At 32.6% G+C, this 71,925-nt stretch overlaps 6 protein-coding genes across 8 annotated transcripts; 4 read left to right on the top strand and 2 right to left on the bottom strand.

Moving 5' to 3' along the window:
* Window positions 1-3,210: 3,210 nt before the first annotated feature.
* LOC108323428 (soyasaponin III rhamnosyltransferase) lies at window positions 3,211-4,974 on the top strand. The gene has a single exon (XM_017555884.2). The coding sequence runs from the start codon at window positions 3,336-3,338 to the stop codon at window positions 4,770-4,772; it is 1,437 nt and encodes a 478-aa protein (XP_017411373.1). The 5' UTR covers window positions 3,211-3,335; the 3' UTR covers window positions 4,773-4,974.
* Window positions 4,975-6,724: 1,750 nt separating this feature from the next.
* Window positions 6,725-10,854, bottom strand: LOC108323436 (beta-xylosidase/alpha-L-arabinofuranosidase 1). The gene is made up of 7 exons (XM_017555895.2): window positions 10,104-10,854; window positions 9,042-9,329; window positions 8,774-8,943; window positions 8,579-8,676; window positions 8,125-8,475; window positions 7,565-7,975; window positions 6,725-7,472 (listed from the first exon to the last, which is right to left on the bottom strand). The coding sequence occupies exons 1-7, from the start codon at window positions 10,539-10,541 to the stop codon at window positions 6,901-6,903; spliced, it is 2,328 nt and encodes a 775-aa protein (XP_017411384.1). The 5' UTR covers window positions 10,542-10,854; the 3' UTR covers window positions 6,725-6,900.
* A 14,188-nt stretch (window positions 10,855-25,042) lies between these two features.
* LOC108323434 (BRASSINOSTEROID INSENSITIVE 1-associated receptor kinase 1-like) lies at window positions 25,043-35,043 on the top strand. 3 transcript variants are annotated; one of them, XM_017555893.2, is made up of 9 exons: window positions 25,043-25,529; window positions 26,216-26,348; window positions 26,428-26,499; window positions 27,450-27,593; window positions 28,847-28,918; window positions 29,034-29,105; window positions 29,192-29,271; window positions 34,655-34,714; window positions 34,813-35,043. In XM_017555893.2, the coding sequence occupies exons 1-8, from the start codon at window positions 25,436-25,438 to the stop codon at window positions 34,693-34,695; spliced, it is 708 nt and encodes a 235-aa protein (XP_017411382.1). In that variant the 5' UTR covers window positions 25,043-25,435; the 3' UTR covers window positions 34,696-34,714; window positions 34,813-35,043. The 3 variants fall into 3 exon arrangements, with proteins under 3 accessions (XP_017411382.1, XP_017411383.1, XP_017411381.1); XM_017555892.2 differs by having other exon boundaries at window positions 25,049-25,529; window positions 34,674-34,714; XM_017555894.2 differs by lacking the exons at window positions 34,655-34,714; window positions 34,813-35,043 and adding an exon at window positions 30,773-31,041 and having other exon boundaries at window positions 25,045-25,529.
* Window positions 35,044-37,725: 2,682 nt separating this feature from the next.
* On the top strand, window positions 37,726-50,746 carry LOC108323433 (BRASSINOSTEROID INSENSITIVE 1-associated receptor kinase 1-like). The gene is made up of 11 exons (XM_017555891.2): window positions 37,726-38,179; window positions 38,870-39,002; window positions 39,082-39,153; window positions 45,288-45,431; window positions 47,291-47,362; window positions 47,480-47,551; window positions 47,638-47,717; window positions 48,436-48,564; window positions 48,663-49,004; window positions 49,303-49,697; window positions 50,106-50,746. The coding sequence occupies exons 1-11, from the start codon at window positions 38,086-38,088 to the stop codon at window positions 50,424-50,426; spliced, it is 1,854 nt and encodes a 617-aa protein (XP_017411380.1). The 5' UTR covers window positions 37,726-38,085; the 3' UTR covers window positions 50,427-50,746.
* A 1,425-nt stretch (window positions 50,747-52,171) lies between these two features.
* On the bottom strand, window positions 52,172-61,748 carry LOC108323437 (protein RAE1). The gene is made up of 11 exons (XM_017555896.2): window positions 61,551-61,748; window positions 61,381-61,467; window positions 61,230-61,307; window positions 60,335-60,528; window positions 59,781-59,922; window positions 58,232-58,312; window positions 57,738-57,866; window positions 53,683-53,760; window positions 53,503-53,574; window positions 52,561-52,641; window positions 52,172-52,474 (listed from the first exon to the last, which is right to left on the bottom strand). The coding sequence occupies exons 1-11, from the start codon at window positions 61,599-61,601 to the stop codon at window positions 52,424-52,426; spliced, it is 1,044 nt and encodes a 347-aa protein (XP_017411385.1). The 5' UTR covers window positions 61,602-61,748; the 3' UTR covers window positions 52,172-52,423.
* Window positions 61,749-67,675: 5,927 nt separating this feature from the next.
* On the top strand, window positions 67,676-71,256 carry LOC108323432 (probable LL-diaminopimelate aminotransferase, chloroplastic). Its single transcript, XM_052879305.1, has 9 exons — window positions 67,676-67,763; window positions 67,877-67,914; window positions 67,987-68,054; window positions 68,823-68,939; window positions 69,180-69,242; window positions 69,835-69,939; window positions 70,035-70,085; window positions 70,343-70,549; window positions 70,713-71,256. Exons 1-9 carry the CDS (start codon window positions 67,717-67,719, stop codon window positions 71,016-71,018), a joined length of 1,002 nt encoding a protein of 333 aa, XP_052735265.1. The 5' UTR covers window positions 67,676-67,716; the 3' UTR covers window positions 71,019-71,256.
* The last annotated feature ends 669 nt before the right edge of the window (window positions 71,257-71,925 follow it).

The following is a 71,925-nucleotide window of genomic DNA, read 5'->3' as shown; positions in this document are numbered from 1 at the left end:
GAAGATGAAGAAGAGATGAAGGCTAATGAGATTTCCACACAATCATATGTGTGGAAGTCAAATTTATGTCTTTCGGAGATGACTCCAAGGTGGCTGTGAAAGGGCGTGAAACAATTCGACATATGCAAAAGAATGGACAAGTTGGAGATATTAGGGATGTTTACTATGTTTCGGAGCTGAAGAGCAATATTTTAAGCACGAGTTAGATAATTGAAAAAGGTAATTCAGTTTTTATGAGAAATCAGGTATTGTATTTAAAGGATAAGCATGGTCGTTTAACAGCAAAGAAGAATCGGTTGTATCAACTCGAACTGAAAATCTTGGAGAGAAAATGTTTGAAACAAGATATGACTAGTAAGAGCTTGGATAACTCCAACTCAAATCTGATTGAAAGAAACAAACCCAGTCTGGGATGATGCACATGGAAAGCCGAATGAAGGAAGGAAAAATTTAAGTTTATGAGGAAGTTTGTTCGGATAAACTTAAATTTTAGGGTTTTATTAATAATTTTGTTTAAATATTATTTTATTTGTTTTTTAGGTCTAGTAATATTTAGTTTGATTCGATAGAGATAAACTAGGGATACATAGTTATGATTTTCGATTTATCTAAGTACAATATTATTTTATAATAGATTAAGCAAATTTTATTTTTAGGATAGTTGATATTTTATTTTCAGATTGATTTTATTTGTAAGTATCACGACTATTTAAAGCCCTTCAATTATCAATGAATAACAAACTCACTTTCAGGGAAATATCAGTGTGTGTAACGTGAGATTTTCTTAATAGTATGATTGTACGATCATACACATTTTTTGGATTGTACAATTTTGCTTGATCAACCGAACGATTACTTCAATATAAGATTAACACAAATAATCATTAACTTATAACAAAACAGGATTACAAGCAATTGGGTCAAGATTAAACTCTTGTTAATCAAAAGTTCATTCCAAAAATTATAAATATAGATTTGAAATAATAAGGTAGATGATTTACATTTATTATGTATTGATTGTTGTAACTGCATAGGAGTATCTTCTGCCGATAGCGTCTTATCTTGACCCAGAGTAAAGAAGATAAAGATAAATGTTTGAACTCACAAGATTTAAATGACAAAGAACTTTGACCTCGAAACAAAAAAATTTATAAAGTTTTGAATTACAAATTGCATAAAAAAAATTAAAATTTTTCAAACACATTTTTCTAATTAAATAAAAATAAATAGTTGATATCAAAGTTTTTGAATAAATGTTGAGGTTAAATTGCAAATATGTGTGCCTATAATACTTCTAATAAACATTGATCACATAAATTATCTTTGTAATAAAACATAGTTGCAAATGAATGGTTTGGACTAGCCTATCATTTCTACTATTATCATTAGAAGTAAAAATATTGATAACAAAATATGTACATTGAAAATAATTGATTTGATTTAGAATTGTCTTGTAAATTTCAAAGAAAAAAACCCTTCATATATTTATGTTAAAAATAAAAATTAAAGTAAATCATTTTCTAAAATTAGACTTATATTCATAATCTTGTATGCAGTATAGTCACTTTCTAATTGATGTAGCAAAACTAATTTCCTTAAGCAAGAGAATTTAAAATTATAAATATCAATAACAATTTCAAAAAGTGTATACATCATCTATTATAGTCTTGTATGCACATGTAGCCACCTATGTATAATTGTTTATATAATAAAACCAAAAAAAAGATTCAAATTATTTTAAGTAGTTCTAATAACTAATTCCTTAAGTGAGAGAACTTTAAATTATAAATGTTAATATTAATTTCAAAAAGTGTATATATAATCTATTTAATAACAATTTAAATTGATCCTTTTCTGTTTCTATAAAAAAATAATTAAATTTATTCAATTATTATAATTATTTATTTATATATAAAAAACGTAATCACTATTATAAACAATACTCTTTAACACACATATACTTATTATAAACTCAACATATTATTTTACACTAAATCATTATAGACAAAAATATTTAAAAACAATTTATATTGTTATAAACAAACTTATCATATTTTTTTATTTTTTATTATTTTAATTATTATTATCATTATTCTAATAATTGTCACATAAATTTTATTAATTTAATATAGGAATATAGAATTAATATATTTTTAGTAAAAAAATTAAATCTTTTAAAATTAAAGAATTAAATTGAATCAAAATTAAAAAAAATACTAATTCTAATTTTCATTAAAATTTTAAAAAAAATATATTTAACCCTAAAATATATTCATATAAATATTCTATAAATTTTTATTTCAATAAACTTGCACGGGTTAAATAAAATAAGAGACGCGAGGACCTCGTTCCACAGCTGTCTTTTATAATGGTATTTAAATAATTTGACACATGTGATTTATAGCTACGGTGCGGATTGTCTGCTCGTTACAAAATTTTATCCTTTCCATACTATTCAAAGTAAAACAAACTTTTATTCAAGTAATTTAAGAAAGATTTTTTTTTTTCAATGGAGAAGAAAGTTGTAATAAAAGTCAGTCATAATATTTCACAGTTGCTTCTTACCATAAAATTCTCATATTACATAACATTATGTATAACATTCCAAACATTTAATTTTATTTTTACTTGTTTATTTATCTTTTCTGTTTTTATTTCTCTGATATAGAATAAAATCAATAATATTAATAAATCATTTTTTTTCAATTACTTTTTTAGTATATGTAATTTCTTTTTAACTAATTTTTTTAATATAAAAAAATCACCTATAACAAAACTGTAAACGTTATAATTACTTTCTATAAAATAATTTTATACTTAATAATATTTATGTTGTAGTAATTATCATAATAAAATTATGTTGTTAATATAAGAAGAAAATAGACAAACATGTGCCTTGTATTTGATTAATGGAAATAAAATAACAGCCTCGAGGACCTCGTAACATGCTTTTCTTTGGTTTTACAAATAGCTTATGGACATGGATGGTCTGCTCTGCAGTTTTACAACTAAAGTGCAACCTAGTGCACTTTGATCCAACGGCCTTAACAGATTGAATCAAAATTATTCATTGTTTTTTTATAAATAATATTTGCTGTTTAAAGGTTACGATTGCTGCAGCTTAAAAGTTGAACTGCAGAGGACGTGAACCCATAATAATATTATATTACAGGCAGGTGGTCCAAGACATGTTTACTTTTCTATGATCTCAGATGAAAACAAACTGAAGACTTAATATAACTGGTTGGTTTCTCTGTGTAAAACACAAAGATATCATCCTCTCCCTTGGCAACTGATTACTTGTAACAAAGATATCATACACACTTTACTTGCTGATGGATTCTGCTGGTACAGTTTCAGCTCATGCAAATGGCAATGGCAATGGCAAAATCGAGAAGCCTCTTCACATAGCCATGCTCCCGTGGCTGGCCATGGGTCATATATATCCTTACTTTGAGGTGGCCAAGATTCTTGCTCAGAAGGGTCATCATGTAACCTTCATAAACAGTCCCAAAAACATTGATCGCATGCCCAAAGCTCCCAAAAACTTACAACCATTCATTACATTGGTGAGACTATCATTGCCACAAGTAGAGCATCTTCCAGAAGGTGTTGAGAGCACCATGGAACTTCCCCCAGGAAAGAACTGTTTCCTCAAGAAGGCTTATGAGGGTCTCCAAGTTGCTGAGGTGCTCAAAACTTCCAAGCCTGATTGGCTATTCTACGACTTTGCAGCTGCTTGGGTAATCCCAATAGCTAAAAGCCTCAACATTTCCTGTGCGCATTACAACATAACTCCAGCTTACAACAAAGTCTTCTTTGATCCACCAAAGGACAAAATGAAGGATTTCTCCATTGAAACCATATGTGGCCCTCCCACTTGGCTTCCTTTCCCCACAACACTTCGTCTCAGGCCTTATGAGTTCCTCAGAGCATTGAAACGTAACAAAGACGAGGAGACAGGGGAAAAGGCTAACTTTGATCTCAACAAAGCATATTCCAGCTGTGACTTGTTTCTTCTCAGAACCTCCAGAGAGCTTGAGGGAGAGTGGTTAGATTATCTTGCCGATAACTACAAGGTCCCTGTGGTTCCAGTGGGGTTGCTTCCACCATCGATGCAGATAAGAGATGTTGAAGAGGAAGATAAAAACCCTGACTGGGTCACAATCAAGGACTGGGTGGACGGAAAAGAGTCCTCTTCAGTGGTGTACATTGGATTTGGGAGCGAGTTGAAGCTGAGTCAGGAAGACCTCACTGAGTTGGCCAATGGCATTGAGCTTTCTGGGTTGCCTTTCTTTTGGGCTCTGAAGAACCTGAAAGAGGGGGTGCTCGAGTTGCCAGAAGGGTTTGAGGAGAGAACGAAGGATCGTGGGATTGTTTGGAAGGGTTGGGCACCCCAGCTTAAGATCTTGGCTCATGGAGCAATTGGGGGATGCATGAGTCACTGTGGTTCTGGTTCTGTGATTGAAAAACTTCATTTTGGGCATGTGCTTGTGACCTTACCTTATTTGCTTGACCAAGCCCTGTTTTCAAGGGTGCTAGAGGAAAAGAAGGTGGCCATTGAGGTGCCAAGGAGCGAGAAAGATGGGTCCTTTACTGGGGACTCTGTGGCCAAGACATTGAGGTTTGCAATCGTGGATGAAGAGGGAAGTAGTTTAAGGAAGAATGCAAAGGAGATGGGGAAGGTTTTCAGTTCTGCAGAACTTCACAATCAATACATTGAAGGTCTCATTGCTGCACTTTACAAGTATAGGATTCCTTCCACCAGTTAAGCAGTGTTTATGCCTTCTATTTTCTCAATTTTCTCTTCTTTTATGTGCTTCTTCCTCTTGTAATAAAGGAATACCGCTTGAACAAGGCTTTTCAGAAGTGGTTAGTAGCCCTAATTTTTGTTGTAGTGTCAGGTTTATTTATCTGTGTATGCTTATTCCAATGTGAAATTAATAATGCTGCTGCTGCTATCTTATTTAGATATTTCGAATGCCTATAATTTCCTTTTAACTTTTTTCAAGACCTAGCTAATGTATAGTGTTCGCCTTCTAAATAATAATTATAATAGTCAAGTGACTCATTTTAAAGAGACAGTTCTAATAAAGATCACAGGAATAAAAACTAAATTCAGGGTGACCTGCATTTTGCATAATGCAGGGGTGTATTATGGATACACATTATCAGATATAATTATTCTTTAATGAACAATCTAATTTATTTAGCATACGTTTGTTTTCTCCTTCAACCCCCATTTCTCTTCACAAGTTTAAGATATTGGTTATTCCTATGAGTTTAATGTGTTTCTTACAAAAATAGTTCTTAGATATTTAGTGAAGATTGCCAAATATCTTACTGCACAGAATACTAAACTTTACTTTTTTAAATTACTATATTTTACCCTTAAAAGTGGTTGCATTGAATGTAAAACAAGAACATTTCCCTTCCACTTCGGCTTATGAATGAATTGAAACCAAACTCACCTATGTAATTATGCTATGTTTATACTATTCTTGAGCGAACTTCCTTGCTAATGATGGGCCTTGAACAAGCCCAAGTATGCGTTGGCCCCATGATTAAATAGGTCCTTGATTAATGTAATTTTCCCATTAGAGTCATCTTTGTCTAATCTTAACTTATTAATGATTAAGCGAATGTGGTATGCGCATGAAAACTTTAACTATCGGAGTTGAGGGTTACTCCCTCCACCATCACACTCCTGCACCTCTCCATTCCTATTTTGTTCTGCAACTCCATTCTCTCACTTTTCTGTTGAAATTTCTTTTATTTTTTAACAATTTTTTATATATAAAAAATATTACAAAAATTATTAAATTATGTAAAATCTATATAAATAAACATTTATAATGTTCAGAAATTAAAATCTACAAAAAATATTAATAAAACTAAAAACAAAAAAGAATTAAAAAAAGAGTTGAAACGCGAAGGCCTGAAATCAGTTCAACCTTCAACCGATATCGACATCCGTGGACGGATCTCAAGATCCGTTGAAGGCTGAACGGATTTCCCACATTCGTTCAAGCCTTCGTATTTCTCTTTTTCCTCTTACACAGTACACCACATACATCTGTTTACCGAGCACATATACAAAAAGAACAAAAAGAAGAAAGTTTTAACCACAAAAAAGTGTAAGAGAAAAATAAACGAAGAGAAAGAGGGAGGAGGTGGGGGTGGGGGCTCTCTGTGTGCAAAGAAAAGAGGAAGAGAAAAAGTAAGGGGGTGGAGACTCTTTGTGTGAAGAAGAGAGGAAGAGAGAAAGTGAGGGATAAGGTTTCTCTGTAATTAGAGAAAAAGAAAAGTGAGGAGGTGGAGGTGACAGATGCTGCAAAATTAAAGTTTTAAAAAAGATAAATAAAATTAAAAGATAAAAGTTAAAAAAGTTTAACCTAGGATATTTTTGGAATAAAAAAAAAAAAAATCTAAAGAGTCGTAGAAAGCAGTTAGGGTGGTAACTCTCATCACACTTTACGAAATTGTCAACTTGGGCCTCCTCTTAGTCCAAGACTTTTTCGGTGCCGAGAGGATCCAAGCTGCATTGAATAATAACTTTTACGAGAATGAGTTAATGAGAGTATAAAAATGATAATCGGCTTTACAAATGTATTTGATAATTTAAAATTAAAAACATGTATATAATACGTGATCTGCATGGGTAAAAGAACTAATTATAAGACAAAACTAAGTTTTGCATGATTAAATCATATAACGAGGACTCTAATGAAAACTTGATTTTGGTTTTTTTTCAATTTGTGATTTGAATATGACAATACAAATCTGAGAATTTTGTTACAGTTACGTATGACTTATTTCTGATCCCCTCGAAGAAATCTTTTCAAGGAAACCAACGAGGAAAAGGGAAAAAAAACAGTGGAGAGGATTTGAAGACTTGTTTCAAACCCTCACAATAAATGGATGCTTCAAGTTTCCCACATGAAGCAGATGTTGTCCCAGTGGAACTTTCCTGTTGCCAAGCTCATCAACCACACTCAAATCCTTGCAAACATCTACCTTGAACCTAACCTGTGCTTCTGATTTTCCTGGTAAGTGTACTTTCTCAAAACCCAACAAGTGTTTCTGAGGAGCATTATGCACATCAGGAGGAGTAAAGAACAATAAAACTACATGGTTACTGCTTCTTTGCCCCATGTTCTTCACCCCAAGGTGGATATCAAAGGCCAAGTTTTGGCAATGTTCATCAGCAACATCAAGTGACATGCATTCTGATGAACGACATTCATGATCCTCTGCTAGAGGAACAGACACCAACTGTGGTGCCTTAACTATGTTGTGATCAATATTTGAGAAACTTATTCCATCTCCAAAGGAGAAAACAGTTTCCCCTTTGTAAAATCTATATGTTCTACCAGGGTAACCTGTTGCAGGATCTGCCCTCATGTTCATGTTTGTCATTGGTACCTTGTTTACATATGATTGAGGATACCATGTCATGGGAAGCCTTCCACCTGCATCAGGAAATCATACTCCGGGGTCAAAGTTGCAACATCATAGGATTGAATTTTTTTTATTCAAGAGAGAACTTTGAATAACGACTTACTTGGATTATAAAACCCAAAAATCACGTCTGCTATGGCAGCTCCACCAGCTTCGCCAGGGTAGCCAACCCATAGGATGCTTGTGATTTTATCATTAGATTTAGCAAAAGACACATCCATTCCCCCACCAGACATGATGACAAGAATCACAGGTCCCTTGGATGCATTTGCAACTTGACTCACTAGAAGTTGTTGCTGTCCTGGAAGAAGAATGTTGATTCTGTCAAGACTCTCGGCCTCTATAGCCAGACTTGCACCCACTATGATCACAGTTGCATCTGCAGATGCTGCTATTTGTGTGGCATCATCCAACTCCGCATTCGCACATTGCACGTTTGCACATCCAGGAGCATAGCTCGTAGGAACTAACGCTGTCAGGGCTTGCAAGGGTGATATATAGCTACAAGGAATGCCTGCAAAATTTCAGTAACTCATCAAATCCCATGTTAAGCACGAGGTAAAGATAAAAAAGTGTTCAACTCTCAGTCAATAGGTTTGCCAAATTTGGCAGTTACCAACTTTATATCCATGAGGGTATCATAAGGGATTGAATTTTGTATACCTTCATAGTTTCCAATCATGACTCTAGTAGCATTAGCATTAGGCCCTATCACTCCCAATGATTTAATGGCTTTGGCATTGAGAGGCAAAGAACCTGCACTATTTTTAAGCAACACAATTCCTTGCCTTGCAGCTTCACGGGCCAGCTCCCGGTTCTCTGAAGTGCATACATCCTTCGGACCAAGGTTTCCATAAGGTTGCTTGCTTGGATCACCATCAAAGAAACCAAGACGCATCAATGTGGCGAAGTTGTTGGAGACAGCATTGTTAATGGCCGCTTCATCCACAAGCCCTTGGTTCACTGCACCTTCTGTATATTTGCCAAGATAATCTCCACAGTTCAAATCCAACCCTGTGAAATCAAAATTAACATAAGCAAACAGGTATCTTGCATAATTTCTGCAAATGGCTATCACGATTTATTGATGCTCCAGAGTCTTTTCATGTTTTCTGACCTGCAAGAATAGTTTGGGCTGCAGCTTCTTCAGGAGTTTTGGTGTAGTGCTGGTCTTTGAAAAGAACTTCTACGGAATCACAGTCCGATACTATATATCTGAACATACCACATACTCATATCACATTAAAAACCACATTAACAAACATAATCAATTTACCTTACGTAAATTACAAGATTAAGGAATTAAAGATACCCGTTTAATTTCCATTTGCCCCGGATAATCCCCTTGAGAAGGTCAGGGTCTGCGCAGGTTGGTTTTCCATTAACCTGGTTGTAGGAACACATGACACTGGCAACATTCCCGTCTATCACACAGCTCTTAAACGGTGGTTGGAAAGTGTCATCCAAATCTTGTTGTGTCACCTAACAAATTCAACATAAAAGAAGGGGTGACAAAATGATTGTTCTGGATTTAAATCACATGAACGTTGAGTTTTGAATCAATGTATGCAGTAGATTACCACAGCATTGAAGGTGTAACGCTGAACACCTTTCCAGTTATCCAAATCATAGGCTGTATAGTGTTTGCAACAAGCAGCAACCTTGAGCTTGTTGGAGTCTCCATCATCGGTTTGTTGAAGACCTTTCACGTATCCTGATGCATATTTACTACTTAGCAAAGGGTCTTCCCCCGGTGTCTCCTGTCCTCTTCCCCATCTCGGATCTCTGAATATGTTTATGTTTGGCGACCAATAAGTCAAACCGGCTAGCCCCACATTGTACATTGCTCTGGCTTCAGTTGAAACTACCTGGAATGAGAACAGTTAATCTTAAACATCACTGATAAGTCACAACAAATAACCTTGCATCCAAATATAGCTTATGATACATTTTGATTATTTAAAGCAATTTAATCCTTTCCCATTTAAATGGGCTATCACAATTGAAAATAGAGGGAGTGATCAATGTTTAAACTATATCCTTGGCAAACAATCAACATCAAACCCTCTCTGTCATTCACATTAGTTTTTCAACACGCGAGCTAGAAAAAGGGGACACATAAATATCTACAGTTTCACCATAAATTTCTGCTTCATTCATTATTGTATCGGTTAATCAGATGTTAATACCTAAAAGTCGTGACTGAAAAAAAAACAATGTAACCACTACTACCCATCCATCTACTTCTCCTGATCAATTAAGGATAGCTTCAACCTTTCTGCTACAAACAACTCTAAATAACTGCATATTAACAAAAAACAAAAAAATTAAGAACAGCTGAATCACTTACGTACAGTGTACAGCATTATGAAAGCAATAGAGAAGTCCCCACAATGCCACAATTTTAAAGACTCTGAACCCATACAATGACATTCAAAACCTCACCAAACTCCCTCAAATTCTGTGATAACAACCAACTTGGAGATTAAAGTTAAAGACTTTTGATGTCCTCATTCAGTAAAAAAGGAAAGAAACCACCCTTTCCCATTTTTTGAGGGACCGTTGTGAATTGTGATCCACCCAACAAAGGAAAAACCTGACCACAAAGCATGACAGAGAGAAAGAGTTCAAATCGCACTCACTCTTCCGATGGCTTCAAACAGAGAAGAGTTGAAAGAAGCTGCAGTGAGAATGGGCATGGGAAAACTGGTGGCACCGGGCACGACACTGGAAAAGCGAGTCCCAGGTCCAATGTTGGACACTCCATGAAGCGCCTCAGACCACCATTCGTACTTGGGAATCCCAAGCCTACTCACGTTAACAGCAGAATTCACCAAGTTTCCGATTTTATCTCGCAATGTCAACCTCTTCACCAAGTCCGCGACCCTGTCCTCCACCGAGAGTGACTTGTCACAGAATCCGTAACCAGCCAAAGCCGGGTTCTTGGCAACATCGCAGGCAAAAACAGCAGACGTTTGCCCCGAAACCCGTTCACAACTAAACAAAACCGCGACCACGTACACAAATGAGAAACAGAGGAAAACAGAAACCTTCGGCTGTCTGTTTTCGGTGCAGGCCATGTTGCGACCTCGGAAACTCAAAATAAAAACGCTAAAGGGTGTGTGTGAGAGTTTGCTGTTTAGGAATAAGAGGTATCTATGGTGTATGGTGATGTATAACTTTTGAGAGTGAAGAATGAAGACACATTGTTTTTTAGCAACCCGTGAAGGTGGATACAGAGGGAGGGAAGGGATGGTGGAAGCCTCCCTCTGGAGGAAGCAGATGTTGTTGTTTGTTTTGGCAGAGAATCTAGGAAACAAGGAAAAGAAAAATGTATATACAAAATTCTCAATAACCTCACTGAGTTATTGAGATTTGTTTGGAAGCACAACTTGGGTGGTGTATATACCTGTATAAATATACCAGTCTACTGTATAATGGGCACATACAAATTCTCTTTTTTTTTCTACATAAATTAAATAATGTCATCAGCAGCAGGATTGCCTGTTACGGTGAATCACGTGGAAGGTGGATAGACTTTGTAGGGCATTTTGTTAAGAGTGAAACCAAAGGAAAGGCATTTTAAGCTTACATCAAATTCACTTCCCATGCATTCTTCTTTTGATCTTGTATAATTGTGGATTACTATTTTGGATTGCATGTAAATGTTGATTATGATCTAATCTAGTGGATTAAGATTTTTAAGTTTAGCTCAAACACTTGTATGCGAATTAATTGCAAAGGAGGGAAGTGAATATTGTGGGATCTTGTTTCCATGTGCCTCCAACCTGCCGGAAGTACTATCTGTGTTGTCATTTTCATGGGCAAAGCCAGTTGCAGTGAATGTATGATAAAGGAAGCAAATAATTATACAGGGTATGAGATTAGCGGTTAATCCTTGTGTCCTCTTTTGTGTTATGTGATTAGTCATAATGATGTTCTGTCTTTATTCATGTTTCGTGAGAGTGTTTCATGTATCTCAGAATCAAACTATTTTGATAAATTGCTAATTTCATTTCTAAATAAATTTCAGAACCAGTTCAAATTCAAATCTTAATACATTATTGATAACTTTAATTATGAATGTAGAATGTTTTAGCCATTCATATATACTTTTAGTTATTAAATGGTTTTTAAGGAAATAATATCGATTGAAATATTTTATATATAAGAGGTGGGAGGAAAATAAATAATTGGTTTGGCACATCTGATGAATGTTGTACTTTTGAATCAGCATAAATCTTCGCAATGTTCTTCTGCCTTCAAATAACAATGTATTATTATTTTTATTAATTTTTTCCATTTTTTGAACTACTCTCACAATGTATTTAAATATTTAACACATAATTTTACATTATTTTAAAATTACTATTTTGATATAATATTTTTATTTCTATTAATTAGTTTCATAAATTAAACATTTGTAATTAAATTTATTTCTAGTAAGCCTAATAATAAATAAAAATAAACCTACTTTATCATTACTGTTTATTTTATTAATGATTTATTAAATTAATATTTTTATTTTTAGATGGAGTGAAAAATTAGGTTAGAATTCGTTTCTCCAAACTGAATTTTAACTTGTTTTTTATATCTTAAAATAATGTCAGAATTCAGTTTTTTTGAAAAGTTTATATCGATAAATAAAGTGATTTTAAATTTAATTGGTTAATTTTAAAAAGGATATTATTTGAGAAAGAAAATTGGGAACTAAGGAATGGTGATGAAAATAAAAATGCGATGTGAGGTTAGGATCGATGGGATTATTCTACTCTGCGGTGGACCCGAGCACAGGTGAACCACTCCGAGTGTCGACTCATAAAAGCGTGACGTTAAAGTTTGGAGGAGTGGGACCCATTATCATGCAGAACAGTCTTGACGGAGGAGAGTGTGTGGGGTCCAATTTGACTCATTACCCATCCTTACTGTAAACCACCAACTTTCACACACTAACAACTTGCAACAAATTTATATTTCCACCTCGTAAAAGAAATACCAATAATATTAATATTTTTCACCAAGGTTATTAATTAATATTAATAAGGAAATTGCTTTCTGCAACCCTCGGATATAGACCTGCACCCCTATGAAATGTGTGAGGTTTTGAAATTAAATTTTAATTATTTTTCTCTCTTTCCCCTTCACCTCGTGTCTTGTATGTCTTTCTCCTTTCTCCCTCCGTTTTTATTCACATGGATTATGTTTCGGTTATGGAATCAAGTCACTTAAATCTTACATAATGTTTTTTAGTCTTTGTTTAGTTGTTGTTCCAATTTCTTGTTTACCGTTTAGAGGTGTACCTGTCAAAGATTTTTCGATGATGTCAAAGTCAGTGATGACCCGTACGGTAATTTGAGTGCAATAATAAATGTGTAATAAATACGAACACTTACCTCTTATTTTTGACCGATATTTATAATTTTCAGCATAAATTTGAGATTAACAAAGCTTTATTTGTGACCTAATCTAAACTCAATACCTCTAATTATCATTTACCTTAATCCTTGTAATAAAATTTGTCTTCTAACTATGATTGTACATTTTTACCTTTTTCCGGCTTTATCGTTTAGTTAAGTGACGTCATATGGATAAACCATTTCCTAATTTTCAGTCCGTCCTACAATCGTATTAGCCATCCGACCATACGGTACATATTCCATTGTCCTTTATCCCTCTTTTGTTGCCTTGGTTGCGATAGCGCCGCCGTATTTGGAGCACCCGAGGCAGGATTTGAGGCGGAGCATCGTGGTTACGAGGTAAGAAAATTTTCTCACTCTACTGAATGGGTAATCATATTCTCGGAGTAAGTTTACGAAAAAGATGGAATCGTGGTAGAAATTGAATATTTTGACTCCAAACATGCATGAGAAGGTCGACCGGCCTAATCAAAATATTACAGTTACAGATTGTTAGCTAAACCATAAAGGGCAAATAAAGGGATTTTAAAATGAAAAATGTCAAAGTCAACACACCTTTCTGGTCATCAATATTTAGTTTCCTGTAAGTGTCAGAAGAATTCATCTTTCATAGGTGTAATTGACCCATGCCATACAAGCTGTAATCGTACAAATTTACATACCAGAAACTGAAGAATAAAAGGAATACGTGATTGATACGACCATAACCTTTCCGGATAGAGGACTCCGGAATGCAAGACAACCTCAGGAATAACCTCGGGAACATACAATCATATTCCGGAAACAAATTCAACATGATATTAATAATTGTGAGGCCTTTTGTAAAGTGCAAAGCTGAGATCTTGAAGTATTTATTCTTTTTATTTTCTAAGATATTTTTTAAAAATAAAATTGTGATAGAATTTTATGTTTCAAAATAAACAATATTTTTAATGTATGGTAACCGAGGTTGAAAATCGAATTAAATTTAAAATCTACTAAATGAATGTAAACATTATCGATTTTGTGATTATAATTCATTTTTTTTTTTCTCATGCTTAAAGCAGAGTCCATTAATCTATGTGTTTGGTATTTTTTTAAGTAGGATGAAAGTCAATGTAATTACTTTACTTTACTAGACAAAATCAAGTTGCTTAGACAACACTCCTAAGTTGGTATGTCTGTTTATATAAACCTTATTTTTATATGGAAAAAGAAGATGAAGGGTGATGTATATGAAGTTGTTAATTATTAAAGTTTCCGAGTTAAATATATGATTAGAACTTAGGAAAATGGAATGACCTCTACTCTACACTACACCTATGAGTGTGAATTGATTGGTTTTATACAGCTGTTGTGTGTGGGTTTCTCTTCTCTCTCATCTATGAATGGTACAGAAGTCAAATGTGCTAAACCAAATCAAAGACTAATAAGGTTTTTTTGGGGAAATGTATCCAATATTGTTCTGTCTGGTTAACAACAAGAAGCAAGAAGCAAGAAAAGTTTTGAGAGTATTTATTATGTTTAGATGAAAGGCTTGAACCTATGGAAACTGTGTTGCAGGGGATTGGCATTAAATCACATTCACGTAAATTAGTGAAACCAGGAATATATAAATGTCTCTATACCCTACCCATGCCATTCCCAATCAATTCAAACTTCTATCACCTACTTCAACTCAAACTATCCAATCTACTCATAGGCTAATCTTCCACTTCACACTCATTTATGTCTCTCCTTTTTAATCTCATTAACATGCTTCAAATCATTTTATAAATCCATTTATCTCAATAACATACAAGGTATACTACTAACGAAGAACATATACACGAGAAAGATCTACATTTATTACACTAATACTTGTTTTTGTTATCTGTCGCTGAAATTATCTTTCAGCAATTTCAAAACTTTAATTTTTTTAATTTAATTACAAATGATTTTTGAATTATTGATAATAAATAGTTAAAATATTGATAATTAAGTTAAAAATCAATTTAGATTCTATGTTAAAAATCAATTAAATATTTTATTAATAATATAAACCATTTTATATATCAATCATTTTTAAATTTTTAAAATAGTACATAACTTAATTAATTATTTCGTCTTTCAGCCATTTAAAAACTTCAATCCCATTGATATTTTATAATAAAAGTTTATTATAGTTAAAAAGAGTGGGTAGGTTAGAGATCATGCCTTAAATTAAAACTATTAAAGTTTATGTTTAAATTTGTTGAATGTTCCTTCCATTTCTTTCTCTTTGTATTATTTGGAATATGATTACTGCACATATGGGATGTAGGTGGAAAGTAAAAAAAGCAGAAAGACAAAAGAAAAAAAAATGTTTGACTTGGAGTGATGTAAGAAGAAAAAAAAGATAAAGGTGAAGAAAGTGAAAATATTGTGTATATTATTATAATTATCTTTTCCCTAAAACATTCATGCGATGCACTTGACTGTGAAGTTATTGTTTCTTTCATCAACTGCCAAAAGTTTAACTGTTTAGTGAACGTGCCAAATTACCATTCGAAAATGAAAATTTTGTACAAAGAGACATTTAGAACGTGTTCACTTAGGTGAAAAAAATTGAAGAGAACGAGGAAATAGATTTAAGGAGATTTAATAATAAAATAAGTTACTTTAACATAATTTTTATTAAATTTAAAATATATTAAACCAAAGCTGTTTTACATTAATACGATTTTAGTTTAAAGCACACTAATAACGTGTCATTCTAATTTCAAAAGATGACACAACTTATCTATATTTTAATTTCTTTTTTCAAATTTACGTATTTCGATTTTTTTTTAAATATTGCACCAGAATGCTAATTTTGCATGCCCTTCCTCGAAAACAGCAATATTAATATAATTGTGGGTGGTATGTCGTTTTTTTTAGTATTATAGAAGGGTGAAGCATCTTAAGTTGGTATGAAGTATATATTTTTTACTATTATAGGAGGGTGAAGCATCTTAAGTTGGTATGAGGTTAGATTTATTATATCTGCATATTATTTAACATTTTTCCAATTATGTTGTATAAAAATGTTATGAGTATATAAATCTAAGTTTTACATAAAATAAAAATGAAAAGAATTAAACACTATAAAGATAAAACTCGTCAAATTTTTTATTTTAAAATTTTGAATAATTAAAGATAATATCAATATTTTATATGAGTTGAATTCAGGTTCCATTTCTTTTATTTCTTCTTATTTTAAGATAAACGAAAATACTTTTAATAAGAAACTCATACATTTAATAATATATTGTCGTGGTTTGAATTTTAAGATTGAAAACAATTACACGTTTGTCACTGATGTTTCACTGCACAATAATAGTTATTACTGCTGACTCAACTCTGTTCTTAATTGCCGAGAAAAAAATTCTTTACATTACCCTTTTAAGTCTTATTTTTCATTTTTGGTATTAATTTTAACGTTATATAGACAACATTTTTTGAAATATTGTCAATAGTAAAAGATCGTATCTTTTTAATTGTTATATATATATATATATATATATATATATATATATATATATATATATATATATATATATATATATATATATATATATATATATTAGAAAACACTGTTATAATGTGATAAAAAAAATATTACACACCATAACACTTTTGGCAACATTTTAAATTGGTTTGAAATATAAATGTATATTTACATCAATAGTTTTAAAATTATAAATATTCATTTATACAATTCTTATATATTTTTTATCTGTTCTTGATCTATGTTGCATATTAATTATAACTTCAAAATGTCACTATATATATCTTTTCATATCACAAATATAACTATTACAAATAATTGAATAAATATTACATGCATTAAAACTAGGAGTTAAAAGTGACGCAGGTAAGCCGCATAAAACTTTTAAGCTTTTATAATATATTAAAATTTTGAAAAATCGTCTTTCAATTACATTTGATTTTCAGCTTGGTTACGTATAGCTTTGTATGTTGACAGATAGGATCGATCTAAAATAGAAAAAGAAAATACTAAATGAAAAAACAAGACAAACCCGAACAAAGCAAAAGTAGAAAAACAAAACATTAGTCATGAGTTAATCAAAGTCATTGTTCTATTACACTATATTTCAAAATAAACAAAACATTGTTGACGAAGTTCCCTTTTAACAGCCATGAATATGACCCTTTACCTTATCGGAAACGACAATAGACAAGCCAGAAAAGCATCTATGCTCTAGAGTGTTTCACACGATCATGATCACTGTTTAACAAACACTAAATCAGTGTCTTTAATGCAGAAATAGACTTACATATGCTACCCACAATTTCATCCTATCATATCTTTGGCAACTGGAATGGCAGTGTTTGGTTCATAGTTTTCAATAATGAGATGGAAACAACTTATTTAAGAAACTTTTAGCAGAAGCAGCTATCCTATTTTGTAGCTTCTCATTGGTCAGAAAAGTTGGACTGATCTTATTTTGATGTGGATTCCATCATAAGGGGATTTGCATGGGCATGTCCCACAATAGCATAACGTGAAGGGGAATCAAACATGATTGTGGCTCTTTTGGTTTAAGCAACAAGCTAAGGAAGTACTGCATGTGATTATTCCAATCACTCATACTTATTGAAAGGAGAAGCATGATTGATGATGAGAGAAGGCATTAATTTGGTCTATCACCATGACCACTAAAATGGTATATGTTACTATAATATGAGAACTGAACGATAAGGTATTATTACGACTAAAGTCATATGAATCGATCGGTCGGAGTACGCAAGAGAATTACACAGCAGCACGATAACAGTTGAACAAAGTTAAAGTGTAATTAATACGATAACGATTAATGATGGGTGATTAATGTTGACACTAATGATCATTAAAAAATAAATTAATAATTTTGATTCTTTTAAATTCTATAAGTATATTTAATTTCGATATAACAAACATTTTTTTTATAATTGAATTACTTTAGACTTTTAGAGAAAAATTTCAATTTAAGAATCGAAGCATTTTGGATAAGTCGTGACATTGAAAGTAAATATTCATCCAGACATGTTGCGCACCGATCATTATAGTCCAATTCAAGATAAAGAGTATCTAACTCACTTTAATTGTCATTTAAGCCTGGACGGTAGAGTTTCATAAATATCAGTGGTTGTGGTGCTTTTTGCATGAATATACACTCTTTCAAAACTTAGGTACTTATTAGGCCAATTACATTTTATTTTCATACGTTTTAGTGCATTTCAATGCAGTTGTAGGATAAGGAGCAATCATTCAATTAATTGTTCCTTCTTTTTGTGGCCCAATGCGACAGGGAATAAGAGATATTTTATATTTTCTATGCAAGGCATCAATCCTTTTTGTCATACAAGGTCAAGTACAACAAAATTTCGCAAAATTGGAAATGTTTCACTTTTACTACAATACCATCACTTCAGAGGCTGTCAATGGTTCGATAGAAAACTGAAATTCCTTCTTTTTTTACCAAAACAAGATACCTGTCAATACACTGTTTAAAGAAATATTTAATTACTCATTTGGTTTTGTTTTTGTTTAAAATTGTCAAGTTAATTTTTCAGTTTTTTTAATCTCAGTTTCATCTAGATTTGTAAAAATTAATACAATTTGGTCTTATTTATAAACAATTGATACAATTTGATTTTTTTGTTAAATTTTTTAACATAAGTAAAAGATTTTCCATCAAAATTAAAGTAGTTAACAAGAAGGGTTTGTTTTAGTGATATAATTAACATAATCTTAATGTTAATTTTGAAAAAAAAAATCTTAGATTCATTTTAAATTTTTTTAATAAAAATGACTAAATTACATTAGTTTTTTTAAAAAAGTGAAAAGTGAACAGAAAGAATTTAGATATTGTTTTATAAAAACGAAACTAAAAATTAGGATTCAGCGTTAATTTTATTTTATGATCACTTTATCAGGAAGAATGAACTGTGACTTAATATAAAATGTTAATTTAATATTTTACTTATTTAATTATCTTTTATATAACAAACTGATAGGAAAGCATTTGTATGTGACAAGATGTCTGCATGTTTCCCTTTCACCTAATTATTCTCAAACCCAACTCATCCAAACAAAGAAACAACACCACCTAATTGGCCACTCATATATACAAATTCCATCCCAAACTCTGCACATATAACTGCAAAAATAATTACTAATTATTCCTTTTCTTATAATTATTTTTCATCCATAATATACCTTTCAACAACATTATTGATGAGACTGATTATTAATGAAAATAACTAGTACTATGAAAAAGGATACCCTTTAAAAAATAATTAAGACACTCTTGTTAGATATTATACATTGAGTTTGTTATTCAATTAATACAAAGTGGTGTTAGTTTAACAAAGGCTTAGTAGTAAGATTAAAATAGAACATTTTAACTAAATATATAAAATAAGACTTGGGTTTATGATTATATAAATTTATTTATTTTTATTAAAAATACATGTTTTCATCTAACATTCAAATAAAATATTTAAAAAGAATGTGAATGGTTAAAACCTCTTTTTGTTAGAATAAAAGTTATAAAACAATCTTAAAAATAACGTGACACAATAAAATTAAAAAAAATAAATAAAACATCACAAGATGACAAAATAAAAAATGCTTGTATTGAATTTAAATATCATGTATGTGGTTCTATTAATTATTGAAAAATATTGTTGATGGGCTGAAAATTATTACTTATCGTAAAAAGAAATATACGTGATTTGAAAAAAAAAATGTAGCTGAAATTATGATTTATGAACATTTTATTATTTTAAAAATAAAAAATATTTTAAAATAAATCGATATTCACACAATATCCAAAAAGGTATAATCTTTTTAATTTGTGGAGGATTCGGCCTTCTCAGTTAAGTTATAGTGTCGGTGCTTCGGGTCATCCACTCTCAGGATTTAGTCTCTTTATGTCTTCTAGTCTTTGTCGTATATCAAAATAATATTCATAAAATATCAGATGCTTTGGAAAAAAATTAAAGGCATCTTAAAAATGTTATAAAAATAGCATATTTTTCTGCAATCCAATAAAAAATCTCTTAATTCCTGCATCGGTATTTTAGGGACACTAATTAACAAAATCTCTTTTAATTCAGTGTAAAATAAAGAGAGAATAAGTTACAAAATTGTAATCTAAAAAGTAAAAAGATTAAAAAAGCAAAAGCATTGGATAAGACAGTATCGAGCATTGAAAGTTGAAAGACATGTATGAAAACATAATGGACTGGACCACAGAGAATAATAATGCAGTGAGCTAAAATGGGATATTTTTAATTTTTCTTATTCCAAACAAAGCATGGTGTACGTATTCCTCTAATTTCGTGTACAAATGTGAAAAAGAAAAAAAGGAAAGTGCCACTTACTACCATTTTTATCTTTTATTTCCACGATATTCAAATAACGCTAAAATTCTGAAACGACAATGAGCAATAATTAGTTTGATAAGTTTCTAATGCAGAGGGCTCAGACAGAGAAACCTTGGTATGCTAACTGAAGAAGACAACATAACATTCGACGATGAAAAGAGAGAGTAAAAGTTACTAAGAATTTGTCACTTTTGGGTTGGAAGATAAGACGAGACTCTATGCTTATCTTGTTTGCGATCCAGTACTCAACCTTTTTTCTAGAAAAAAAAAAGCATAATCTATGAATATAGTAATAAAAATAGCCCGAGAGTATACTAATAAAAATAAATGAAAATTAAAGTAAAACAGTCAAAATCCGACTTAACCTAACTCAATCTACCACGGATTTTGATCACTTAATAAATTAATCTAATTCGATTTATTTATTAAAGAGTTGAAAAAATTCAAACTTATTATACCACAGGTTGATAAATAGATTAGTTCATTAACTCACTTAATAACAATTTTTTTTAATTCAAAAAAAATTAATTGAAATTTAGATAAATTTCAATAAAAATAATGTTAAATTCTAAAAAAAGTTCAAAATAAAAAATATAATATAATTCTAATTTAATCAAAAATCATCTTAAATTTCAAATATAATCAAAAAACAAGTGGATTGATGAACCAATCCTATCCACCATGGATTCAACCTGAGTAAGTCAAATTCTTATTGGACCAGATTCAAAATTGACCCGTATCAAAATTTAAAGGGTGTTGCTCCCTCCACCGCCTCAAGTGCTTCTGCATATTCCCACTATTTTTTTTTATTCCTAAAATACTCTACATCTCCTCACTATTTTCTTTTATTCAAAAAATACCCTACACCTCCCCACTATCCTCAACAATCTTTCTCTTTCTCTCTCTGCATTAATGAAGCATTCATATGGCTTAGATTTAAACTTGTGATATATTGCAAAATATAAAATTCAGAGGAAACTTCAATATTAGTGCTTCTACCACTTCCATTTTATAAACTTAAAAGTTAGATACAAATATAAAATAATAAACATAATAATATTAATAGTAAATAATATATTATTATTATTATTATATAATAACTTTATAATGACGAAAGAACTAAATAAATTCCAAATTTTTAACAAATAACTTTTTTTTTATATTTTAAGTATTTAATAATATTTTTATATTATTAATCTAATAAATTAAATACGTTATTCAAGTTATTTGAGTTAAACATGTCAGTAAGTTAAAACATAATATAATGTTAAAAATTATAGATATTAAATGTAAAACAAAAACACATATATATAAACATTTTTCTAGAAATTTAGAACAAAATTTTACCATTTATTAAGTAATTTGAAGAAAAAAAATATATTGAACAGTGAAAATAAGATTAAATCAAACTTATTTAAGGGTAAACGTAAATAAAATTTTGCAATATATCACAAGTTTAAATCTAAGCCATCTGAATGCTCCATTAATGTGGAGAGAGAGAAAAAAAATTGTTGAATATAGTGGGGAGATGTAGGGTATTTTTGAAATAGTGGAAAAGTGAAGGGTATTTTTGGAATAAAATAAAATAGTGGGGAAATGCAGGAAGGATTACTTAGGGTGGTGGAGGGAGCTAACACTCAAATTTAAATTCCTTTCTTCAATATAATTAAGCTAGAATCCGTGGTGAACCGAGTTGACTCATGAGTTTCAACCCTTTTTTATAGCACTAGAAAATATAAAATTATTTTTAATTTAAGGAATTTTGGAAAGAAATAAGGAACAAAGGTAAATAAATGAAAAAAAATCTATAAATTCAATGCATAAGTTAATTTAATATTATGCAAGATTTTCGTTCGTTTTATCTTTGTTTTTTCTTATATAATATTTATGGAGTAATTTGTGTAAATAACATTGATATAGGTATTCATGACGGGAAGACTTTGAATGAAACAAGTTAATAATTAGAATTAACATTTCCTGGCTTTAAAATTTATAGAAGATGTTGACTGTTCAAAATGAAAATGATGGTTTATTATGGGTTCCAACAGAAGCCTTTTTGTCTAACAGAACAGAGAGGCCTCTCTCTCATGATTTGAGGCCCATGGACATGACAAGATAGACAATGCACCCTGCAATTCCAAAATTACTATCGGCACCCCATACTTGTTGTAATTTGTGATCCAGGTAACTTAGGGTTCTGTTTTTCTAGTTTGGGACACGTTGAAGCAGACATATGTAGGGCTGGCAACGGGTCGCGTCGGGCACGGATAGTGCCTACCCGCAACCCGATCCGCCAGATAAAATCGTATCTGCTACCTGACTCGCTACTCGCCAGATATCCGTTTAAAAAATACCCGTGAATATTTTAAAGCCCGTGGATACCCGCAAAAAATTAAAAAAATATATTTAATGCATTTTAAAAATAAAATTTAAATAAAAATACAAAGATATATGTATATATATAATATAAATTAAATTAAATGTAAATTAAAATTTAATTTTAATTAAATTTAAACTAATAAAATATTATTTTATTTTTATTTTTAATTAAATTTAATTAAAAAATATATAAATTATTTATTTTTTAATTTTTTGTGGGTAACGGGTACCCGCGTGGCGGGTAGTATACTACACGTACCCGACCCGTTTAGAAGCGGGTATTAAAATACCCGCTACTCGTTACCCGCGGGTAGTAAATATCCGCGGATAGTTACTACCTGCCGCGGATTTTATTCGCGGATACCCGTGCCCGTGAGTAAAATTGTCATCCCTAGACATACGGGAATGCAGGAAAGAAAAAAAGGCGCTTCTACAATCTCTGCAGAGACAATTTAAGTTTCTGTTAATTCTATGCGTATGTGTGATGAAGACATTATGTACATTTTGCAAAGTTTATTCTAGAAATCTTATTCCAAAATTTATTTGATGTGTTTTTTAAAAATTTATTCTAGAAATTTTGTTATGGAAATCTTTTTTTAAAAATTCTAACATGCAATCCAAAGTCACTTGTACAGAGGGTAAAATTGTCACTTCAAAACTTGTAAGGGTGTGTGAAAAATATTTCCAGGTGAAAAAAGGAAAAGCCCAATGCAAAAACAAGAAATCTGAATTGAGTGTTTCATCCTACACCTCCAACATCTCGTCTGCATCTCCAAAAATTTCATTTTTAACCTTCTAACATTTCATTCTTATCCTACACCTCCAACTTTTTTAAAAATTTCATTTTTAACTTTAAAAAATATCTTTTCATTTTCTTCTTTTTCTTATTAAAAACACTCTACACCACCTTAATAATAATTAAATTTAAAATTCAAATATTATTTAATATAATTTTATATTTTAATAATTATTAAAATATGATTTATATTATAATATTAATTATATTAAAAATATAAAAATAAAATAATTAAAATAAAAATAATAACAATAAATAAAAAATTATATTAAATAAAATATTTAATATATTTAAATATATTAAATTATATTAAAATACTAAAATAAATTAAATAATTATTAAAATTTAAATAAAAGACAAAATTTTAAAAATAATTATTTATTTAAAATCAAATAAAATATTTAAATACATTTAAATTATATTAAAATATTAAATTAAATTAAATAATTATTAAAATTTAAATAAAAAATAAATTTATAAAAACAATTGTTCATCGGATATGGATATCCGTAACATTACTTATCGGATATCTATATCTGATTAACAAATCTTTTCAAAATTTGTTTTTTTTAACTTTAATAATTATTGAATTTAATTTAATATTTTAATATAATTTAATATATTTAAGTACACGATTATAAATATTTATTTTTATTATTATTAATTTTATTTTTATTATTTTATTTATAAGTTTTTAATACAATTGTTATTATAATATAAATCATATTTTAATAAATATTAAAATATAAATTATATTAAATAATATTTAAATTTTAAATTAAATAAATTATTATTAGGGTGGTGAATAAGAAAGAAAAGAAAATGAAAAAATATTCATTAAAATTGAAAATGAAAATTTTTAAAAAGTTGAAGGTGTAGGATGAGATGTTAGAAGGTTAAAAATATAATTTTTGGAGGTGCAGGATGATATCTTGGAGGTGTAAAATGAAACACTCATCTGAATTTTATGAAAGGGTCAAGATACACGCAAACCACGCAACTTCTTCTTGCACCACCAAAAAATAATTTTCAGATTGCATAAATTTGAGAGCCAAAAATGCCCTCTTCATTATATAATTAAAAAATGAAATGATTTTCCAATTAAGTAATTAAAAAAAATTATTTAGATTTTTGTTTTCAATTGTAAAATTTTAGAAATATTTTTAACTTTATGTAATCTGAAAGTCTTTTTTTTTCGAATTGAACAATCCATCAAGAATAAACTGCCCACAATCTAACTTTTCGACAAAAAAATAAAAAATCATCTGAAGCCCATATTCCCTATTTTAGATAGTTTATTGTGCTAACCACTCTGTTTGAGATATGGGAAAAACTAGAGGTTTCTGATTAATTTTTGCGGAACATAATCAAATTTTTATTCAAGTTATAATTAATAAATTATTCACATAATTTTAAAAACTAAAATGAATTTAAGATTAAAATTAGTTTTTTTTTTTATATCTACCTCGTACAGATGTAAGCTGATGCTAAGTAATTATCGTACGTATACGAAGCTATTAACCTGTTAATTTCAATGAGATGGTTTTGGGCATGGAAGTCTAAACAAAAAAGAAGAATGATTGCATGACATAAATGGATGGAGTATTTATTTCTGTCGGTCAACAAAACGACTTGGTCAGTCTAACAAACTATTCAAAATAACGACTTGGTCAGCAATTTCTCAACAAAGGATGCAACATTCGTTGACTTGAGCTTTCTCTTTTCCTCGACCCTTCTCTCTCAAAGCCGTTCTGTGCATTTTCTGCTAAACCTGCGCACACCCAATTGGGATTTTAGCTCCAGATTCCAAGGCAAGAGTAGAAAGTGGAGAAAGAAGAGGACTTGAAGCTGCCCACAGTACGATTTTGGGTTGGCCAACAAGGTTAAGATGTTTCTGAGCTTGATGGGTGTCATGTAGATCAAGAGGGGCGTGCGGTTTAGGGAAGCAATTGTTTATGAAGGCTTGGTTATTATCACAAAGGTCAATTGTTTATGAAGTTGAAGAGGCATGGAGAGAGTAAATTCATCTTTTATGACTTCCTTTTTTGTTTGGGCAATTTTGGTGCTTGATTTGGTACTTAAGGCTTCTGGCAATCAGGAAGGTGGGTGCTTACCTAACTCTGAGGTTTTAATTGTTTCATAAATGTCTCTTCTCATTAAACAGCTGCTTCATAAAGGACTAGGATTAGGAAAATTCACTCTATTGTGTTATTATTATTTTTGCCCCCTTTTGATCTGGTATATGTTGTCCTTCAACTTGATTATTACTGCTGCATGTGTTATTTACTTGACAAATTGAACTAGAGAGGTTAATGTTAGACTTGGAGTATATTTCAGTTTCAGTGCTTCTCTAGATGTAATCTTAGAAAGCAGAATATAATCATATAGTTGAAAGGTTTGGACGATGTCCATAGCGTCGTTTCTTAGTTGGGAAGTGGGAATTGTTAAGCTCAGGGAATTAATCATAATTCGTATTGGAATAGTTTGTGATGAATGGCCTGGGTGAGACAGTTTATTGACTTCATTATCTCAGAGTGGCTTGTCAAAGTGGTTTTATTCTTGCAAAAAGATGTTTCTTTCCATTTGCTTTCCATTTTCAGTTGTTGGCAAGTTGTTAGGGGGAGTATTCTAAGGCTTACTAATTGTAGTTGGGTTTCATGTTTGTGATTCCTGAATCTTACAATTTCACATTGCACCCTGATATAGCAACACATTTGATCTCCTACTCCATTCAATTTAATCTTGGGAACGATTGTACCTGAATATTGCTTCTTTCTTCCCATCACAGGCGATGCCCTGAATGCATTGAAGAGCAGCTTGCTTGATCCTAACAATGTTCTTCAAAGCTGGGATGCTACTCTTGTCAATCCCTGCACTTGGTCTCATGTTACGTGCAATAGTTATAACAGTGTGATCCGTGTGTAAGTTAATATTTCATTTTTCCCTGTTGTTTTACCACTGTTTGACTACATGGTGAATTATTTATTTGTGTTTGGTCAGTGATCTTGGAAATGCAGAGCTTTCTGGTCAACTGGTTTCACAACTTGGTCAGCTCACTGATTTACAGTACTTGTAAGTTATGAATCTGATATGATATTGTTGAGCAACTTGATTCTTTCCTGCAGCTCATGCTTAGACTTATTTCTTGATTGATTCTCTTGTATTTCCTTTCTTCTTGCTTTCTTTGAAGGATCGCATATGCAGTAGCTCTACATTGGGTGGCATGGCATCTCACTATTTTTTTATTCTCTTTCGCACCCCTACATGTGCATGCACACCCATCCTCTTTCCCCTAACCCTCAAAATATATAGTATATAAGTTGCATCTCTTTTAGACCATGCTCACTGCACACTTTCCGCATTCCCTATACCCCTTAAGGCAGTTGGTAGTTATTTTAATTTTAGACTGAGCTCTTGTTCATTCATGCAAAAGATTTGAGCTGTTCTTCAATGACCATTGAATAGGAAAAGGGTTAAAGGATCTGAGAAAGGTAATTAGATAATCTTTTGTTTGTTTTATTTCTCAACCACAAAATATAGCCACTGTATACCTTCTTAAAATTGTGGTAATTAACCCCTCATTTGGAAGACCAGATGGACATGACAGAAAATAATTTGAATCAGAGGGACATGTGCTTAATCTGTAAATCAAGTTATAAGAGAAAGAAACCGATAAATCAGGGAAGCACTCGTATGGTTTAGCGACAACTACTCACAATCACAATGAAGTGTGCTTTTGTTTGCCTTCTCATATTCTGTATAAAAATTGTAAAGGCCTTAACCACCTGTTTTCTACTGTTGAAACAGAAACTTCTGGCATTTTCCAATGACTTACTTAATATCAGTTGGGTTTTACAGATAGTTGTATGAGTTGCTAAAGCCAAAGAAAAGTTGTATTGTACATAACCATCAATATCTGTTTGTCTGTTTCCACTCTCAATTGTGAATATTTTCTGTCACCCTTTAAATATTTGTTGGATGATTTTACCCACACAAATCTGAGTGTTGTTTTTCAATGACAGGGAACTTTATAGTAATAATATATCTGGAAAAATTCCAGAGGAGCTTGGGAACTTGACAAACTTGGTGAGCTTGGATCTGTACTTGAACAATTTAACTGGTTCTATACCAACTACGCTGGGCAACCTTGCAAAACTACGTTTCCTGTATGGCATACTATCTTTATTCTCATGTCTTTGCTGTGCAAAATTATTTAATTAAGTTCCGTTTTGTTTCTCCCTTTAGCACTTCATTCTTCTTTTTCACTTTTTCATGCAAAAGTGATAAATTTCGCAGCCTACGACATACCCATTTAGGTTTTAATAATGCCTTTGATATACATGCGGAGATGGGACAAGTATCATTCCTATTTTTACTATTGCCGCTATTGCTATTGTTATTATTACTTGATGCATTAGTGTGACCAGGTGAGCAAACACAATCTAGTGAGATACATGAGGTCAATGCTGTTAAAAGTAGTCTTAATTGCACCTTTGGCCCCTCTATCTTTGATTGTGTGTGATTTTGAACTCTGAAGTCTGGTTTAGCCAGTTAAGTTACTTTGTTATCCAAATATCTGATGGGGTTTTTAATGAAATTGGGATGGGAAATAAATTTTTAAGTTTAGCAGTAAGAAACTGAGGAAACTTGATAAAAGTTTAAGGATATTATATTATTTTAGATTAAGGTTTGAAGAAGGAAAAATTTGAGAGTTTTTAATGACATTTGATGTTTTGGTTGGTGAATTTTGAGCAAGAGATAATTCAATTTAAAAATATTTTGAATTAAAATTTGTGAATAAAAGGGTTTTAGGTGGAAGAAATTTGATGGGGATCAAGTTTATTTGATTATAAAAATAAAGGAATTTAATTAACTAAAAAACTCTTGTGGACCAAAGTCTTTCATCTTCCAAACAAGAGGGGACAAATGCAATTTGACCTGCTTATCAGAGTTCAACCATGAGTTTTAGTGACAATTTCTTTTTTGGGGTTTGCTAATCCAACTTTTCCATTTTAATCTGGTGAAAGCAGTATAAAGTGTTTTTCACATGTTTACACTGATCAATTCATTCTGTGTCAAAGATGCAACAAATTTAATGCAATAATTGTTCATTTACTTCCACATTGACGGAGGGGTTGTTGGATGGTGATGTTCAAGAAATGGACCATTATCAACCTTATCATTTAAGTCATTCATGTACTTGTATAGGAGTTAAATTATGATGTATCAGTGCCGTCTGTTTCCGGAGTTAGAGACACTTCTCATTTTTTACCAAATCACTTTACAAACTAGAAATGTTCTTCTCTCTTTGCGCCAAAAAATATTTATTCTATTCAAATATTTGAAAATTGTTTCCTGTTATGTCTTATCACACTACTCTATCAGTATCTTATTTTGCTCATTTTTCTATCTGAAATAGGCGTCTCAACAATAATACCTTGACGGGAAGCATACCCATGTCTTTGACAAAAGTTTATTCTCTGCAAGTTCTGTGAGTGTCACTCCTATATTTACATTTTCCTTGAGTTACTGCTAAAGTACATTCCCATTTATACTAGTTTCATATATTATATGTAACCTGAATGAACTGTAATTTTGGAATACAGTGATCTCTCGAACAACCATCTAACAGGGAATATCCCAGTGAATGGTTCATTTTCATTCTTTACCCCCATCAGGTTGGTACAAATAATTAAGTTATTTTCTATGGTTATTGTTGAGGGACAACCTGATAATTTTTCTAATCCCATGTTCCATTTCACAGTTATAAAAATAATCCTGGCTTGATACAGCCAAAAAACGCTCCATCTCCAGTTTCTCCAACTCCACCACCAGCTTCTTCAGGTTTGTTGAGGCTTGTTTATCATTCCCAATGATTTAAACTGATCAATAATAACTTGAGGTTGCAACTTCAATTTAAAATATAACTATAGCATGTTCACAGCCATCTTGAATTAAAACTGAACTCAATCTTTGTTCTGAAATTTTGATTATAAAACCTGGCTCTGATGACACTGAACTCCACTCTATTAGGTCTACTAGACTTGAAACAATGTCAAATAACAATGACGACTAGACCTAAAAGTTTAAGCTGCTAAGCAAACACCAATGATGGTTTTTTAAACAAGTCTATTAATGCTATGGGAATTTTCTTGTCTTACCTTTTCTTCTTTTATATGCTGTCTCAAACTTTTCTCTTGATACCCTTTCCCCCTAACACTTTGTTTATTTAAATGGATTTGGGGGAGAGTGATTGAATGGATTTGAAGGTAAATTTTTTGTTGATTATTTGAGTGGATTTGGAGGTAAGTGAGAATAGATTTGGAAGTAAATTTTTTTAATCTGTCACATCAATCAAATCCTACACTAATTCTTACAAACTTTAGTTTCAAATCCATTCTCACTTATTTCTAAATCCACTCAAATAAACAAAAAATTCATCTTCAAATCCATTTAATCACTTTCCTCAAATTCATTCAAGTGAACAAAATCTAAATTACGAGGAGAAATGTAAGAGATGATAATTGATAGGCACAGTCTATGTAGCTTTTTTCTAGATATTTATTATGTAGTTATATGGAAAAGGGTGAATATTTTTCAACAGCAGTATCCTTCTGAAGACCAACATAACTTAATGTCAGCTTCTCTAACTCAGTTGCATGTTAACTAAATACATAAAATAAGACTTGGGTTTATGATTATATAAAATTATTAGTTTTTATTAAAAATACATATTTTCATCTAACATTCAAATAAAATATTTAAAAAGAATGTGAATGGTTAAAACCTCTTTTTGTTAGAATAGAAGTTATAAAAAAACCTTAAAAATAACGTGACACAATAAAATTAAACATTACTAAATGACAAAATAAAAAATGCTTGTATTAAATTTAAATACCATGTATGTAGTTCTATTAATTATTGAAAAATATTGTTGATGGACTGAAAATTGTTATTTATTGTTGAAAGAAATATACGTGATTTGAAATTTTTTTTATCTGAAATTATGATTTATGTACATTTTATTATTTTAAAAATAAAAGATATTTAAAAAAAACGATATTCACACAATATAAAAACGGTATAATCTTCTATTTTGTGGAAGATTCGTCCTTCTCAGTTAAGTTATAGTGTCGGTGCTTCAGGTCATCCACTCTTAGGATTTAGTCTCTTTATGTCTTCTAGTCTTTGTCGTATTTCAAAATAATATTCATAAAATATCAGATGCTTTGGAAAAAAATTAAAGGCATCTTTAAAATGTTATAAACTCCAATTAAAAAATCTCTTAATTCCTGCATCGGTATTTTAGGGACACTAATTGACAAAATCTCTTTTAATTTTTCAGGGTAAAATAAAGAGAGAATAAGTTAAAAAATGGAAAATAAAAAGTAAAAAGATTAAAAAAGCAAAAGCGCTGGATAAGACAGTATCGAGCATTGAAAGTTGAAAGACATGTATGAAAACATAATGGACTGGACCACAGAGAATAATAATGCAGTGAGCTAAATGGGCTATTTTTATTTTTCCTTGTTCCAAACAAAGCATGGTGTACGTATTCCTCTAATTTCGTGTACAAATGTGAAAAAGAAAAAAAGGAAAGTGCCACTTACTACCATTTTTATCTTTTATTTCCACGATATTCAAATAAGGCTAAAATTCTGAAACGACAACGAGCAATAATTAGTTTGATAAGTTTCTAATGCAGAAGACTCAGACAGAGAAACCTTGGTATACTAACGGAAGAAGACAACATAACATTCGACGATGAAAAGAGAGAGTAAAAGTTACTAAGAATTTGTCACTTTTGGGTTGGAAGATAAGATGAGACTCTATGCTTATCTTGTTTGCGATCCAGTATTCAACCTTTTTTCCTAGAAAAAAAATTATAATACATAAATATAGTAATAAAAACAGCCCAAGAGTAGGCTAATAAAATAAATGAAAATTAAAGCGGTTAAAACAGATCATCCAAATTAATATGAGGATGCTTTAGTCAACTTAATCCGACTCACTTAGTAGAGAGTTGAAAAAACTCAAACTCAAAAGTGTCTTTCCATAGGTTGATGAATTAAAAGGATTGACTTACTAATTCATTTTACGCGTTTTTTTAATTTAAAAAGAAAATATAATTTAATTTAATCTAAAATGATGTTAAATTTTAAAGAAGATTCAAAATAAAAATAATATAATTTTAATATAATATAAAATCATCTTAAACTTTAAATATAATAAAAAACAAACACAAGAAAACAATATTAACTGTGTTGGCGAGTCAATCTGGTCTACCACAGGTTCAACGAGTTAATAAGATTTTTATTGGATCAAATTCATAATTGATCCGTATCAAAATTTTAATTTTTTTTCAATCCAACCTAGTTCAAACATGTGGTGAACTAAGTTGATTCATGAGTTTCAACTCATTTTGACCATATTAGCAAAAATAAAATTATTTTTAATTTAAGGAAAATTGGAAAGAAATAAGGAACAAGGGTGATTAAATGAAGAAAAAAATCTATAAATTTAATGGATAAGTTAATTTCATATTATGCAAGATCGTAGTTCGTTTTATATATTAATTTAAAATATAATATAATAAAAAACTAAAAACTTTAAAAAGAAAAAAATTGGTTTAATACCCAATTTTGTCCCCACTTTGGTTCGGAAATCTCAAGTTAGTCTCTTTTTAGAAATGTAAGTGCAATGGATCCTTACTTGTAATTATTTGAGTCTAATGAGTCCCTTCCGTTAAATAGAAGGAAACGGAGTTAGTGGGCTGATGATGTGACATCCCTTTGGCTTCCATTTATATTTCTGATAGTCTTTATCAGGTCTTCCATTTTGGATACAACTAAACTGTTCATCGATCAGATTGCAAGACCCCGGTGCATAGAGAGGATAAGAATCATCTTTAATCCATTCCCCATCAAAAAAATCACACTTGATCAAAGCCTCAATCTTTTCATCCTCCACCCCAGAATCCATTTCCTTGTTCCCATTCTTCTTTTTCTTCACCAGGGAAGCCGTGTAATTACTATGCACAACTCCCTCTCCTTTCACGGGAGAACTCAAATTCTCACGGGGACTTCCCCCTGAAACCTTGGGCGCAGAAGCAACACCATTCGAAGAATGATTTGACTTGTTTAAAGCTTTATCCTCATAAGAAGTTCCAGAAACTCGGGTATGATTGGAAGCACTTGATGGCTCTTTATTCACAACACGATCACGCGGCACGGGCACGCCGCCTTCCTCCACCAGCGTCGCCCTCGCCTCCGGCACTGACACCAGCACCTTCATGATCCCCGCCTTCACCGCCCTAAGCTTGTTCTCCTTCACCGTGCACAGCGAGTATAGCGCCGTCGACGCGTCCTTCTTCGCGCGGTGGCCTCCTTGTTCTCGTCGTAGAGCGAGAGATTCAAAATCGCGGTTTGATTCCTGGAGCTGGAGGTCCGGCGAAGAAATGAGTGAAATCAACGGGGACAGTCGGCGTCCTCGTCGCGACAGCGAAGGTCGAAGCAGGCGCCACAGATCTGGCCGCGGTTGAAGAGGGCTTCGCTGAGTGCAGCGGTGGCCATAAACGCAGAAATTTCAGCCATAAGCGCTGCAGACCACGTAAGCACGCAAACAATTACGTCTTGACACCTCACAAAGACAACTGCCACATCATCAGCCCACTAACTCCGTTTCCTTCTATTTAACGGAAGGGACTCATTAGACTCAAATAATTACAAGTAAGGATCCATTGCACTTACATTTCTAAAAAGGGACTAACTTGAGATTTCCGAACCAAAGTGGGGACAAAATTGGGTATTAAACCAAAAATTTTTTACGGATGTTACCACATCCTTATCCATTTTAATAAAATTTTAAAAGTATTTTAATTATTATTTAAAATAATAATATATAAATTAAATTATAATAATTATTTTATTAAATAAAATAAAATTAATTTATAAATAGTTAAGTAATAATTTTAAAAAAAATTAAATAATATTTATATATTAATTTAAAAACTTAAAAAATCTAAAAATTTAAAAAAAAAAAAACTAAACGGATGTGCGGATGTCCCACATCCGTTGAAGAATTTTTTCTTCAACGGATGTCGACGTCCGTTCAAGGAAAAAGGTGGGGTGTAGGAGATTTTAAGATATAAAGGATAATTTTGGAATTTAAAAAAAGTGTGGTGGTACAAGAAGCAATGTGTGGTGGTGTAGGGAGTAATACCCTAACATTCGACGATGAAAAGAGAGAGTAAAAGTTACTAAGAATTTGTCACTTTTGGGTTGGAAGATAAGATGAGACTCTATGCTTATCTTGTTTGCGATCCAGTTATTCAACCTTCTTTCTAGAAAAAAAATTATAATACATAAATATAGTAATAAAAACAGCCCGCTAATAAAATAAATGAAAATTAAAGCGGTTAAAACAGATCATCCGACTTAATCTGAGGATACTTAAGTCAATTTAATCTGACTCACTTAGTAGAGAGTTGAAAAAACTCAAACCTAAACTGTCATTCCATAGGTTGATGAATTAAATGGATTGACTTACTAATTTATTTTACACGTTTTTTTAATTTAAAAAGAAAATATAATTTAAATTAAAATAAATGTCAATCTAAAATGATGTTAAATTCTAAAGACGATTCAAAATAAAAAATAATATAATTTTAATATAACATAAAATCATCTTAAACTTTAAATATAATAAAAAACAAGCACAAGAAAATAATATTAACTGTGTTGGCGAGCCAATCTGGTCCATCACAGATTCAACCTGAGTTAATAAGATTCTTATTGCATCATATTCATAATTGATCCGTATCAAACTTTTAAATTTTTTTTTCAATCTAACCTAGTTCAAATATGTGGTGGACCGGGTTGATTCACGAGTTTCAACTCATTTTGACTGTATTAGCAAAAATAAATTTATTTTTAATTTAAGGAAAATTGGAAAGCAATAAGGAACAAGGGAGATTAAATGAAGAAAAAAATTTAATGGATAAGTTAATTTCATATTATGCAAGATCGTAGTTCGTTTTATCTTTGTATTTTCTTGTATAAATATTTATGGAGTAATTTGTGTAAATAATATTGATATAGATATTCATGACTGGAAGATTTTAATGGAATAAGTTAATAATTAGAACTAAAATTTCCTGGCTTTAAAATTTATAGAAGATGTTGACTGTTCAAAATGAAATTGATGGTTTATTATGGGTTTTAAACAGAAGCCTTTTTGTGTAACAGAACAGAGGCCTCTCTCTCATGATTCGAGGCCCATGGACATGGTAAGATAGACAAACACCCTGTAATTCCAAAATTACTAACGGCACCCCATACTTGTTGTAATTTGTGATCCAACTAACTTAGGGCTCTGTTTTTCTAGTTTGGGACACGTTGAAACAGACATACGGGAATGCAGGAAAGACAAAAAAGGTGACTACAATCTCTGCAGAGACAATTTAAGCTTCTGTTAATGACAGACCAGGAAACAATTGCAGAATATTTTAACAAGATTCAATATCTTGTTAATTCTATGATTGTGTGTGATGAAGACATTATATACATTTTGCAAAGTTTATTCTAGAAATCTTATTCTAGAAAGCGTATTCCAAAATACATTTGATGTGTTTTTTAAAAAATAATTCTTGAAATTTTGTTATGAAAATCTTATTTAAAAAATTCTAACATGGAATCCAAAGCCACTTGTACAGAGGGTAAAATTGTCACTTCAAAACTTCTAAGGGTGTGTGAAAAATATTTGGGGGTGGAAGAAGTAAAAGCCCAATGCAAAAGAGCAAATCTGAATTTTATGAAAGGGTCAAGGTACACAAACCACGCAACTTCTTCTTGCACCTCCAAAAAGTAATTTTCAGATTGCACAAATTTGAGAGCCAAAAATGCCCTCTTCATTGTATACTTAAAAAATCAGACGATTTTCCAATTATGTAATTCGAAAATATTTTCAATTGTACAATTTGAGAAATATTTTTTACTTTATGTAATCTGAAAGTCAATTTTTTATTTTTCGAATTGAACAATCCATCAAAGAATAAACTGCCCATAATCTAACTTTTCGACAAAAAAGAAAAAAATCATCTGAAGCCCATATTCCCTATTTTAGATAGTTTATTGTGCTAACCAATCTGTTTGAGGTGTGGGAAAAACTGGAGGTTTCTGATTAATTTTTGTGGAACATAATCAAATTTTTATTCAAGTTATAATTAATAAATTATTCACATAATTTTAAAAATTAAAATGAATTTAAGATTAAAATTAGTTTTTTTTTTTATATCTACCTCGTACAAATGTAAGCTGATGCTGAGTAATTATCGTACGTATACGAAGCTATTAACCTGTTAATTTCAATGAGATGATTTTGGGCATGAAAGTCTAAACAAAAAAAAGAAGAAGAATGGATTATAAAACACTGCATGACATAAATGGATGGAGTAGTTGTTCCTGTCGGTCAACAAAACGACTTGGTCAGTCTAACAAACCATTCAAAATAACTTTAATCTTCCTTTTTTATTGTGTGCTATGACCCTTTGCTTTATTTTACTCCTTTAGATATTGTAGTGATTCTGTTTATCTTAATGAAAGTATAGTGAATTAAGTTTTATTGCTTTAATGATAAATAAAATTTCTATCTACTTTAATGAAAGTTTTAATGTGTATTGATAGATAAGATTCTAACCGACCTTAATCAAAGCCCTATCAATCAAAATTAATTTGAAACATTAAGATAATAAATGGGAATATAAATGTGCTGTATAAATACAAAAATATTTGTCACAAAATAAATTTGTAATATGAAACAAATATACTGAATAATATAATAACTTTTATTACGAGTAAGTACCATCAAATAAAGGTAAACAATTCTGTTTTAGTAAGTGTTAAAAAAAAAGGAAAAAATGGGAAAAATTCTCATGCTTAATATTAGAGCTTACGGGTCACAATCCGCGGACTAATAAGGCTCACCACGGGTTCGAGTTGAGTTTAAAAAAATTATATTTTGTTATGCGGGTTAGATTTCAATTCGGTTCATACGGGTTAAACTCGTGGTGGGCCGGGTTAGTCCACCAACCCACCTACCTAATTATATTTTTATTTTAAAAAAATTATTATTATATTTGTTTTGCTTGAAAAAATTATTTAAATTCCTTATTTTTAAAATTAATTAAACACTTGGGAGTGAAATTTGTTTAGATTTGAATTATAAAAAGTTTTTAATTTTTTTTATTTTAAAAAAATTGTATTTAAGTGAGTCAATGAGCCAATCTGGTTTACCCACCAACCCGTGGTGGGTCGAGCCAAGTTCAAAATTTTCTGACTCGTTAATAAATGAGCAGGGTTATGTTGACTCACTAAATGACCAATCCGTAGTGGATCGGACAGAGTGGCTCATTTTGACCGTTCTACTTAAAATAACATATACACTATAACAACTATATTAGAATGATTATGCACTTAATATGATTTTCTCCTAAACTATGCGGTTCCATACTGATTAATAGTAGAATGGTATTGACACTAAAATCCGCAAATGCATAACATTATGCTAAGAGGAATAATGTTGGTATCCTATGCTATTTCATAGATTTATACAATCAAAAGATGTAAGATATGAGTATCAAAATATACAAGAAAATGGAAATGTACAAGAGAGTTACTAATAAAAGAAATAGACAGAAAAGAAATACGAGGAGAGAAAAAGATAAAAAGAAAAAGTGAACAACAACGTGCTTGTAGCATGGTGATGAATATTTTTCAAAAGTTGAAACAGCTAAGCTATGTATGTAATGTAACACGCAGAACGTGAAACAAGTAAAAAATTGAAAACAGAGCAAGTTAAAATAGCAACAATTATTTGACTAAAAAGTGATTAACCACGATTTTAGGACTACAATGTAAATTTTTTACGAGATAAATTATTGTGTAATAATTGTGTTTATTATTTATTCAATAACTTTTGTAAACTATAGTAATTGTAGTAAAATAATTAATGATTTTTTACAAAAACGTGTTTTTGTGTGTTCTATGTTTGAATTGAAGTTTGAACATTGAAAGCTTCTTGGGGCACTGTGTGGGGACAGTCACAGGCGTGCAAGCGTGCGTGTTTGACCCAACTTTCTTATTTATTACCGTTCCAAATACCAAACTCTCTCTCTCTCTCTTCTTAGCATTTTTCAGCTGAATTTTACTTTCTAATCACAGTTCATACTTCATAATTCATATTCATGTAAATAAAACAAAGAAAAACCGTAATAGTATAATTTTTAAAATTAAAAAAGAAGAAAAGAATAATTAGAATAGAAGCAGCAATTTCTCAACAAAGGATGCAACATTCGTTGACTTGAGCTTTCTCTTTTCCTCGACCCTTCTCTCTCAAAGCCGTTCTGTGCATTTTCTGCTAAACCTGCGCACACCCAATTGGGATTTTAGCTCCAGATTCCAAGGCAAGAGTAGAAAGTGGAGAAAGAAGAGGACTTGAAGCTGCCCACAGTACGATTTTGGGTTGGCCAACAAGGTTAAGATGTTTCTGAGCTTGATGGGTGTCATGTAGATCAAGAGGGGCGTGCGGTTTAGGGAAGCAATTGTTTATGAAGGCTTGGTTATTATCACAAAGGTCAATTGTTTATGAAGTTGAAGAGGCATGGAGAGAGTAAATTCATCTTTTATGACTTCCTTTTTTGTTTGGGCAATTTTGGTGCTTGATTTGGTACTTAAGGCTTCTGGCAATCAGGAAGGTGGGTGCTTACCTAACTCTTTGAGGTTTTAATTGTTTCATAAATGTCTCTTCTCATTAAACAGCTGCTTTATAAAGGACTAGGATTAGGAAAATTCACTGTATTGTGTTATTATTATTTTTGCCCCCTTTTGATCTGGTATATGTTGTCCTTCAACTTGATTATTACTGCTGCATGTGTTATTTACTTGACAAATTGAACTAGAGAGGTTAATGTTAGACTTGGAGTATATTTCAGTTTCAGTGCTTCTCTAGATGTAATCTTAGTAAGCAGAATATAATCATATATAGTTGAAAGGTTTGGACGATGTCCATAGCGTCGTTTCTTAGTTGGGAAGTGGGAATTGTTAAGCTCAGGGAATTAACCATAATTCGTATTGGAATAGTTTGTGATGAATGGCCTCGGTGAGACAGTTTATTGACTTCATTATCTCAGAGTGGCTTGTCAAAGTGGTTTTATTCTTGCAAAAAGATGTTTCTTTCCATTTGCTTTCCATTTTCAGTTGTTGGCAAGTAGTTAGGGGGAGTATTCTAAGCCTTACTAATTGTAGTTGGGTTTCATGTTTGTGATTCCTGAATCTTACAATTTCACATTGCACCCTGATATAGCAACACATTTGATCTCCTACTCCATTCAATTTAATCTTGGGAACGATTGTACCTGAATATTGCTTCTTTCTTCCCATCACAGGCGATGCCCTGAATGCATTGAAGAGCAGCTTGCTTGATCCTAACAATGTTCTTCAAAGCTGGGATGCTACTCTTGTCAATCCCTGCACTTGGTTTCATGTTACGTGCAATAGTGATAACAGTGTGACCCGTGTGTAAGTTAATATTTGATTTTTCCCTGTTGTTTTACCACTGTTTGACTACATGATGAATTATTTATTTGTGTTTGGTCAGTGATCTTGGAAATGCAGACCTTTCTGGTCAACTGGTTTCACAACTTGGTCAGCTCACTAATTTACAGTACTTGTAAGTTATGAATCTGATATGATATTGTTGAGCAACTTGATTCTTTCCTGCAGCTCATGCTTAGACTTATTTCTTGATTGATTCTCTCGTATTTCCTTTCTTCTTACTTTCTTTGAAGGATCTCATATGCAGTAGCTCTACATTGGGTGGCATGGCATCTCCCTAATTTTTTATTCTCTTTGGCACCCCTACATGTGCATGCACACCCATCCTCTTTCCCCTAACCCTCAAAATATATAGTATATAAGTTGCATCTCTTTTAGACAATGCTCACTGCACACTTTCCGCATTCCCTATACCACTTAAGGCAGTTGGTAGTTATTTTAATTTTAGACTGAGCTCTTGTTCATTCATGCAAAAGATTTGAGCTGTTCTTCAATGACCATTGAATAGGAAAAGGGTTAAAGGATCTGAGAAAGGTAATTAGATAATCTTTTGTTTGTTTTATTTCTCAACCACAAAATATAGCCACTGTATACCTTCTTAAAATTGTGGTAATTAACCCCTCATTTGGAAGACCAGATGGACATGACAGAAAATAATTTGAATCAGAGGGACATGTGCTTAATCTGTAAATCAAGTTATAAGAGAAAGAAACTGATAAATCAGGGAAGCACTCATATGGTTTAGCGACAACTACTCACAATCACAATGAAGTGTGCTTTTGTTTGCCTTCTCATATTCTGTATAAAAATTCGAAAGGCCTTAACCACCTGTTTTCTACTGTTGAAACAGAAACTTCTGGCATTTTCCAATGGCTTTGATAGGTTCTTGGGATCAAGAACCTATGGAAAAACACTCGAATACACACAAAGGCAATTTATCTGAATTATACAGCCTCCTTTTATTGAAAAGAATGAAACGAATCAACACGAATGGTGATACAACGTAACCCGAGAGCTTAACCTCCCTCCAAAGAACTACAAGAGTTCCCGCCAAACAATAACACTCCAAAGACTCCCCAACCAACCACTAATCCCCCCTTTTTATATCACTTACTAACAGCATTAACAGAAACTATTCCTAACTGCCTTGGCAGTTAGGCTCTGTGACTTTACCCCTCCTCCTATATACAATTAACTCCCTAACATTACTCCCCTCTCCTCTAACAACCTTGTCCCCAAGGTTGAACTCCGGATATTGCTCTTGTATAGTCACCTCATCTTCCCATGTGGCACTCTCTTGTCCCCCTTCTTGCCATTCTATCAAAACTTGGGGTATGTCCTCTGCTCCCAGTTGTCGAGTTCTCCTGTCCAGCACCTTGGCTGGTCTAAACATTGGTCCATCTGCTTGTAACTCAGCTGGAAGCTCTTTTTCCACTTTCTTCTCCCCCACAGCTTTCTTCAGTTGGGAAACGTGGAATATGGGATGGATTCTGGCTGCCTCTGGTAATTGCAACCTAAACGCAACTTTCCCTATCTGCTGTAATACCTCAAATGGTCCATAATACCTTGCCGATAGCTTCAGATGTAAGCGAGTTGGCATGGATGATTGTCTATGGGGTCTAATCTTTAAATAGACCCAATCGCCTATCTTAATGTCTGATTCTTTCCTTTTTTTATTTGCCTGATTACTCATCACCTCTTGTGCGTGCCGTAAATGCATTTTAAGCTGTTTCAAAGCTTCATCCCTTGTCATCAAATCTTGAACAACCGACTCCACCGCTGTCTCCCCAGGAATAAACCGACTCAAAGCCGGAGGGGCTCTGCCATAAACTATTTCAAAAGGGGAACACCTGGCTGCACTTTGATAACTAGTATTATACCAGTACTCAGCCCAAGGAAGCATCAACTTCCAACTCCTTGGCTGCTCTGAGCAAAAACACCTCAAATATCCCTCCAAAATTCTGTTCACCACTTCAGTCTGGCCATCCGACTCAGGATGATATGCGGTGCTCATACTGAGCTGAGTACCCTGCATCCTAAAGAGCTCTTTCCAAAATACACTTAAAAACAGGGGGTCCCGATCACTGACTACTGACATAGGGATCCCATGTAACCTTACTATTTCTTGAACGAACTTCTCTGCCACCGTGCGAGCCGAATAAGGATGTTTCAAAGCAATAAAGTGGCTATACTTACTCAGCCTGTCAACTACCACCAGTATTGCGTCAAACCCGTGTGACTTGGGTAGCTTAACAATGAAATCAAGGCTTATTTCTTCCCAAATAGCTTGTGGAATTGGTAATGGCTGCAAAAGACCCTGAGGAGAAGCAGCTAAGTACTTATGCTGCTGACAAATCACACAACCCGCGACGAACTCTGTCACTGTTTTCTTCATCCCTGGCCAATATAACGATTGTGCAATTTTTCGGTAGGTACGAAACACTCCAGAATGGCCCCCGGTACTCGTCACATGAAACTCTGCTAGAAGCTTTGGAATCCAATTTGATTTAGCAGATAAAACCAACCTTCCTTTATAGTGAAGGCGGTCATTCTCCAACGTATATGCGTCGTGGCTAGTTGGATCCCCCTTAAGGTCCTCCATTATCTTCCAAAGCGCAACATCTTCTTCCACTTCTTTCAAAACCTCTTGGAAATCATGCCAATAAGGCCTGGAGATGGCTCGTAGTTCTCCCTCCTCCATACCACCTTCTTCTCGTCGGGATAAAGCATCTGCTACCTTGTTCGAGCTTCCCAACTTATAAACTATCTCAAAATCATACCCCATCAACTTGGCTATCCAATTTTGTTGACTGTGTGTTGTTATTCTCTGTTCCAGCAAATATTTGAGGCTGCGCTGATCAGTAAAAACCACAAACCTCCTCCCCAGAAGATAGGGTCTCCAATGTTGGATGGCCATGACCAACGCCATCAGCTCCTTCTCGTATATGGATTTAGTACGCGACCCCTCAGACAGCGCCCTGCTAAAGAAAGCAATGGGCTTCTTATTTTGCATTAACACAGCTCCCACACCACTCCCTGATGCATCACACTCCACGTGAAATTCTTGTGTAAAATCGGGCAACGTCAGTACCGGTGCAGACGTCATCGCAGCTTTCAGAGTTTCCATGGCTGTCCTGGCTCTCTCCGACCACTCAAACTTCCCCTTTTTCAACAATTCCGTGAGGGGTCTCGCTAACTCCCCATATCCTTGCACAAACCTCCTATAATACCCCGTTAAGCCCAGAAATCCCCTCAATGCTTTCAGATTTCGGGGTTCTTCCCATTCCAGCACTGCTTTCACCTTATCTCGGTCCATCTCTACTCCTTGCTCCGAGATTTGATGTCCCAAGTATTGAATTCTCCGTTTCCCAAACTCACATTTTTTTGGATTGGCCACCCAAATATGCTGTTCCAGTAGCTGCAGCACCAAATTTAAATGGTGGAGATGTTCTTCCCACGAGGAGCTGTATATCAAGATGTCATCAAAAAAAACGAGCACCCATTTCCTCAAGTAGGGCGCCATTAATCTGTTCATGGCACTTTGGAATGTTGCTGGTGCATTCATTAACCCGAACGGCATCACCAAAAATTCAAACAAGCCCTGGTGAGTTCTGAAAGCCGTCTTGTGGATATCCTCTTCCCCCATCCGTATCTGATGATACCCCGCCTTTAGGTCCAACTTAGAGAAGAACCTGGCACCCTTAAGCTCATCCAATAGTTCTTCAATTACCGGAATAGGGAACTTATCCGGTACAGTGGCTTTGTTCAATGCCCGGTAGTCTACACAGAATCTCCAGCTTCCATCTTTTTTTTTCACCAAAATTACCGGGCTGGAAAACGGACTCTGACTCGGCCGAATGATGCCCGCTCGCAGCATATCTGCTACCTGTTTCTCCAGCTCTTCTTTCATGAAAAAAGGATACCTATAAGGTCTTACGTTTATAGGATTTGTGCCCTCCTTAAGCACTATTCGGTGCTGCGCATCACGTGAAGGCGGTAATCCACCTTCCTCCTGAAACACCTTGTAATGGGCATGCAGAACTGCTCTGATTTCTGCCTGCTGCTGCCCCGTCAAATCAGCCATCCCGTCACCGTCTACCCTGGGTTCCACTATGCACATTTCCCAAACCAAGAACCATGACTCAGCATCCGTGATCTTTGCTAGTGCGCCTGGCTCTACCAGCTGTCGAGCCAGGGCTGGATCGCCGATAATCGTCATCTTCTCGCCATCCACTACATATTGCATGGACATCTCCCTCCAGTTAACAACCACTTCCCCCAATTTTGCCAACCACGCAATACCCAATATCAAATCGACTCCTCCTAGTTCAAACACATGCATGGCTTCCTCCACCGTCACCTCTCCCAGCTTCAATTCCACCTTCTCACACCTTCCGCTCGTCCATCTCTTACACCCGTCACCCAGACTCACGGCGTAGGAGGGTGTTTCTACCATCGGAAGTCCCAGTTCCTCCACCAGTTTTCTGCTAATGAAGTTATGGCTGGCTCCGCTGTCAATCAAGACTACCACGCGTCTTCCTCCTATCAGCCCGGTCAACTTCATGGTCTTGGGAGGTGTCAGACCCTCCGCCGAACATGCTGAGAGCTCCATGGGTTTCACCTCCAGGTTAGCGCTTTCCTCCAACTCCCCTTCCTCATCTTCTGCGAGTAACAGTACTCGTAACCCCCTTTCCGCACATCGGTGACCCGGTGCAAACGGACCTCCGCATCGGAAACATCTCCCTTCTTCCCGCCTCTTTAGAAACTCTGGGTAGGGCAAGTTTCTAACCATCCGATTCTTGTTTTCTCCTCCGGTCGTGTTATTACCCTTCGCGTTGGTGCTATTCGCCACTGCCGAACCGTCTCTTCTGGCCGGGCCCACTCCGTTTGTCCCGCCGATCCTTGTCGCAAAACTGCGATCTCCCTCAGCCCTTAAGATTGACGCCGAGGTTCGAGTACCCGCTTGAGTCACCTTGATCCCATTCCACGCTCCTCCGCCTCCACGGTTTATGGCGCTCTCCACGTCTCTCGCCACCCTAATCGCAACCATCAAATCTGGGGGACCCTGGATTCTGACTTGGCCCTTAATGTCTTCCCGCAACCCCGCCAAGAAGAAACCCAGAATCAACTCCTCTGACAGGCCCTGGGTCTGACCCAGTAACATCTCGAAACTCCTTACAAACTCTTCAAGCGTTCCCTCCTGTCTCATAGTGGCCATTTGTTCGTAGACCGTCCCCCTGGACCCACCCCCGAAGCGATTAATCAACCTCGTCTTCAAACCCATCCATGTCCGGTTCTTGGCTTTCTCCCGCCAATACTTGAACCAATAACTCGCGCTCCCCTCCATGCTAATGTAAGCGAGTTCCACTTTGTCCTCCTCAGCCACTTTCTGGATTTCGAAAAATCTTTCGGCTCGATTGATCCAGATGTATGGGTCTCCGCCTTCAAAGGATGGCAATTCCACTTTCTTCCTCCAGTTGTGCGATATTCCCCCAGTATCGCCTCTCCCCTGATTATCATTCACTGAACTGCTGCTTCCCTCAGAACCACCCCCTTGATGGTTTGTACCCCCACTCATCAACCTCATCATTTGTTGCAAATCGCGTCTGATTGCCGCGGTCTCCTCTTTAATTCCCTCCATTGTGATCTCCAAGTTATCCAGTCTTCCCTCCGTCTCGCTACCCATCACTGGTTCTCCTCCTATCGAATCCGGCAGGTCGGACCATATGATAGGTTCTTGGGATCAAGAACCTATGGAAAAACACTCGAATACACACAAAGGCAATTTATCTGAATTATACAGCCTCCTTTTATTGAAAAGAATGAAACGAATCAACACGAATGGTGATACAACGTAACCCGAGAGCTTAACCTCCCTCCAAAGAACTACAAGAGTTCCCGCCAAACAATAACACTCCAAAGACTCCCCAACCAACCACTAATCCCCCCTTTTTATATCACTTACTAACAGCATTAACAGAAACTATTCCTAACTGCCAGGCAGTTAGGCTCTGTGACTTTACCCCTCCTCCTATATACAATTAACTCCCTAACAGGCTTACTTAATATCAGTTGGGTTTTACAGATAGTTGTATGAGTTGCTAAAGCCAAAGAAAAGTTGTATTGTACATAACCATCAATATCTGTTTGTCTGTTTCCACTCTCAATTGTGAATATTTTCTGTCACCTTTTAAATATTTGTTGGATGATTTTACCCACACAAATCTGAGTGTTGTTTTTCAATGACAGGGAACTTTATAGTAATAATATATCTGGAAAAATTCCAGAGGAGCTTGGGAACTTGACAAACTTGGTGAGCTTGGATCTGTACTTGAACAATTTAACTGGTTCTATACCAACTACGCTGGGCAACCTTGCAAAACTACGTTTCCTGTATGGCATTTTATCCTTATTCTCATGTCTTTGCAGTGCAAAATTATTTAATTAAGTTCCGTTTTGTTTCTCCCTTTAGCACTTCATTCTTCTTTTTCACTTTTGCATGCAAAAGTGATAAATTTCGCAGCCTACGACGTACCCATTTAGGTTTTAATAATGCCTTTGATATACATGCGGAGATGGGACAAGTATCATTCCTATTTTTACTATTGCCGCTATTGCTATTGTTATTATTACTTGATGCATTAGTGTGACCAGGTGAGCACACAATCTAGTGAGATACATGAGGTCAATGCTGTTAAAAGTAGTCTTAATTGCACCTTTGGCCCCTCTATCTTTGATTGTGTGTGATTTTGAACTCTGAAGTCTGGTTTAGCCAGTTAAGTTACTTTGTTATCCAAATATCTGATGGGGTTTTTGATCAAATTGGGATGGGAAATAAATTTTTAAGTTCAGAAGTAAGAAACTTTGAGGATACTTGATAAAAGTTGAAGGATATTATATTATTTTAGATTAAGGTTTGAAGAAGGAAAAATTTGAGAGTTTTTAATGACATTTGATGTTTTGGTTGGTGAATTTTGAGCAAGAGATATTTAATTTATAAATATTTTGAATTAATATTTGTGAATAAAAGGGTTTTAGGTGGAAGAAATTTGATGGGGATCAAGTTCATTTGATTATAAAAATAAAGGAATTTAATTAACTAAAAAACTCTTGGGGACCAAAGTCTTTCATCTTCCAAACAAGAGGGGACAAATGTAATTTGACCAGCTTATCAGAGTTCAACCATGAGTTTTATTGACAATTTCTTTTTTGGGGTTTGCTAATCCAACTTTTCCATTTTAATCTGGTGAAAGCAGTATAAAGTGTTTTTCACATGTTTACACTGATCAATTAATTCTGTGTCAAAGATGCAACAAGTTTAATGCAATAATTGTTCATTTACTTCCACATTGATGGGAGGGGTTGTTGGACGGTGATGTTCAAGAAATGGACCATTATCAACATGGCTGTATGAAATTTTTTCTAGTGGCTGCTGTGACTGATCCGTTGTGTAGTTTTATTTATTATAGCGGCAGCTGAAATTACTTTTTATTATGCATATTTTGTCATCCCATATTTTAGATAATTAAGTCTATGAGCATGACAGTATTTTGAAGGATTGAACCCCAATTATTCACATAATTCTTTCCGTGCAAATTTATTTATGTGAAAGGGATTTTGCTATGCGTGTCTGTTGGTGGTGGGTTGAAGAAATTTAGAGATGCCTTACCTGTAAAATTTCCAATCCTTATCATTTAAGTCATTCATGTACTTGTATAGGAGTTATGATGTATCAGTGCCATCTATTCCCGGAGTTAGAGATACTTCTCATTTTTTGCCAAATCACTTTACAAACTAGAAATATTCTTCTCTCTTTGCGCCAATAAATATGATAACAGTAATACCGTTTGGTCCCTTACTGCTACACCGTTTGGCTTTACTGTGTTTACCGTTCGGCTCATGCTTTCTTCTCTCCTCCTCTTTCTGTTTTTCTGTTACAGTTTCATTCATATATATATATATATATATATATATATATATATATATATATATATATATATATATATATATATATATATATATATATATATATATATATCCTCTTGTATCATATTGTACACAATGAAATAATACATCCTTCTCTCCCTTCTCTTTTTCTATTCTTCATGATTTTTCTTTTCATTACTGCGTAATAAACTTATGATGGTTTTAAATATTTATTCTATTTAAATATTTGAAAATTGTTTCCTGTTATATTCTTATTACACTACACTATCAGTAGCTTATTTTGCTCATTTTTCTATCTGAAATAGGCGTCTCAACAATAATACCTTGACAGGAGGCATACCCATGACTTTGACAAATGTTTCTTCTCTGCAAGTTCTGTGAGTGTCACTCCTATATTTTTACATTTTCCTTGAGTTACTGCCAAAGTACATTCCCATTTATACTAGTTTCATATATTATGTGTAACCTGAATGAACTGTAATTTTGGAATACAGTGATCTCTCGAACAACCATCTAACAGGGAATATCCCAGTGAATGGTTCATTTTCATTGTTTACCCCCATCAGGTTGGTACAAATAATTAAGTTATTTTCTATGGTTATTGTTGAGGGACAACCTGAAAATTTTTCTAATCCTATGTTCCATTTCACAGTTATCAAAATAATCCTGGCTTGATACAGCCAAAAAACGTTCCATCTCCAGCTTCTCCAACTCCACCACCAGCTTCTTCAGGTTTGTCGAGGCTAGTTTATCATTCGCAATGATTTAAACTGATCAATAATAACTTGAGGTTACAACTTCAATTTAAAATATAACTATAGCATGTTCGTAGCCATCTTGAATTAAAGCTGAACTCAAACTTTGTTTTGAAATTTTGATTATAAAACCCGGCTCTGATGACACTGAACTCCACTCTATTAGGTCTACTAGACTTGAAACAATGTCAAATAACAATGACGACTAGACCTAAAAGTTTATGCGGCTAAGCAAACACCAATATTGGTTTGTTAAACAAGTCTATTAATATTAATGCTATGGGGATTTTCTTGTCTTACCTTTGCTTCTTTTATATGCTGTCTCAAACTTTTCTCTTACCCACTGATACCCTTTCCCCCTAAAGGACGAGGAGAAAGGTAAGCGTTGATAATTGATAGGCACAGTCTATGCAGCTTTTTTTCTAGATATTTATTCTGTAGTTGTATGGAAAAGGGTGAATATTTTTCAACAGCAGTATCCTGAAGACAAACATAACTTAATGTCAGCTTCTCTAACTCAGTTGCATTATGCCTCACACTTAGAAATTTCACTACTTGGGGTTGGTGTCTCGTGGTTGAATTTAACAGTGGGGGTATAATTATATTAAATCTTGGGTTTCTTATTCCATTCAATCACAAACAATTCTTGAATGGAGTTATAATTTCTTATTTAATCCGTCAATCCTTTTCTTCAGGAAATAGTAACACTGGAGCTATTGCTGGAGGAGTTGCTGCTGGTGCTGCTCTGTTGTTTGCAGCCCCTGCAATTGCACTTGCTTATTGGCGAAGAAGGAAACCTCAGGATCATTTCTTTGATGTTCCTGGTTAGTTGAATGACAGAAAGATGACATATACACCGATAAATGCTGGATATGATGGCCATAACTTATTTGCTGATATTTTATCTGTTCTTTACTGGCAGCTGAGGAGGATCCTGAAGTTCACCTTGGTCAACTTAAAAGGTTTTCGCTACGTGAGCTGCAAGTTGCCACTGATAACTTTAGTAACAAACACATTCTGGGTAGAGGTGGATTTGGAAAGGTTTATAAAGGACGCTTAGCTGATGGATCTCTTGTGGCAGTGAAAAGGCTTAAAGAGGAACGTACGCAGGGTGGGGAGCTCCAATTTCAAACTGAAGTGGAAATGATCAGCATGGCTGTGCATCGTAATTTGCTTCGGCTTCGTGGTTTCTGTATGACACCTACTGAACGATTGCTTGTGTATCCTTTCATGGCTAATGGAAGTGTAGCATCATGTTTACGAGGTACCCCTATTATTTGAATTGCACTCATTCATAATTTTCTTATGTATAGAACTTTTCTCTCCTGTCCTTTCTCGTTTCAATGTTATAGTATTCAATGCCAAAATAATTTCTAGTGTATTTTGATTTGTTATAGAAGAAAAAGAATTCCGTGTTTCCAAGATTTTTCCAGGCAGCAACTTAAACAAATTTCTTAATAGCTCAAAATTTCAAATACAGATGAATGCTGTTTATGTTGAATTCCTGCATGTGCAGTTTTATACTGAAACTGATTTTGTGTTTGTTGATCTTGTTGTTGAAGAACGTCAAGAGGCTCAACCACCACTTGGTTGGCCAGAACGGAAGCGTATTGCTCTGGGTTCTGCGAGGGGGCTTGCTTATTTACATGATCATTGTGACCCTAAGATTATTCATCGTGATGTCAAAGCAGCAAATATTTTGTTGGATGAGGAATTTGAAGCAGTTGTTGGAGATTTTGGTCTAGCAAAACTTATGGATTATAAAGATACTCACGTTACTACTGCTGTACGTGGAACAATTGGACATATAGCGCCTGAGTACCTTTCAACTGGAAAGTCTTCAGAGAAGACTGATGTTTTTGGATATGGTGTGATGCTTCTTGAACTCATAACTGGACAAAGGGCTTTCGATCTAGCTCGACTTGCCAATGATGACGATGTCATGTTGCTTGATTGGGTAGGAATTAATTACTTTAAATATTTAATTAGTACTTGAACAACTTACGATAACTGCACTGTCTATTAATCTCTTCACATGGTTCCTTATGCTCTAAATTATCAAGCTTACTATGTCCCTTGCTGATTTGTTTTTATTCATGCTTTCTGGAGCCCCTGCTTCAACCCTGGAAACTTTGCCTTATACTAATTTAAGAATTCAATTAACTTTTTAAGAACAATTCTGTTTCAGCACCTTCTTGTTTCTTGGTTTCTTGATAATCTCATTTCATTTCAGTAGAGGGTTCTGTAAAAAAAAAATTAATCTCTTTTTACTGACTGTTCCTTAGAGTGTTGCTCATGTTATATGTAATATTAACACCAAGGAATGGCTGATCATTGATGGTAACTGACATTGTTCTGAGACCAGGTTAAAGGACTTCTCAAAGACAGGAAATTGGAAACACTGGTAGATGCAGATTTACAGGGCAATTATATTGATGAGGAGGTAGAGCAATTAATCCAAGTGGCACTGCTATGCACACAGGGCTCTCCTATGGAAAGACCAAAGATGTCTGAAGTGGTCAGAATGCTAGAAGGTGATGGTTTGGCTGAGAAATGGGAGCAATGGCAGAAAGACGAGACCTTCCGGCAAGACTTCAACAACAACATTCATCACCCTAATGCAGCAAATTGGATAGTAGATTCAACTTCCCACATCCAACCAGATGAACTGTCAGGTCCTAGATGATCCACATTCTATGAACAAGTGAATACACAATTCTGCCTGACTAGGCTTTCTGTTGGAAAGGGACATACTTCTGATTTGTGCATATGATTTTCACCCCTTCTACCTACCTCTTCTCTTGTTTTCATCCTTTTGAAATTATCTTCTGTGCTCAGATTACATGCCCATTGATCATGTTGTGATTATTAAAGGAAGAAGTTTGTAATTTCTATTGGGTTATCAAGTTGCAGAATGAAGTGTATGTTACAAGCAACTTTTGTCATTGTATGTATGAGAAATTAGAATAGATCTTTATGGAAATAAATGAAATTCTATTATCAATTTCAGACAAGAATATTATTTCAGTAGTTTATTGAGGGGCTTAAGAAAAAAATACTACTTGACTCATTGATTATTGTCTTTTAATGGAGGGCATTGCATTGATTATCTGTGGAAATGTGTTCATATGGCTATCCAATCGATTGTTCAGTTTCTCTTTTGAAATCTGTTATTCGCCAAATATGTATGATTATGTTGCTCCAAATAATATGTCGATGAATTAATCCATCCATGAAGTGGAACGCTAGAACACACTTCGATACCATGGCATCCAATCATTTTTTGTAGATTATCTTCATAATTTACCCTGCAAGTGCTAACTAGCTAAACTATTTCTTCTAAACAAATGTGGGATGCACATATAACTTGTTAGAAGGAGTGTTTTTTTTCCTGGTTCTTGCACTAATTACGAATAAATTATACCTAATAATGATAAGTTGCAGTGAGCAGACGTAAGCTGAATTTTGAAGAGATTAATTTTTTTTACAGTGATTTTGGGAAGACTATGTATTTATTATTATTCAATTCGAAGTTGTTTTTTTCTTGAATAACTGTTATTAGGAGAAAGTATTTACTGGTTTTATAAATGACTAAATTTTCGTAAAGCATTTGGTTGGCCATCTTGAGGGAACTCTTTCTCTCAATCTCCTTTTTTTTACAAGATTTAATCTTGTAAATTCTGTTAAATACTTAGTTCAAACTTAAATAATTAAGATTTCAATTACTTTGATTAAAATTTTTCATATTTTTAAATGTCATTTAAATTTTAACTTTAGAGTTGCATTATATATATATATATATATATATATATATATATATATATATATATATATATATATATATATATATTTTGTGCAATTCTATCTCTTCTCTTTGACATTAATATAGATTGAAAATTTAATATCAAACAATAATTTACTTAAATAGTTAACACGAAAGAAGAGACGTGAAAAGAAAAAAGATGTAAAATTTAAAATATACTTTTTTAAGTGAAATAAATATTTTAAATAATCAAAGTGTTTTGGTAAAAATTTTAAATTTTAATTTAGTATAAAATAAATTTCTAAAACAACATATAAAATTATAAAAAATATTAAAAGAATTTGTAAAACTGATTTATTTGAACCTATCAAAATAATAATGACAACCGATATTTATTGTATAAAAAAACAACATTAAATACATTTAACATATTCACTTTATTAGAATATGTACAAAAAAGAATCACTTACCACCACAGATTTGTTACAATCCAATATCGTTAGTTGTTTCAATTTAGTTTTCAGTCCTCAATGATAGTTTATAAATATATTATATATTTGTTTAATCATTATAACATTACAATCATTATTTTCTTTCAAAAATCAATAGTTCACTTAGACATACCTCAAGGGCTAAATAAAGATCATATGGTACAACATTCCAATGTCTTATAGCACCATGAAAGAACCTACTTTATGTGCTTCACTGTAGAAGTCAAAACACCCCTGATATTAAAACAGGTAAAATACAAACCACACATTATATACACGTTTTTATCATTAATTAGTCGATAATTTCTTCCAAGTTCTGACCAGCCCATTCAACTTCTATACTTTGATTTCAACCAATACCTTGGCTCCATTATATACTAGTATTAGTGAACTATATACATATTACACTATCCCAGAGCAGAATCTTCTCTATTTTCTGCCAGTAGCACCAATGCGTGGTTTGCCCTTGACTTCAGATTCCTGCATTTCATATTAATATAATATGCGCATCATTTACAGATGATTAAAGGATATTTTTTTAAGAAAGGGATAGCCAAACCAAATACCTGAGGCAAGTGCAGGAAAATGTAGGTCTTTGCTGTTGTAGGATTAGAATTTTCAGCCCCTTTACTCCAGTCATAGCACACCTACACGAAAGACGTCAATGTATTAAATCCACATCTTTGAACCATAAAATCATAGAAATACTTCCATTGAGGTAAAAGATAAGACCAGCTACAATACCTAGATTTTGAAATCAGAATCCTTCTATCAGCAAATTACGAATCATATCAAGAATTTAATTGCCGGATAGAAAGTAGAGCAATGCAACAAAAACATTAACTCTCATTTAAGTTTATTAAACAAAAACCCAACGGTGCTGATCAATCCATGTGGTCGAATGCATCACCCAAACTAGACAAGTGACTATTAGGCCTGATTTTTGTTGTTGATGACTTTAGATATCTATTATAGAAGATTGTCATTATGTGTCATGATCCCTTATCTTCTCACTATCTATCACAGAAGATTATCGCCATGGATGATAATCCCTCATGTTCTCCCTAATTAGCTTTTATCAAATATAGCAAGCAAGTAAAATCCCCCATGTCCACACCACCCCCAATCCTTAAAAAAAAGCGTATTTTATAAAGATAAACCTCTAGATTGCATTGTTTGAACCATGCTTCTCGAAAGCAAAGTCCATCAACAAAATTAAGACATCCGCTGGCAAATTCTTTATCCACGTCACTGTTTATTTTGCTCTTTAGTATCTGTTTTAAAATTTACAAACTATATTGCATTTTAACATCCTCTCACACATAATGGTGTGCTGAAGTCAAGGGTATTTTTTAAGGTATTCTCACAACAAAATGAAACAAGGAAAAAAAGTTATGCAGCAAAAGAAAGAAACCCAATCATCACTAGTATATGTGCATAACTCGAAACAGGTGTAAAACGAATTTAACAAAGACGAAAATTTATGCAGAGTAGTAAGGTGCGCATACTGAGTAAGCAAATATTGAACCGTCACTATTGAAGGTGCTGCAAGGAATAGGTTGGTTGCATCTCAACATGGCCTGAAATAAGCTAAGTTTGCATTAGATAAGAAAGTATTGGGCAGAAAATATCACTACAATAAGTGTCCGTCAGGAGCTGAATGGAGCTGTTGATAAAGATGAAGTAACCTTGAGCCTCTGTTTACTATCCTTATCCCAAAAATTGAAAGCACCATCCGAACCAGCAGTTGCAAATGTGTGGTGTACCTTAGTAGAAAAATAATGTAAGAAATGATGATAGACTAAAGTGGACAAACTTTGTCAGTGATTTCTGATTTCCATTGGGGATAGAAGCAAGCAGAAATCGTGAATATATTCGAACAATCACCAAATAAACATTTGTACGTATGCTATAATTTTAGGGAGACCAACAAAATGTAAACAGCACTCAAAAAAACAGTGCACTGGCGAAAAAAAGAACTGAGCGTACAAGTATCTGTGAAATTCTATAACTAAAGGGCATAGGATACTGCAGATGCTTATTCATTGTTTACACAAAATGAACTGGATAAAAGATGTCAATACACCATAACCATGGGGCTAAGCATTTGTCAAACTCAAACATTTCAATGTCAACGTACTAACACTTGAAATCATTAGTAATTAAAATAAATTACGAGTGTTTTTATTCAATTACAGCATGTAGTGCTGTCAAAATGGATTGAAACTCGTAAGTCAACCTAGTCCACCACAAGTTCGAGTAGAGTTAGGTTGGAAAAAAATGCGAAAATTTTGACCCAGCTCACCCGAGTTGAACCTGTGGTGAGCCAGGTTGACTCATCAACCTACCTATTTTTTTTAATGAAATCAAATTAATTATTCAAAACGCACAACCCTTACTTCGCAATAGAGCCTTTCTTGCTACGCGGTTGCCTAGTGCTATCAAAACGGACCACCCGGCCCAACCCGCCATGAGTTGGTGGGTTAAACGGGCTTACTCACTTAACTTTTTTTCACCCTCTTCTTTCCAGATTCTTATAACATGTTACTTTGATCGATCAAATTGAAACTATAATAGTTGGACCAATTGATATAAAAGAAAATGAAACAAAAGAACTCTATTGTTATATATTTTAAGCTATCAAGCATAAAATTTTGCTAATTTAGTTTAATGAGACATACACAACCGTTTGACCAAGAAACTACATATAACCGTTAACAAAGATATATAGCACAAGATAAAACTGTCATGCTTGTAGATAGGTCTAAAAAAAGATAAAACAAATGGCATCTTTATGAATTATCCCATCTATAATATTATCCATCTATTAAATTGGAGTCTTGAAGGAATAAATCCACAATATGATGCTCTCTTGAAGCATCTTTTTCTTTATCTCCATCTACACTAATAATATTGAAATACAAAGTAATGAATAATTAAAGACATGTGAGAATAACAATAATGTTACCTATTCGTTCAAAACCATGCAACGAATTTTGAGTTAAAAATGAGTGCATCAACATTCTCTGGAAGAATGATATTTGGTTAAGACACAAAAACCAAGACTAAAGGCAGACTCACTAGCAACTGTAGTGATTGGAATGCTAAGACATCATAAGCCATCTTAGACAAGTTTGGATAACGATCCCTTCAATAACTTAACACATCCAACTTATCAAAAAACATTGGATCAAGATTCACTTCATCTAAATAAAGATCTAATTCAGACCTCCCAGTGTCATTAACATGTTGGCTCAAATAATCAACATATTTTTAAGACATCATGAAACAAAGTTAATAATATAAAGTAAGTCTAAGAATTAAAGACTTACATCAAATGCATCCATCAATGGTCATCATTAGTAAAGGAAGGTTGTTGTGTTTTAGGAGAAACTTGAGAACTTTAAGTATTTGAATTTAATATATTCTTCAAACAACTTATACATGTTATCCTTTGAAACATTAAATTTTTCTTCACAAGTAGAAGGATTAATCTTTCTATAACAAAATCGAATTTCTTCAAACTTCATCCGTGGATAAAGAATAACCCCAATAGGAAGAATGTCACAATATTAATCCCTTTAATCGTTTGATCATCACTTTTTACCTTTTCCTGTAAGAAACAACTCACACATTACGTAAAGTGGAAAAAGTCTGAAAAAATGTGAGTTCTCGAAGCCATTTTATGTAATGACTAATTTGATTTCAGGTTCTTTTTATCCAACTTCTAATTGTTACTTCATGCAAGTTTGGAAAATTGAATGTTTGTTACGGAAAAATTTTAAAAGTGATGATATATGTCATTGAGTATGAAGAACAAGTTTAATAAGTATTGGAATCAATAGTGTGACATTCTTGCTATTGGGGCTATTCTTGATCCACAGATGAAGTTTGAAGCAATTCGATTTTATTATAGAAAGATTAATCCTTTTACTTGTGAAGAAAAGATTAATGTTTTAAAGGATAACATGTATAAGTTGTTTGAAGAATATGTCAAATTAAATTCAAATGAATCAAATACTTCAAGTTCTCAAGTTTCTCCTCCAACACAACAACCTTCTTTTACTAATGATGAGTCAGTGATGGATGCATTTGATGTAAGTCTTTAATTCTTAGACTTACTTTATTTTATCATGTATATTTTATTTCTTACTCTTGACTAATGACATATTAACTTTGTTTCATGATGTCTTAGGAATATGTTGATTATTTGAGCCAACATGTTAATGACACTGGGAGGTCTGAATTAGATCTTTATTTAGATGAAGAAAATCTTGATCCAAATTTTTTTATAAGTTGGATGTATTAAGTTATTGGAGGGATCGTCGAGATCGTTATCCAAACTTATTTAAGATGGCTTATGATGTTATTAGCATTCCAATCACTACAGTTGCTAGTGAGTTTGCCTTTAGTCTTGGTTCTCATGTCCTAACCAAATATCATTCCTCCATTCTTCCAGAGAATGTTGAGGCACTCATTTTAACTCAAAATTGGTTGCATGATTTTGAACTAACTTATTTTCACATGTCTTTAATTGTTTATTACTTTGTATTTCAATATTATTAGTTAACACTATTTTTTTATTGTATTGTAAATGGAGATAAAGAAGATGGATAATTTAGGGAAGATGCCATTTGTTTTATCTTGCTTTTAGACTATCTAAAAGCATGACAGTTTTATCTTGTGCTATGTATTTTTATTAACGGTTATATGTAGTTTCTTGGTCAAACAGTTGTGTATGTCTCATTAAACTAAATTTGCAAAATTTTATGCTTGATAGTTTAGAATATACAACAAAAGTTCTTTTGTTTCATTTTCTTTTATATTAATTGGTCCAATTAATATTGTTTCAATTTGATTGCTCAAAGTAACATGTTATAAGAATCTCGAAACAAGAGGGTGAAAAAAAGTTAAGTGAGCTAGTGAGTCAACTTGTTTAACCCACCAATCCGTGATAGATCGGGCCTAGTTCAAATTTTTTCAACTCACTAATAAATGAGCCGGGCTGAATTGGCTCACTAAGTGACCAATCCGTAGTGGATCGAGTCGGACCAGATGGCTCATTTTGACAGCACTAACAACATGTCGTCTGCATCTAAATTCCATAAATAAACAATGGAACACTTCACTTAAGATATTTGTTATCAAAGAAATCAATATTAAAACCAAAAACAAAACAAAATGTATTAAAATTGAAAACAGAATTTTGACAAGGTAATGTTAAGGTGTTTCATTTCATGAGAGTTCATATATTGAAAATAACATTTTCAATGAATACAGAAATCTCAATGTGTTTTTTTTTTTCATCATTACGAAACAAAAATGGATTTCTTTAAATCAGCATAGCAGGAACTATTTAATAAACTCAGATCTACACATATAGCTCAGTACTTCAAATTGATTAAAGAAAAGGAGAAAGTAACAAGGTGAATTAAATACTATTACTAAATGCATAATTGTAAAATTCAAAGAGACCATTCAAAGTAGTATGGCTGCAAGAGTACCCGAGCACAAACTTTAAGATGGAGAGAATGTTTCTTTAAGCTGCTTCATTTTTAATGATAAAGAATGATAATAACATTACTAAAACAAACAATAAGCAAATCACAACCAGGAATATTTTAACACCAATCATTCATTATAAAAAGTGCAATGACCCAATTGAAATTCAAAGAAAGCAGTCCAACAAATTAATACAAACTTAAATAAGAATAATAAGGCACAGGTGGAACATAAATCTTACAGGATGGAAGTTTAAAGAGTTGACCGAGTATATTTCATTTCCCTCTCTGTGGCATTTAAAAGTGAAGTTTTTACCCTGCTGACTGTCATCCAAATGATGCACCCCAACTCTTCCTTCTATTGATCCAACCTGAAGCAAGTATATTGTCAGTTTCAACATCCCAAAATTAATCAAACTAGACATACAACTTATAAATTAGGGGAAAAGATATTTTGTGTATTTTGGATAAGTTATGAAAACAAACATAAGTTGGAGTAAAAAAATTTAAGGAAAAGGACCAGAAAGTGGAGAATACCCCATTCTGCTAGAGTATGCTATCAGATTTATGACTCGATGTAAAAATAGATAAATACAAGCAACCAAAAAATTGGTTACAAAAGACACTAAGTAGCACACAGTTGGGAAACAGTTGAATATTGATTTTTACAGAAGAATAAGACTACTCAAATGCAGAAAGGAATAAATATCTAAACCAAATGGAGAATGATGCATACCAAGAAACCTTGTTGATCAGGGAATGCTGAAAGGCACCTTGTTTGATACTTTAAGGGTGAAACAATTCTCTTAAATTCAACCTGTAGCAAATGAAGAATGGCCAAAGGTAGGGATACTAGCCAAAACAGAAATGAAAGCTAAAAAAAAGAATAATCCACAGGATGAATAGTTTGAATAATACATCATATATCAACACATTGATCTAACTGAAACAATTAAAATGCTCACAATAGAATATGAAAAGGCAAATGATCAACAAACTAGTATTCAATTAGACAATCAGTACAGATATCTGTGGGAAAAGTATGATGTTGCCAAACCCACCAGGTGACTGAAGCACAACTAACGTCCATTCATTTTACATCTACACACATTCCAATACACATTGAAAGCAATCTATGGTTCTTGAATAATTGAGCTAAATAGACGTTTAACAGTGTTGAACATCAAATCAAACACACTATATATATAGTTAATTGATTGTCCTACAATGAAGCACACAGCAGAAGAGAGAAAATAATTGCATATTTGGAGCCAAATTGTGGCTATTAGTTTGTTAGAATGTTAGAAATGTGAAAAGTACTTATGCCCCTGGGAAAACCACCCTCAAAAGTTAGCTATTAAGGGAGCCAAACACTCAAATAGTCCACGAGCATCCCATACTACACCAATCAGAACCCCTTGTTGGTAGCCATTTCCAAAACACTCACAACTAGGCTTTGATACTAGTGGATAAATACCCAAACACTTGGGGATTCCCCCCTCAAAAGCTATTTATTAAGGTGGAAAAACTACACCGGGCATCCCATCCCATACTACTCAATTAGGGACTTAGGCACCACAAATTACCCAAGTTCCTTCCAAAATGCTTGATGTTGGGTTGGAAGTACTTAAGACTAAACTTCTATTCAAGGTCCTAACAGGCGAGGAAGTACATGAGACTAAAGTTCAGCTAAGTAAAAGATAAGTGAGGATTGCCTGATGTCTGGAAAAAGTATGTTGGGCTACAATTTATTAAATTTGTGACTTGAATGACTGACGCCCCAGTAGAACTACATGGGACTAATCTTCTGCAAATAGGTTGTCCTACTTTTGCCCAGTATGATTCCAAATATGAGATGTCTAAATAAACCATGAACCAAATAAGTTTTTCTGGATATTATGTTAGTGCCTTGAGGATGCCTATCGTACTTGGAAGGAAAACTCATTCCTTCCTTTTTACTATTTGAAACCTCTGGCTCCAAACAATCATTCGGAGTACCTGAGTGAATATACATTGAATTTCTGGCCCAGAAATTGGGATGTTTCTTCTCTTTCTCCTAGATAATTTATTATTCTCATCTAACTCCTAGTTCCTGCTCCTCACCCTTAATAAATTTAATATATTTATTGTCTAATTAAGCAATAAAAAGAAACAACCCCTTTTTATCATGAAATCTTGAGATAAAATGGTCGTGATATGATAAGTGAATACACAACTGAAAGGTAACACTAATAATGCATAATATCATTAAGTTGAGATTCGCTAAATTAGACTGAAAGTATTACCTGAGGATTTTGCAAGTTGTAAACTACTAGATTTCTATCAGCAGTGCCAACAACCATCAGAGGATGTCTCACTGTCATAGCATAGCAGCGCTCTGGGAGTTGCTGTGTGTGCACAGGATTTGACTGCCTTGTATCCCAGTATCTAAAAGTATCCAAAAGAGTCATGTGCAAGGAGAGGACAGAAGAATCAGATCAAGCAAAATTGCAAGCTTCATACCATACTTAATCAGAAAGATGTGATAGATATCAGCAGCACTACAAAATAATAAAATATAATATGCAATGGCATGCTATATAAAGATAATACACATCACCTGATGTGTGTGACAAAAACCAGCCTGAAGAGCTGATTGGATATAAACAAAGAAGAAGAGATTTCATTGTAAAAGACAAAAACTGATGTCCCTAAGTTATAAATTAAGAAAAAAAATAAGATGCTCTAAAATATTCTAGATATAAAGTTGATATTATGAGATGATTTTCATATACTCTAATTACTAAAGTTATAATTTAAAAACAAATTGCTGTAAAGGTAGCAAATGCTAGTGCAATACTTCAAAGTCCTGTCCCAGCTTCCTGTGGCTAAGAGATTCATTTCAGGAATCCAAGCAACTTCTTTGATGGGTGCATCATGCATGGCGATAGTCATTGGTTGGCCTCCGGATAATAGAGGCCACATCTTCACTTGCTTATCACAACCACCAGAGAAGACAGTTGTGCCATCATCTTTCCATGTAGAGCACAAAACCTTTGCAGGGAAATAAAATGATGAATTTATGACTTCATAGACTAGTAAACTACTGTTGTTTAAGGAAAAGGCAGAAAAGAGAAGAAACATCGTGAAAACCTATTGTCTAAAGATTCAATTGTCAAGAACTATTAATATAAAGTTAAATATGTTCTTAATTCCTAAAAAATAAATCTTCTACTTGTGGTTCCTCGTCTAAGGAATGTGCCAAGAAATCTTGAGACTCAAAAACATGTATAACATACATATGAATATTGTAAGACTAATGCAAACCGTCACACCTTAGGACACTGAATGAAGAATATGAATTTTTTTTATTAAAAAGTATTATTAATGTATTCCCAAACAATTTCAAATGCAACGATGTAAGTCCAACAAGGGCTTCTATTCATTCCTTAACTAGTGCCCATAGAGGATGGTTTGCAAGAACCATACCTTAACATGAAAAATAAGCAACCATACATTACATCGCCATTCAGCAATAGACTTCATTTTAAGTAACATCATTGTGAAACCTCTATATCCTAATGTCTTTGTTACAAAAAAGCTTTGATTATTATACCTGACCATAATAATATCCGAGTCCTACCAAATTAACCTCGCACATGTACCAGAATAGTAATTCATGAAAATAAATACATACATCCCACACATAAATAGTAAGGAGACATAAATGAATAACTAAAACTAAAAGAGCTTACTGGATGATCGTGCGTCATAGAAGCCTTGGGGACAGTGGCCACATTTACTCCATTCCGTGCTACCTCCCAGCAGCGAACCTGTTGCTCATAAACCTCTCCAAATGAGATGTTTCACAGTGAAGACAATGAAATGAGTGAGAAAGAGAAAGACCTGATTGTCCCAAGAAGTGGCTACGAGGAAGTTGGCTTTGGGACTGAAACTGAGACTGGAGACAGAATCAGTGGGAGGCTGATTCACCTGCAAAATTCACCAACAAATCATGAAAACTCACTGCACAACGTAAAAACCTGTTTCTCCTAAACGAGTGGACTTTCATGTACCTCGAAGGACTTGTTCGGGTTCGGATTAGTGTTGGACAGGAAATTGGACATTTGCAAATTTTCTCGCTGGATTTTCTCAGAAAATTTTTGCAGAGAGATAGAAAGGGAGACAGTGTTCGTAGTTTGGACTTTGGAGGGAGTTGGTTTGGGCCTTGGGTTGGGTGGGAAGAGAAAAACGTGAAAGAATGGGTTTTGTGTGGGTAAGGGCAGGCGTAGAAGTTAAATACTACGACCTAGCGTTATTACCACGCTTGTTTTTGGACTCTAACTAACTGCCGTTAATCTGTATATTGTGGGCCTAAACATATTGCTTGATCATTAAGTTTAGAGGGCTACTCCCTCTACCACTCTTTCCTGCACCTCCCATTCTCATTTTTTTCCTGCAATTAAAAGTTTTTTTTATGAGAGTTCAAGTATCACTTTTTTTAAATCTTAATTCTGCCGTCTCCATCCTTTTATTTTTCTCTTTCAAAATTTTATTTTATTTTTTAACAATTTTTTGTGCATAAAAACATATTACAAAAGTTATTAAATTATATAAAATCTACACAAATAAACATTTACAATGTTCAAAAATTAAAATCTACAAAAACAATTAATAAACTAAACACATAAAAAATAAAAAGAGTTGAAAGAGGAAGGATGTAGGAAATTCGTTCAACATTCACGGAATCTCAACATTCGTGGACAGATCTCAAGATTTATTGAAGGCTGAACGAATTTTGCATATCCGTTCAAGTCTTTGCATTTATCTTCTTTCCTTATTCACAACACACCACATACATCCATTTACAGAACACATATACAAAAAGAATAAAATGAATAAAGCTTTAATTACAAAAATGTGCAGGAAAAATATAAACGAAGAAAAAAAGAGAAGGGGTGAAGCCTCTCTGTGTGCGAAGAAGAGAGGAAGAGAGAAAGCAAAGGGGTGGGGCCTCTCTTTGTGTAAAAGAGAAGAAGTGAGAAAATGAAGGAAGATGAGGTTTGTGTGTAATTAGATAAGAAGAGAAAGAGAAGAGTGAGAGAATGAAACTATATAATTAGGGTTTTAAAAAAAATAAATAAAATTAAATGATAAACGTTCTAAAAAGTTAATCTAAGATATTTTTAAAATATAAAAAATATAAGGAGCTGTGGTGGAGGGAGTAATTCTCTAGAGTTTATTTAAAAAAAAAAATAGATTGGTCAAGTTTGTTAGTGTAGGCTATAAAGGATTTTATAAATGTAAAAAATATCAATCTATTTTTCTTAATTTATAAAATTTGTAAATTTATTAATTGTATTTAGATAACAAATGAACCCTCCCTCTCAATATTATAACCCACTATGATTTTGATAAAAATTATTGCACTGACAGCATACTATTGTTGTCTTCATACTTGTCTCAATTTGTTCAGTTTAAAATTATTAACATATCTTTTATTTATAGATAATCTAATCACTTCTACTTTATCAAGAAACTTAGTTACAAGACACAAATTTATCATTTATACTCTTTTTTATAATTATTTGACATTTATCTTATTAATATTTTATATTTGTATTTAATATTTATATAACCATAATTTATTTTTTTATATTTGACATTAGTTAAAAGAAAACGAATATTCTTTTAAAATTAAATATTTGATAATATATTATTTTATTTCATATACTTTTAAAAAATATATTTAATTAATATTTTGAACAGTAAATAACAAGTACCATGTATGTACAAATATATCCATTTATTGACTAAGTATTAGAACGGAAATAAATTTTTACTGTTAGAAATAGAATGTACCTTTCTCTGTAACCATCCTTAAATATATGATGTTAAGAACTTACATCCACATCTATCTAGAGATTATTTTAAAGTTAAAATTACAAATATTGTTAATTAAAAATAGTGTCATTAAATCATATAAAATTATTACAAACTTCAAAATTCTTTCTCTATATATTTAAGTTGCATATAGTTAAAAGAAAATAACCGGTTAAATTAGAAAAATTATACACCAAGTATTAATACAGTAATTTCTTGAGATTACCTTTTATGCATAAAAAAATTCTTTTCCAAAATCACTTAAATTTTAAATTCATTTTACAAGATTTTTTGTTGGTTTTTATCTTGTTTATTTTCTATATAGACACAAATGACATGATGCAATAATTTGATTTGAATAAAGAAAAAGAAAGAAAATAGTTGTCAAGTAACTTTCTTTTACAGAAGAGGCGATCAACATATGGTATAAAAATATTGAACCTTGTACTATTTGAGTTATTTAATTTATTTTTGTCTTGCTTCTGTAAACTAAACATATTCTCTTCTGACTTTCGAACATGGAGATATTTTGTAATTTTTTAAAAAATAAATTATTCTATCGTTTTAGCGTCCAATGACCGAGTCTTTATGAGAATACATTGTTTTTTATTCCAGTTCATCGTAATGGCTATATTCTGAAAAAGTATGACTTGCCTTTATTTTATTTCAGTTTGATGATAAACTTTTAGGAATTGGTATTTTTCGATTTTTTAGATTAATTAAATACTATATTAATATTATGGATTGGTGAATTTGTTGATAAATTTAACAAGTGGTTAATTACTACGAGAAAATAACAAATTATAATAATGTAAAACATCATACTCTCGCTAATTACAAATTTCCTGGAATTTAAAAAAACATTTTTCTAAGGAATTGCTTGTATAGGTCAAACTTGTTAAAGTGCTATATTTCATTACTTATTACCGGTAAATTTAATAGAGATGTTAATAACAAATATGAAAATTTATTACGTGAGATATTATTTTTAAACTATATATCATTGTGTGGGAAATTTTGGTTCTAGTTGGGTATGTTAACTTTTTTTTCAAATGTAATTTATCTCTCTCTTTTTATATATATATATATATATATATATATATATATATATATATATATATATATATATATATATATATATATATTTTGATATAATTAATAGACATGCATGTTCAGATAATTTTTTATTTGTGAAAAAAAAGAAAAACATTTCCGAAGTTGACTATAATTTTAAACTTTTAGATAATTATAATTCCTTGTCATGTTTTGTTTAAAAGTCAAATATTTCATGAAGAAAAATTATAAATTAATATTACAGCAAATAAGTAGTACTAAATCAATTTACATTTAAGGTGTGTCTTTAAAATTAGAATCTCTCACCAATTATTTTCTCATAGGTTATTTTTTTTATGACAACTTTGACTTCGTCTATTTAGAGATAAATTATCCTAGCAAGCTTAGTATATCCTTTAGGTGATTTTATGGACAACCAAATAGGTTTGGGATAATTTTTTATATACAAATGATAAAAAAAAAACTCATATTTATAAAAAAAAAGTACAAAGTAGCCCTAATAAGTCAAAAACGTCTCTTTTTGTTTTATTTTGTTTTTCTTTTCTCTTGAGAAGATGTTAAATTGACTATTTGCAATGCAATTTTTTCTTTCTACGTAGGAATTAAGAACTCTGTCGTTTTTTGTGAATTATTGTAATGGCTTTCTTCGTTTACTTGTTCCGTTCCAAATTGCAGAATCTGAAATGCATGCATATGTCTGTTCAAAAGATTAGTTTGGCTTTATCTGGGCATGCTTTTTCCACTGCAATCGATCAACTCAGTTCACATTCTACCAAATTGAATAAACAAATATACAACAACGTTAATAATTTAATATCGGTTCTGCATAATCAGTTTTCAGCTGACCGAAAACATGTTTCTGCGATGAACAGAAACTACATATTTCAAGAAACTACAAGTAAAAAAATTCTGGATTATTTCTCTGGTTTTGACTTCCAAGACTACATCCTTATTTATTTATTTAATGTATTTTATGCTGACCAACAACCAAGGTAGGAGATTTTAATTAAAGTTCATGAATATCAATTAGCTCAATCATGGAATGAAGGGATTTTAATTGAAGTAACAACTTTTCAAGTGATCATCTTGTTCACACGTGGTTCTTTCAATCGAAATATCATTTATTAGTTTTGTATTTCTCCTTTTATAGAAATAAGTGTTTTTCCATGTAGTTTCTAGTGCACTTTTTTTCCATTAATCCCTTAATATGCATTGTATTGTATTGGAAAGTCAAAAGTGGGTTAATATTTTCCACTGGGACATGTTTGGAATGCGTGTAGGTATCGTCAAACATTTCTTAAATGCTTGTTTATTTGTCTTTGTTCTCCGTTTTCGTAATTATGATTAGTCTTTTTCAAGCAAAACCTAAACTCCACACTATATATAGTATACATAGTGTATGATGACTACGACTTTTCAAAGGAACAATAACCATTTTCAAATATTAGTAATTTTTTACAATTGTTTAATTTTGGTTATTTTTATTTTTTACTGATATTATTATTATTACTTTTTAAATAATTAAGGTTTTTTTTAATAAATTGAGAAATAAAAATATTTAATTATTATTTATGAAAATATTGTGTAGATAAGTAAAAATTATTAAAAAAGAAAGAATATTTCAATAAAATCGACTATCAACACACTGTGTTAATTACAAAAATCAAATAAATTAGTTGTCAGCAAATTTGATTTACTTCAATTACCAAAAAGAATAAATTTCATATTCGGTCTAATGGGAACATCCAAATCCTATAAACGGGAGGCTTCCACAAAATTAGAAGGATGCACCATTGGAACATAAGAAACTAACTTTAAGAGAGATACAACCCAATGTATAGGGGCAACTAACCACTTTATTCGTAGGATTAGACATAATGCTGTCAAAATGGGTTATAACTCGCGGACCAACCTGACTCATCACGGGTTGGGTTTGAAAAAAATGTCATTTTTTTATATTGGCCAATTTTTAACATGATTCACTTAGAATCCGGCTCACCCGGTTGAACCCGTGATGAGCTGGGTTGGCTCACCAACCCACTTAATTTAATTTAGTTATTTATTATTTGTGTTTCAATATTATTATAGTTAACATATTTTAGATTGTGTTGTAGATGAAGATAAAAAAAATGTTTCAATAGAGAAAATTATTATGAATTTATTCATTCAAAACTCTAATATTATAAATGAATAACACAAAAATGATCAATTTTACAAACTTATTTTAACATCATTTATTTAGATTTGAATTACAAAATGATAATTATTTTACCAGGAAATGATAATTATTTTAAATTTCAATAAAGAATAATTTTTTTACCAAATGTAACTTGAAAATTAATTTACAAAAAACTAGGTTCAGATAATTTAAAAAAAAACAGGAAATTTAATAAAAATGTAATTATATAATATTAAGATTTTATTTAATAGTCAGTCATATCCTTATTTTTCGTTTATAAATTTAAACCAATTTTATCAAATATTTTTAATTTAATTTTTTTTAGCTTCAAATTTATTTTGAACTTTAACTTTTCAGCTTTTCCCTTTTAGTTAACTTTAATAAAAGTAACCTTATTTCCATTTATGTTTATAAGATTTCAACTAAAGCTTGCAATACGTTTTCTACACATCACTATCACTTGTGTTAAATCTTATGGCTAGTGATCACTTGAGATCACTTTAAACTTAATAATTGATCTTTTTCACGCTTTATAAATACTCCAAAATTTAACTACTTTTGAACTACGCTTACAAAGTCAAATATGTTATTATATAAACAGTGAAAAAGCAAGAAAATCTTTCTTGAAAAAAGTACAGTATAGTTTAATATCATATCAAATTTCGGCTTTTGTTGAGCATTGATATGGTCTAACTTATGTATTTTATTAAGATGGTCTAATTTCAATGGTCTAAAAAATGTTTAAATTAATATATTGTCAGATTATTAAAAATTACACAAAATTAATATATGTAGTTAATTAAATAAACTTTTGTTTTAAGCGCTCTATTATAATTAACTTCATCAATGTTTATAAATAAATTGACTATACAGTCCAAAACATAAAAATATAGTGCAACTGTTTTAATTTAACGAATATAAAGTTAGGTATGTGGAAAATGAAATTGACAAGGGAAAATCACATTCTGCTCGAGAAATTGTAGACGTACATTCTTCAGTAGCAGCATAGTTTGCTATTGTGCATATAAATATGTGGCAATTGTTGAAATCAGTAGCACAAGTGTTACTATTAATCTCAAATAAAGCAGAAAACTGGTCTGAGAGGAATGTTTTTCAGTGCTGATTTTTTTCAGCCTAAGATGGTAATTGCAAGGTAAAAATGATAATCTGAACATCTTCTCTATTGCATTTCAACATTATCTGGGTTTTCCCTTCTTCACTATACAGTATTGCCTGATGAATTCAAATTATGATTAATCCATATAGGTTCTCATGCACATTCAACAGTCAAAACGTGAGAATCGGTATGCTCACAGTTCAACTTTTCATTTTAGTTTATGGATTTATCATCTTTCTGACTGCGATCATGTGTGCAGGACACTGCACTAAGGTACCCAGGAATGTAAACATGGAGAAACTGCAACATGGTTATTTATTTCCAGAGGTGCATGTTTTCCCATGATTCTGATCACTTTAATTAATAAATTACTTAATCTGGCTTATCACACCCATTTACTGCTTTCAAATTTCAGTTCAACACATATTAATTGTGCTGTTGATTTCTATTTTAGCCATTTATGTTCCTAATAGGGAAAGATATCTGAGAACTTTTGTTTCTTTTTTTGCAATAATTGGCTAATGACATTATTGAGAATATGTTTGGATTGGTTGGAATGGTAAGTAAGAGACCACCAAAGATACTATTTCCATCTTTTTTATTGACATCGATGTTTCTCCCACCTTAAGACTAATGTGAAATGAGAATTTTATTTTATCATAGAATATACTAATAATTGAGAGAGAATTTATTTTGTAATGGCTCATTTTTTTATTAATCCAAACATAATTTGACTTTTCTTGAACATCCCGTGTATATAAATTCCTATTATTTTAGTATTACAATTTTTCAGCATTTTATTTCATGGTTTCATGTTGATGTGACAAAATGCTACCGACCAAGCAAATTAGTTTTGTATTGGAAAAACCTTTTTTATATCCTACTTTTGCATGTATGGACAGAAATGAAAGAGAGATGGAGAAAAATATTAATAATTACAAGAAAGAAAAGTTAGATGTGACAAAAGATACAATAAAATTAAAATGAAATATAAAAAAAGTACTTATATATAATTGTTTAGATTACTAGTCCAAGATTTTTTCAGTCTCTTGGATATTCACTTTTTGATGAGATAGAATTTTATGATATGATCAGATTGAAAGACAAGAGATGATGCACTTGAAGAGGCATCCACATGCAAATGTAATAGACCTTGGAGTTGGTGATACGACACAACCCTTACCAAAGACTGTAACAGCTAGCATGGTTGATGTAAGCTTCTTTTTCTGAGTTAGCAGACGATGATGCATGTATAAACTCTATGAAATGAGAGTGTTTATACAGTACAAGCAGATTGGTTATTAACAAAATGAGCAGTATTTGTCAGCAAAATTCAACCATCCCTGCGCATTTCTATGAATTTGTTTTAACTCTGTTGAATTGAGATATCTAGTTGAAAACGGAAAGCATTGGTTTAGAAGAGAAATTCATAGACTCATATGGTGTTTGCAGTTTGTGCATGGCCTTTCAACAGCATCAGGCTATAAAGGATATGGACCAGAGCAAGGTGAAAAGGTATCTTATCTTGTTTGAGAAGTTCATACATTTTCTTTTTTCATTCCTATGCATTTTACCATGAAATTCTCATATTAAACAGAAAATACTTTCGTTTTATTCACCAATATTGAGGTGTGATTATACTTGTTCTCATATCTGAAAAAAAGAAAAAAAAAAATATATATATATATATATATATTCCTGAATAAATATTCATATTAGTCTCTTTCTAATAACGAATACACCCATATATTAATTAAATAATTTCTTACAAAAAATTAAAGAAAAAATGATATTAAATAACAATTAATTGAAATTCCATCATGTTATAACATTTGTTATTTTGTTTTAAATATTGAGAGAGAAAGAATATGTTAAGAAGTTGAGTAAACTTTGGTGAACATTCAATGTTAGAATTTATAATTTATTTTTATAATTTAAAAGTTTGAAATTACCTAAATTCATATTTGATCAAATTTTCCTTCAAAATTGTAACAGATTTAGACAATAAATGTATGGTGAAGTTATTTGTCATCCTATTTGGAAGTGTTTTTGTATTTGAAGTATATATCATAAAACTTATATATATCCTGCCAAAATGACATTGCAGGCCCTGAGGAAGGCAATTTCTGTTACCTTTTACAAAGATATGGGGATTAAACCTTCTGAGGTTTTTGTTTCAGATGGTGCACAGTGTGATATTACTCGTCTTCAGGTCATGTCTCATCCTCATTGTAAATTACATTCCTTTGCTAATTCTCACATTAATTACTATAAAGTGCTGAATTTGATTTCTCTGAATGTGTCTAGTTACTTATGGGTTCCAATCTGAAGATTGCCGTGCAGGATCCATCCTTTCCGGTATAGTCATTCATCTTCTTCACTTTGTATATGTTCTCTGGAATAGACTTTTAGAACAGTAAACATGATATAAGCTTGTTCTCATTGTTTCGTTGCATTGGAACTCTATAAAATATTCTTAGTTATTCTTGTCTTATTCTTGTCGTGTAACTTGTTTACATGTTGTCTTAAGACAGGCCTACATAGACACCCTTTTTGTTATTCTGTACACATGATTGGTGCATCTTTCAACCTCTTTTTTTCCTTGTTATGTTCAGGTCGCAATTGAAGTGTCATCGTTCTCGAAATTTGCTGGCTTCACTGGTGTCCGCCTTGGTTGGACAGTGGTCCCTGAGGAACTCTTGTACTCAAATGGCTTCCCTGTTATGCATGATTTCAACCGTATAATGTGCACATGTTTCAATGGAGCATCCAGCATAGCTCAAGCTGGTGGACTGGCATGCCTTTCCCCAGAAGGTTTAAGGGTAAATTCTACTTCCTAAGAACATGTATATCTAGTCAAAATTCTTGCTATTACTATGTTTCCTTTAAACTCTAGCTCCTAGATTTAGTTCAAATTGTTTCTTCTTGGCTACTATCATCTGTATGGAACTGTTCTGGCATTGGTGTGATTGTGGAAAATTTCAGGCCATACAGTCCCTTGTCGACTACTACATGGAGAATGCAAGAATTCTGGTTGATGCTTTGACTTCTCTTGGTCTGACAGTTTATGGTGGTAAAAATGCACCCTATGTTTGGGTTCATTTCCCTGGCTCAAAATCTTGGAACGTTTTTGCTGAAATCCTTGAGAAGACTCACATAATTACTGTCCCTGGTAGTGGTTTTGGACCAGGGGGTGAAGGGTATATAAGAATTAGTGCTTTCGGTTTGAGACATTCCATCATTGAAGCCTCACAGAGACTCAAATATCTTATCTATCAGAAGCAAAACTAACACTATCTTCTGTCAGTTTTACGAATATATGCATAAAATAAAGCAGAGTGTCAAATCAGAGCATTCATTGCTTCAAGTTATAAGAGCATTCCCCTAAGAACTAAACCTGTCACATATGACATCTTTGTAGTGCAATAAATAACAGGAACTCGTTCTCCACTTTGATGATATTCTTCCTATCGAAACTCAACAGGACCAATGTTTAACAAATGAGAAAAAGCTTGCTAATGTTGTTTAAGGATTATGTTCTCTTTCTCATAGTGCATGTTGCGTTACTGAACAAAAATCCAGACTATCAAAGTCGTGAAGTGTTAGATTGCATAACACACTAAAATTTACATGATGCCTTGACAAATCTTAAACATATTATCCTAACTATCAAAGCTGTGAAGTGTTAGATTGTAACATACTAAAATTTGCAAGTATCACCTTCACAATCATATACCTTGATCTTAGCAACTTGAAGGATCAAATGAATATAGGCTACCATTGACAGTAACACGCAAATTTGTTCCAGCACGCCTTTCGGGCCAAGCTTCACCCAACAAACCTCAGCTTTTTGCAAAAAACACCCTTGGTAATTGATTAAACTAAGAAGAAATTACTAAATTTGTCCTTCAAAGTGTGAGGCAATGATTAGTTAATCTTTAAAGATAAAAAATTGTAGAGAGATTTCCGAAATTGCATTCTTCCATTAGCTTCTACTGGTTTTCTCTATCTTTTATTTTCCAGCTTTTGCATCTTTTCTTAAAAAGCTAATAGAAATCTTAATTGTTTGAGTTTTTCTTTCGTGCTTACATTTTTGTGACGTAGACAACTCTGATTCTTGACCCTTGAAGTCCGTACTATATGAATTTTAACGAAAATCTTAGTGTATCCTGATTCTCTTGATCATTTGAATGGTTTT

This window comes from Vigna angularis, chromosome 6 (genome assembly GCF_016808095.1).
Source record: "Vigna angularis cultivar LongXiaoDou No.4 chromosome 6, ASM1680809v1, whole genome shotgun sequence".
Lineage (NCBI taxonomy): Eukaryota > Viridiplantae > Streptophyta > Magnoliopsida > Fabales > Fabaceae > Vigna > Vigna angularis.
Note: the sequence above shows the minus strand (reverse complement) of the source record. Positions and strands in the feature narration are given on the sequence as shown.

Bases quoted from the DNA above. Each gene is read 5' to 3' on its own strand.
- LOC108323433 (XM_017555891.2), top strand. From the start codon at position 38,086: ATGGAGAGAGTAAATTCATCTTTTATGACTTCCTTTTTTGTTTGGGCA. The intron at 39,154-45,287 runs GTAAGTTATGAA...TTTCAATGACAG, and splicing joins CTCACTAATTTACAGTACTT to GGAACTTTATAGTAATAATA. The intron at 47,363-47,479 runs GTGAGTGTCACT...TTTGGAATACAG, and splicing joins GTTTCTTCTCTGCAAGTTCT to TGATCTCTCGAACAACCATC.
- LOC108323434 (XM_017555892.2), top strand. From the start codon at position 25,436: ATGGAGAGAGTAAATTCATCTTTTATGACTTCCTTTTTTGTTTGGGCA. The intron at 26,349-26,427 runs GTAAGTTAATAT...GTGTTTGGTCAG, and splicing joins TATAACAGTGTGATCCGTGT to TGATCTTGGAAATGCAGAGC. The intron at 28,919-29,033 runs GTGAGTGTCACT...TTTGGAATACAG, and splicing joins GTTTATTCTCTGCAAGTTCT to TGATCTCTCGAACAACCATC.
- LOC108323432 (XM_052879305.1), top strand. From the start codon at position 67,717: ATGTTTTTCAGTGCTGATTTTTTTCAGCCTAAGATGGTAATTGCAAG. The intron at 67,764-67,876 runs GTAAAAATGATA...TAATCCATATAG, and splicing joins CCTAAGATGGTAATTGCAAG to GTTCTCATGCACATTCAACA. The intron at 70,086-70,342 runs GTATAGTCATTC...TGTTATGTTCAG, and splicing joins TGCAGGATCCATCCTTTCCG to GTCGCAATTGAAGTGTCATC.
- LOC108323437 (XM_017555896.2), bottom strand. From the start codon at position 61,601: ATGTCCAATTTCCTGTCCAACACTAATCCGAACCCGAACAAGTCCTTC. The intron at 53,761-57,737 runs GTAAGATTTATG...TTTTCTACTAAG, and splicing joins ACTCTTTAAACTTCCATCCT to GTACACCACACATTTGCAAC. The intron at 52,475-52,560 runs GTATTTGGTTTG...TATGAAATGCAG, and splicing joins TTTTCCTGCACTTGCCTCAG to GAATCTGAAGTCAAGGGCAA.
- LOC108323436 (XM_017555895.2), bottom strand. From the start codon at position 10,541: ATGGCCTGCACCGAAAACAGACAGCCGAAGGTTTCTGTTTTCCTCTGT. The intron at 8,677-8,773 runs GTATCTTTAATT...TGGTATGTTCAG, and splicing joins GGCAAATGGAAATTAAACGG to ATATATAGTATCGGACTGTG. The intron at 7,976-8,124 runs GTATACAAAATT...GAAATTTTGCAG, and splicing joins CATGATTGGAAACTATGAAG to GCATTCCTTGTAGCTATATA.
- LOC108323428 (XM_017555884.2), top strand. From the start codon at position 3,336: ATGGATTCTGCTGGTACAGTTTCAGCTCATGCAAATGGCAATGGCAAT.